The sequence below is a fragment of the Lonchura striata genome, chromosome 5 (assembly GCF_046129695.1).
Source record: "Lonchura striata isolate bLonStr1 chromosome 5, bLonStr1.mat, whole genome shotgun sequence".
Lineage (NCBI taxonomy): Eukaryota > Metazoa > Chordata > Aves > Passeriformes > Estrildidae > Lonchura > Lonchura striata.
In genome coordinates, this window is record NC_134607.1 from 51823713 (window position 1) to 51895801 (window position 72089).

The window sequence follows — 72089 nt, forward strand, 5'->3', positions numbered from 1 at the left end:
TGTAATGATTCCTACTAAAAAAGTCACCATCTTTCTTGTAAGCCCTCTCTAAGTACTAGAAGGCTGCCATAAGATCTCCCCAGACCCTTCTTTTCTCCAAGACAATTAGCCCCAACTCTCTCACCCTTTCTTCACAGGGACATATTTCATCCCCCTAACCATTTTTGTGTCCCTCTTCTGGACTCTCTAACAGGCCCATGCCTCTTGTGTGCTGGGCCCCCAGAGATGGATGCAATACTTGAGGTGGCGTGTCACTAGAATGGAGCAGAGCAGAGGGCCAGAGTCACTTCCCTCAACCTGCTGGCCATGCTTCCCATTTATGCAGCTTGAGGTACATTTGGGACCACTCATCTTGGTGTTGTCTGTAAACATGGTGAGGGAGCACTTGGTCCCACTGGCTGTGGCATTGATGAAGGTATTAAACACTACCCTTTGCAATACAGACCTTTGAAGGACACTCCTCACCAATCTCCATCTGGACATTGAACCAAATTATGTTACCAGCTCTTGACTTCAGCAAGAGTTGCTTTGTTAGCTGAGAGTCCTCACATCTCATTTTTAAGTACCCCACTGTTATTTCTGCCTTCCTGAAATTCCAGGTCAAATTGGAGTTTTTGTTGCATTAATGCAGCTTGCTCATGAAGTACACTCATTTCCAGCTCTGCAGCTACATGGTGCTCATGGAGCCTTAGCTGAACCGAATGCCATCCTACTGCTGACCCACCTGAGCCACCAGTGCTGCTCCTCAGGGCATGACTCCTGCTACACCATCAGTGATGGCTGTTTCATGGTCTTCTTCAAGCCATCAGCTTTGCACTTCTGGCTGTGTCCAGATTAGCAGCCACAGCTTTAATTCATATCTATACCCCAAGTTCTGGTATCTCCAAATTCTGTTCCTCTGTATCCTGTTAACCCTGCTCTACTCTTCCTCATCAGTCCTGTCTCTACCTTATTCTTATTTATAAATCCCTCTGTATCGGACTACTGCAATTTCCCCTCTGTCTTCCAAGGCTCATTAATGCTCTCTGAGGCAGGCTGAAAGTCTCAGCAGGTTTACCTCTTCGTCTTTAGCTGTCATCTTTTCATTCTCTCTCAGGAATGGAGAGGTGCCAGAGCTCCCTGAGAAGCTCAGTTTTTTCTTCCCAAACTCATCCCATCCCACACTTCTTACAGAAAAGCCACATTAAACTGCTGAAAACTTAAAGGAAGGATGACATCCTTACCAGGATAAGCTCTGGTTTCTACTGAAAGATCCTGGTAAATACTACTACCTGCAAAAGAAGTGCATCATCATGAAATGTCTGCATCAAGTGAAGGAGTCCGCATCAAGTAGCATATGTTCTGACAGAGAATTCTTTCAGATTATGACAGGACTTAAAAATGTCTTAACTGGGACTGACACAATGCAATATATTAATTATTTGACAGTGCATAATATCTTTATTTAGAACAATAAAGCATATATATATAATGTAATTTCCAAATCTGAACTGGTATAAAAAGGGATCTGGGAAAACATCTATCTTTAAGAGGACACATATGTACATACACATCACATTTTTATAAACTTTGTTGATTACTTTCAGTCAGAATGTAACTATGCAAAACTGTGCTGACATTTACACTGAAATAAATGAATTTGCCCATAATGCAACCAGCAAACATCTGTGTCTCTATCACTAAAGAGTCTGAAGTTTCCACGTTCCATTAATTTGATAACAAAATAGCAACATGCCACCATTACTGTAAATCTGCATTTAAGACAGTTGAATCAGATTCACGAATTGAAAAATGTTGGATAAATCTTAAATATAAATTAAACTCAAAATATCAGTATTTTATGTGTACTGTTAAATTTTCAAATTAATAATTCTGTTTGGTGTACTGAACAGTTTCAGCATATTATGTAGAGCAACAGAGAAAACAGAGCTGCTGCAGTTGAGAATCTAAAACATGTGCAGGTTGTACACATACTTCATAGTAAAGCACATTTTGTATGCTTATAAAATGACCTCGTGATGAAATAAGTACCATGAATTCACTCAAGTAAACACATATCTAAAGTAGAACAGTTACTCAGTATAAGACTATCTCCTTTTTTATTCTCACAAGGCCACTAGTAATTGCATGCAAAGTTCAACTATTTCAAAGGAAACCTAAAAATGTTACATTTCTCACCAAACCACAGATATCCAAAAGCCAAATTTGGTTGACTTTTATACAGAAAATAAAACATCCCTTTTTTCTCTAGTTTTATTCTAAGAGGGAGTGTCTTGCTTTTCCAACTGTGTTAATGCATGGGCTCTGTCTACCCAAAAAGACTGAAAAACTGATCACTCTTTAGAAGTTAAGACGTGATTAAAGGTCTATTTCTGCCACCCCAGCTCCAACTGAAGAGTACATTACTCTATTTCCATTGATTTCAAAGATGTTTCACAAGTCAGTAGTCTTTCAGAATCTCACTATATCCAAAGTAAAGATCTCCTCAGTGGGCACAGAAAGTTTTCAGTAAATTCATGATGCCACTTCAAAGTGACCTGCCACCTAGTGTATCCTTGAGTGTCCAAAAATCTCCTGATTTTCAAAAGGATTGAAAACACCCAATCAGATCTGTCTTGTGTTCAGATCAAGGTGAGAGCAAAGAATGGGAAAACCATGTGGTCCAACAGCAGTTCTGCTACTTCAGGTGTCATGACTTTTGTGCACATTAAAAGAACAATGTTTGTGATGTGAAGGTCAAAAGTATACATGAACTTTCTTTCTGTTCTTATATAACTTTAAATTTACCTTGCTACACAGAAGATATTAAAGTGTCTGACATTATTTGAAAGTGACTTACTTTAAGATGTTGCTCCTGGAAAGTGAATATTTTGTCATAGTCAATTTTTATTTATGTTTCAATTCATCACTGATATTTTCTATAGTATTGTAGATTAAGAAGCCTAAAAATTATCATGCTTTGGAATATCAAAGTATAATTTGGCGCACACCAATGTGACCCAAATTAAATGTTATTGAGTATTTGATTTTCTGGAAAGAATGCATTTAGAAAAATGAACATTTTCTATCAACAAAGAACGTTAACAAATATAAGATATTTGTTTTACTGAAGCTAAGGGAAAAAACCCAAACCCTCAAATGCATAAGCTAGCCTCAAGAGCACATTGTATGAAGTATTTAAGGTTTTCGTACAATGTGTAAGGATAATTGCTTCCATTTAGTGTGGATACTTTTCCATTCAGTCAAAACCAATACACAGTTATTGTCTGTATTACCAATAAGGTGCAAATTTCCATTAAGTCATGCTGACATTTCTTTTAGGGAACATCTTAAAAAAGTTTGAAACTCAAAGTCTGAGGGCCTTGTGAGTAAAAAACTACATAGAGTCAAAGGAGACTCAGCTCCTATATAGGGAATTGCATTGTTTGAGGAATGCACTTGCTTTTTAGAAGTGATTAGCAACCCTGGTTATTAACTGGTCAGTGCTCCAGCATCTTCAGAATAAACGTGAAGGCCTAATTCTGACACTAAGCTTCTTCAGATCTAGTCTAAGAGAAGTAACTCAGGTAATGCAAACCACAAAGTTCTAATATCCTTAATGAACTATGCTAATTTATACCAGCTGAGTAGAATTTGAAGACCCTTTTCTGACAAACAGCAAGTGCAAAAAGGGCCTGAGTATTATAACAATTCCGCATGCTCAAATCCTTCCATCAGTGAATTCATAAGAAATTGCAACCTTATTTCAGAAAGGTCAAAATTCCACACAATGCAGCTACATTCCACATCATCAAGTATGTTAAGATTCTGATATTTTTTTCTTTTCACAAGTCTGAAAGACAGTTTTACCAATACACACACACACACAAATGTACCCACATACATACATATATATTATATGTATGACATATTCTTTTTATGCATGGTTCTCAGAAAATTGAGCAGAAGATTAAAACTTCCACAAGGACTCTTAAAAAATTTAGTGACTAAATATTTTAAGGAGAACTCCAACTTTATGCAAAACTTTAAAAGAGTTGGTGGGTTTTCTGTTTTGGTTTTTTGTTTGTTTGTTTTTTTTAAGTTTTTAAGTTATTTAAACTAAAAGTCTTGCTGACCTGGTCAATAGCATGATAGGTGACAATTTGTCACCTCATGTGAGCCTTTACCATTTACCCTTCTGAATTACAACCCCTAATACAGGCAAATAATTCATACAGATTATCTGGGAAGAGACAAGATGAAAAGATGCACAACTACATTTGTAACTTTTATCATGGTATTTTTAGGATTTACTTAAAAATGCACATCTGTACATCAGTCTTGTTCATATTCCATGGATACTGTAACAGTAATAGTTGTAGAAGACAGGTGGGAAACAAAGCCTTTCTCTTTTGTTTCAAAAGAATTAACTTTCAAGAGTGGAGAATGCCAGGATATTAAAGCTCATTAATCACTTAAAAACACAATGCAAACATTAATTACAGCTGATGTAAGTAAAAGCTAAATACACTCTCAGGATCTTTCAGATTTTCTATGCTATACATTTACAGACAAGGTATAAATGGCATGCATTTAAAATGCATTCAGAATTTAAAATGCATTTCATGGGTTTGTCTTTATTGTGATGCTTGAACGCAATTCAGACTCTTTATTTTGCCTTAGCAGGACTGGAAATTTCACCAGTGTTCACATACCCAGCAGTTACATTTAATTCTTCGAAGCTCCATGAGGTGCATTCACCTCCTGTTTACTTTGTCTTCATCCAGTATTTGGTTCTCCTGAACAGAGACCACCAACGCTGATGAATTCTTGAGGCTTTCTGGGGTGGGCAACCAGCCACCTGGCACCCGATAGAGACCACGTGTTGCTGTACACACAGCCTTTGACAGCCATAAACACAGCTCCTTATAAGTCTAAGTCTAGAACACGAGCTCAGGGCATGACTTTGCTTTCAAGTTTTATATACAATATTGAAGAGTATGTTATCTGTATCCATTTCTGTGTTTTCTGTCAGTTCAGAGACCTTCATCTGAAGACATCAATTTAAGGTAGAGGACACAGAATTTAAATTAAGGATGCAAAGGTATTTATGACTTGCAATGATTACACACTGTTGGAGGCATTTGAAAGATGCTTTTTTGTTCAGGACATACCTTTGCCACAGTCAGCTGAAAGTATTAATGCAGTTAAAAAACCTCAAATGTCACACAAGGTAGATATTCACATAAGATATAGTCCTGCTAAGTGCACACTCTTCTTGTCATTGTTCAATTCAGTGTTGGTTTCACAGTAACAAACACAAATTGTCCTCATTTCTGTATCTTGTCTGTGGAGTCATGGGCAGCAACAACAGATGCAGACTCAGTCTGTCACTCCAGAAGGAATACGGATGTGCTTAAAGCTGCTTCATTTATGAAGCGAACATGAAACTGTTACCTGCCTGAAGAGAAAAACAGAAATTCTGATTTTGCTGATTAGTTTTCCTTTCTGTAGTCTTCCTTTCGTTTCAGTAGATCTTTTCACAAATATACAACATATTTTTTTCTTATAATTTTAAAAATAAATTTAATGACACTTGCATAGGGATTTCTTTACTCAGAAGGAGAAATGTTATAAGATGTACTTTCCTGATGCAAGAACACACTTGCCTGCAAAAGTTCATTTATGTCATCTAAGGTAATGGAACCATTGTCATGTTTTACATAACTGTTTGGGCATTTTGGTATTGGCAATCTCTGGCAGCAAACTTTCCTTTGAAATCATCTTGAGTTTACGTCTTTGGAAAAATGGAAACTGAGTTTACATCTTTGGAAAAATGGAACAACTTGTCCAATGCAGTGACAACTTTGCTTCTCAATGAGCACATAGTAGAAAAAAGCAGTTAAGGAGAATGAAAAACCTCTCAAGTTGTAGCTAACTGAATCATATCAAACACCTGAGAGCAACTGTTACAGGATGAACTGCAAAACTGAGATTGCCTGTTACGGTCTTACACCGCTCTTTCCACTCATGATAAAAAATGAAGAGTTCAGCACTGTCTGGATTTTCCAGACTCTTACACAGATGCCATAGCTTAAATACAGCACAATTTCTGTGGTAAGAAGCCTCTTGCATTAGGTGCTGCTCTGCAAAGGACAGCTGGCACTGAGAAACCTCACTCACCTTTGCTGCCCACTCTTACCTACAAAAGCAAGACTGATGTATCTGATAAGGCTACAGAGACTACAGAAATGTGCTGACTAAGCTACAATTATAGAAAAGCTCAGCTCTAATTGGCCTGTTCTCCTACACTCACCTGCTAATTTTCCCAGATTGTATTTTTTAGTTCACATTTATTTGAAACAGTAGTATAACAGCTGAAGGCTTCTCTGTGTCAACTCTAACACCAAAAAAAGAGAAGCAGTAGCTGTCCTTTTTTATGGACTTCTTGTAAATCTCATTTTGAAGCATTCAAGTTAAAAATCAAAATCAAAGGTCCATATTAATGATACAGGATTAATTAAATTAGCTGCTAAAGATCTTATATATTTACTAAATGCTAAATGAAACGACTGATAGCAATATTTCTTTTCTTCCTGAAAATGGACTCTGAATCACTTCATATTGAAGCAGCCGAAAGTATTTAAGTCTATGGTAAAACTCCTACCATAACCGACTTACCAGTACATGAAACAGTAACAGTGTTGAGAGAGAAAAAGCAACAGCTACACTTGTAGATGTTCCTTTTCTTTTTGCTGCAACATACTGAAAAAAAAAAGGTACTTTATTGCTATAGTAATAGCCTTCAAAGGAAATAGAATAGAAGGGCTTATAAATTAGTTAAAATTTAAAAAAATGAGCCCAAAAATTATAATTTTTGTTTGATATTAATTCTTCCTACTTATAGATGAATATTCCTAATTTCTCGGGGAGGACAAATTTGCAATAGTCATTTATGCCATGTATGCCAAAACACATGCCATGTATTTATGAAGACATCTGATAGAGAGTGCAATTTGGTTCAAGTTCCTGGAAATGCCCTCTCCTGCATTTAACTGTGCCATCTTTTCTTCATATTAAAAATGTTTTGTATTTTCTGTGAAGTTAAAAGGAAGATATATGTTCCATTTCACAGTTTTAACACCTATGAGGATGATGTGCATAATGAGTTATTTATAGGAACTAATATACTTGGTGAAAAGAACACACAGCCTTCCATTCTATATACTGTATATGAAGAAAATTTGTTTAAAGTATTTATTACTTTAGCAAATCTAAACACAGAAAAATTCACCTCCTGTGACCAAACTGCTAGATTAGTACCTTGCCTATTTGTCCCTTCACCAATGGCAACAGCAGGCATTTTACACAGTGTGAGAAAACTACAGGCCAAGTCCTTCTGCCACCTGCATCAGATATTTCACTAAATCATAGTTAAAATCTGATCAAACATCATTAAATATGAAATTAAACAATACTCTCAAAATGCTTTAGCATGGACTATTCTTTCTTAAAATGTTCCTAAGTCCTTTCCTGGATTTCACAGATTTTCTTGCCAATGTCCAAGGAACTTCAAAACCTTGAACTGTTATTTCTAAAGTATTTTTGATTTGCTGAGAATCAGGTAAAGCAGTGTATAAGTAGGAAGAGAGATGTGAATAATTTCAGGATGACCTTAAGAAGTAATTAGCATTTGAATGAGTTCTCATTAACTTTCCACAAATATTGAAAAAAAACCACAACAGAAAACAGTACCCTAGGGAATGTAAAAAAGAGAAAGAACATAAAAATATTGTTGTAAAAGGTACTTAAAAGTATTTAGGAGCAGAACCAGAAAGACATTGCCTTCTATTTATTTCTGTAACTTCAACTTAGCTTTACAACACACTGCAAATAACAACATTTACTTCATTTTGTTGGTTTTCCTATAGATCTCAGCAATCCTTTCTCACAGTGGGAATAAAGACAGACAAAATAATGTCCCCATAATAAAATGTTGTATTTAGAACTATCCTCCATATCAATTTCTATGTTTAAACAAGAAAGGCCTTTAAATTGCACACCCTAAGCACATATTTTACTTCTGCATCAAGACCTTGTGTTTGGGGTTTTTTGTTTTTGTCACACAGCTAAACAGTAAGTAGTTTCCAGAGATAAAATTACATCTGTAAATACAAATTTTAAGTGAAACAATATACCTTATCTCATTTTCCTCTTGATAGTCACGACACTGTGTAGTTTCATCACTTTCTGGTCTGGATTTGGGATGTATTTTCTAGGAAGAAAATGCACTAAATATAAATATTCTAAAGCTATAATATTCTAAAAGTATAAATATTCTAAAACTTTCTTTAGTAACTAAACAATTGTATGTTTCAATTTGTCTCTGATGTTAAATATCAAAGTCATCTTGCAAAATGTAGGCCAAACCTTGTCCTCTAATAGAGATCTACTACAGATATAAATTTTACTATTGAAATTTTTGTATAGTAGGCAGGGGCATAGGGGCCAAAAGCAAAAAAAAATCCTTTCTTAATATGCAATAGGAGAAATGGAAAATTGGGTGAGTCACACAATTTTTGTTTCCAATTAGAGAATGATCATGCTGATAAAACAGGATTTGAACTTTGATGGTAGAATTCAAGAATTTGACACTCAGATTTACATCTGCAAGTCACAGTTAAGTGAAAATCAAAAGAGGTATCTTTTGCTTTCAAATACAGAATGGGTTCTCTTCCCATTTCCCCACAGCTAAGAAATGCAGCATCACTATGTAAACAATTATATGTAGTATCTCTTACCTTCCAGTATATGGCTCCCAAAATAAAGCCAATAAGGAGAGACAGCAATGATGCCAGTGCTATGCTGATCCCTTGCAGGCTGGAGCTGCTGATGAAGCCAAGTGCTTCTTCTGTAATTAAAGATACTCTCATTAGTAAAGACAGATTTATAGCAGAAAACTATCTTCAGGGCAACACTATTAGCAAGAGCACTTTCATGCACCACCTACATAACAGCATTTTAAATAGCAGAACAGATACTTCAAAGTGCAATGTACATGAGATGCACTTCATACAAAATCTTACATGAAATTTTTGACCACAAGGATGCTCCAGCCACTTCTGAAATAATAGTATTGAAAAGTACCAACATCAATTCTCTTTTTGCCATTTGTACAGAATTATCTCTCTCTCACACTTCAAAGTTTCGGATTTCTTAATTTTTGTAGGTCTTACTTTGAAACACAAAGCAATTATTTGGAAAAGAATATATGTCAATTCGTGCATTTGCATTATTTTCATCAGACAGCTTCCACTGACTGCAGGCACTTTGCCTTGCCACTAATCAATAACCAACACAAGGGCTCTCAGGGGAAGTTAATTGAACAGAATAAGCCTGATCATTTCCAAAGCTTCCTGGAAAGGTACCGCTGACTTCAGCACGATCACACCCTTCTACCTTGAGGTTTAACTCTGTGTTATTTGGTTATAACCATTTCTTTATAGCTTTCAACGTTTTGTATAAAAGAGTACCAATTCTAATCTTTTATGTATACAAACAATTCCATTGCCCTCACTGGGAGCTGCATGCATGCTGAGACTAAAATTTGTCCCTTGAGTTATTTCATCAGGAGCAGGATGTGGAAAGTCCAACAGAGTCACCTGGGGACCCTCCCTCTAAAATGCAAAGTGAACTTCAGCAGACTGGTATTTTAGATGTTGTCCACTGGATGTTTGGTTCATTTCAAAGTGGGTGTCTGCAGCTCAAATGGTGGGTGTATTGACAGATTACAGAAAAATAATCAAACTGTAAGTGCTGGATAAGTGTAGGTGATTGGATACATAGAAATGAAAATGAACTGAGAGCACTCAAAATTTGCGTGAGTCATGCAAACAGCAAATGTCTAAGCACGTACAGTATGATATTCTGGGTCAAACAACAGGTGTTTAGTACATTATTAAGCAGCCTTCAAGGAAATACATTAGTTTAGAAAGAAGTGCTCTTATAATTAACTAGCAATTCATTTTCAACTCTCAGATTTTCTTGTTGATATTTTTCAAGTTTTAGACAAATATTCTTTTTATCTCTGAAATTCAGCTGTGTTTTCTAGGCTCAATGTAGATAGAAATAACAAGACAACATGAAGTCTGTGTCTTATATATTCATATACTATATATATATATATCTGTGTCTCATACACTGTTTGCAAAGTCTAGGTTCTGACTGTAGGGGCTTGAGTTTCACTTATATCTGGTAGATTTGGCACACTAAAAGGAAACATCAGTCAAGCAGAACTGATGCCAGCTTACCATGAAAGAAATCTGTCTACAGAAGGGAAAGAAAGCAGACAAAGTTCTACAGAGGTGAACATAATCTGGAAAAGAGAGGCTATTGATTAGTCTGCCTCTTTCTGCTTAGACATTAAAGCCAAGCAGAGACATTAACTGGGGAGACATAACTTTCTAACTTTCTGTCTCAAATTAGGCACAAAGGATGTTTGCTTGCAGAATTGATCTGCAAGCAAACTGGGCAAAATCAAGTGGGTAGAGCCAGCCTGAACAACTCTAGAAATGCTCTCCTGTTGTTGATTATCTAAACTGTATTCTCAGAAGAAAATTCTGATATTGCTCTTGTGCTCTAAGCAAGTAAAAAGCAATCCTTATTTGCCAAATGCCATTATTCTCAGTGAGAGACTGCTGAGTTTTATAGCTAAATTATGTAAATCATATGGGGATGGCTATGTTTTCTGGATTCCACCCCACAAAATTCAGAAAAAAATTAAAAAGTGAAATAAAAATCAAAGGAAAGGCTCTTCAGGTCACGTACAACATAATGTGTTTGATAACATGGTAGAGTGTATAACCTCCAAACTCTCTGCCTACCCACAGTGAAGGGCAGCATGTCATGGCAAGCATGCTGTTTTTTACATGAACTGCTAGAGAAATGTTCTGCATGCAGGATAATAAGTGATAATTTTGTACCTTTGTTTTTAACAGTATTTTCCACAAACTTAATTCAATTTAAGACAACAGAAGAGACTCCATTACAATGAGGTATCTAAAACTGGAAAAATCTGATTTCTGAAAAGTTATCTCCAATGCAGATGATTCCTTAATCATCTCAGAAAACTGAAAGGAATTTATAATTATCTTTCCATGTATGGACATGCAATACAGGGATCGAGCCTAAATACAGCCCCATTTGTGACGCTCTCCTTAGCCTACCTTTTAAAAATCACAACAGATTTTCTTTTTTGCAACCTGACAGTGTATGAATTAATTTGAAATTTAAGTAATTCATAATTACCTTAAAAAGCAAGCAAAACCAGATTATTTAATTTCACTTTCAAGTCCAGAAAAAATTCTCTTGAAAGATCTGGGGAGAATGAAATGAGTCATGGCAGGCCTCTTCATGTGCCTTTTATTTATATTAAAATTTAAAACAGAACAGGCTGAAGAATTTTCAGTCTGGAGAACCTCCCAGGGACTTGTCTTAATGAAGAAAAGGGAGAGAAGGAAAGAAAGATGGCTACAGTGACCTTTTCCTCTGTTAGAAACTTTGGAGCTCTACACAGAAGGATTCTGATTCCCATCAGTTGTAAAGGCAGAGCAGGAGAAGGAATAGCAGGAACCAGGTCTACCAATAACTTTATGAACTCTTTGGGCAATGCCAGAGGAACTGAGGAACTGCTGACTCTATCCAGTAGAGTGAAAAAGGGGAGTAGATGCAGGCTAGCATCTCTCAGAGCTCTCACTCTGCATCTTGTGGAAGATTCCCTAAGGAAGTGAGCTCATTTGATGCTGATTTATGTATAGTCTTCATGGGCATTGGGATGTTAAGCTGTAAGCAAAATATATTTACATTAAAAACCACTCAGCTACACAATGAAGTTATTGAGCCACTTCCTACCTTGAGCCATGTGTGATTATGATTGAAAGCACTGGCTTCTTTTTTTTTTTTTTTTTTTTTTTCCATATATGTCTCAAAGGAATTTCCAGTTTACCACTGCTCAGTGCCAACACAATTACCACAAGATCTTATCTGTAAAAATGCAGAGCAGCTCTCACCTGTTCATTAGGGTTTTCCATTAACTATTAAGTTAGAACAAAGGAACAAAAGCACAGAAGGCAGCACGAATTGCAATTCAGCCATGGCTGAACATTTTAAAATTATTGTGCAATTACTGAATTAAACGATGGTATTTTTTGCTTAATTAAAAAAGGAGAGCTTCTTCATAAAAACAGTTACAGACATCTCTGTGTTTACATATTCTTTGAGCTACTCAGTACTAAATAATAGGGCTAAATTATTGTGAGGAAATTATGGACAAAAATGGAAGGAGGCACCACTGAACTCTTCATGAAATTATAAAGAACGTTATGGCACTCAATTGAAGGAGAAGTTTTAGTCACAGCTAGTAAGTTCAAGCTTTGATCAGAGCAACATGAAATTCATCTCATGGCTTCAACCACTAAGAGAAGAGATTAGACTCAAGACTTCTTGTCCTGTGTCTTCTTCTTTACATAGCAACCATCTCATCTACATTCTCTAGAAAATGTGTGGTATAGTCCTGCAGGGAAATATGAGCAAGACTGAAACTTTAACAGCTAATTGGAACTTCAGTGGATTACATTCAGGTAACATAAAGAGGAAAAAACAAAGCAGCCTAAATATTTTTGACATGGTAGCAGCGGTCTTTTGAGAATTTTATGAGAAATAAGAAAAGATCTTTCTCCTTTTGAGAAAAGATGAAGCAGAAACATGTTAAAAGTCTATATTCAATATATAAGAATGAATAAAGCACTATTAGCATTCAAAAAACAATTAGAATAATTGTTCTATTTTTCATTTATCTGGGCTAAGATTATTTGTGTATATTTAGTTAATATTCTACTCTATTATTGTAGTTTAATTTTATTGTTCTGTAAGAACAATGGAGTCATGAAATATGACTCAACAAAAGTAGCAAAAATAAAAATCCCTACCTTAGCTAATTTATATACAATTTCTATGATATTTCACAAATTATTTTATTGGATGATGCATTTCAGGTTTGTCTGGAGGGGTTCTTTTGCAAACACTGAATGTTTCTAAATGCTCTAGAAACTATTAAACTGAAAAATAACTCAAAACTGTTTAAAATTAAAGGGTTAATTTTAAAAAAATTACTGTAGTTTGTGTCTGAAGGTGCTTTTTTTGCAGGTTTCCCCTCTTCTCAATGTTTTCCTTTTTGAAATTTGAATTTAGTGGTGCTTTTCTGAGAACAGTACTGAAGCCAGGGGAATGCTATGCTGCAGAGTCTTCACAGGGGAAGTACTAAAGTTTATTCACTATTGTTCATTCCAAGAAGGTAAGGATTAACTAAAGCAAAAATTTCCTCAGCAATAAAGTAAAGAAAAAACTACGATTGGCACTAAAGGCTATTTCAGGGAAAAAGAACAGTGATGTCAATAAAGATTCTACAGCTCCCTCCCTGCAAAAAACCTGCAAATGAGTAACTACAGTGTAACCAGTCAGCATCCAAATTAATGTAATTTAATCTGATTATGAGTTCAAACTGTCCCCAGACCCAGCCAGACATGCAGTCCTCATGTCATTTTTACATAAGGCTGTTAATTGAGATCCAATTTTCCAATAAATTGCTTAAGAGAATGATAATCAGTTAAAACACACCTGTACAGCATATGGTAGCCAAGCAATTTACTGCATTATTTTAATTAGGCTTTTTTCCTACTTGATTATCAGTTCCAATTACAAAACAAGATTAAGAATCCTACTTCTGCACTCTCGTCCACAGTACAGACACAGGTGCCACAGTCCACTGCACTGCCCAGCACCCCTCTTGTTACTGTACTGAGTCAAACTCCTTTCATCTGAACTGCTTCTGTAATCTGTCTGTCTTTTGGCTTCTTGATCCATTCCCATTGCTTCAGGCTGTGGCTGAAGATTTTTCCTCTAGCAATAGCAGCAAAAATTATCACATGTTCAGACCTGAGATAGAGACAGGTATGAATTCTTTAACCCCTTCCTAGTGCCTCAGAGTTGGCCCTGGGCTCATCAGGTTATTTGCAGACAGCTCTTGACCTCCTGGCAAAGAATCTATGGCAATGAGTCTTCTCTTTTCCAAAGACTCAGGCTGGCAGCCAGGAGTGGAGGGTTTTTTTAATTCCTTCTACTCTGAGGGTTTTGGGCTATGATGACTTAAGACCTACTGTTAATTAGAAAGCAATCAAGAAGGGCTTCAAATCAGATAGCAGCTGTGAGCCAACTGTAAGGTAGTATGAGTGGTGCTAAAAGCCCAGAGGGTGACTAGATTACATTCCAAAGAGAAGGAGCATGAGGAAAAACTCAGGCCTAGTAGCAACTGTGTCACCATCAGAAGCTACCATTGTGCCCACTAAACTGCATGAGGCTGCCCCTCTGCACGTGTTTCCTTAAACACAGGGACTACCAATCACATACACCATCATCACACTTTCAGATAACATAGATGTTTGTGAAGTGAAAAGGGGAAATTGTTAAGAGCGCTAGATATACACATTGTCATCTTGACATGTCTGGGAAATGAGAACAAGGAAACAACAAGGTTAAACTTTGATCACCATTTCAGGAACCTCTGAGGAAAATCCCCTCTTGTTCACGTGGGAAGCTCCAGATAGTGTTCACCTTGTTGTACATGATGTCACTAAAAGTCCCTGAAACTTCACTGTTACCTTTCACCTCAATTCTCTATCCTTTCTGACCTTGTGACAGGTAATGTTGAGGCTCTTACAGCAACCATTCTGGACTCTTATTAAGGGGCTGTCATGTAATACAGTGATCAAGATAGATAAGGAAGATGGACATGAGTATGCCAGAAAGAAGATTACAGCCTGACAAAAAGGTAGTGACTTTGTCACTGACCCCAAGCAAAAGCATGCTGACTGTGGAGGTGGCCCTTCTGCAACTACACAAAACAATCATGGGCTGGTGTAAACCTTGGTTGGGTTGACAGTACTCTCAAAATGCAGTGTATAGGTATCCTTTTTATTCACGTGAGTACCCTCATCCGATTTAGGATAGCTATTCTGCCCACTTAGAGCAATTTCCCTTCCTGAGAGTTAAAATGAGGTGTCTGGCCAAATTTTCTGAGGCCATATGACTAGTGAGACCTCATGACAGCCAAAACAAAGAGACCTGCCCTCTCCAAGTTTTAGATTGCTGTCACATAATTGTAACCTGATAGCAACTCTATATTTTGATTAGATAAGTTCATTGCATTTCAGTACGACAGCTGAGAAACACATGGTACACCATCAGGAACATGTAACTTCCCATTAATTTGCACAATTAATGACATTCTTTTCCTCTGAGCTCTCAAAACCAGCTACCAGAACAAAATGGAGACATATATTCAATCACTTGTACTTACTGTTACTGCTAGTGCTACTGCCAATGCTGTCATTCCTAAGAGAGCTGGCAGCAACAGGAGGAAACAAAAATGTTTTTGTGACAGCGACTCTGGAATCTAAATAGAAAATGAATGTGTCAGAATTATGAAATTTAAAATACAGTTCCCTCTATAGAAGATGATGGGCTACAGGACTACTCTGATGTGGCTATAGGGCTGTTTCAAAAACTGGCTGTAGGACTTTCATAAAGTGGATTAAGCCAAAAAAGGCAGTTTTATTAAGAGGCAGAAGTGTCTACATGCTGAGCTGCTGCTGAATAGCTAATCTGGAAAAACAATTACTGCTTACAAGTTCTTAGGTTATGGCACTGATCTACTTCTAGTTACTACTGATGTAACTGTACAACTGGACACATTGCCCTAATTAAAAGCTAATATCTGTCACTAGAGAGAGTAAAAGGTAACACAAACCCTCCATTTACTGGAAGGATAAGAAAGAGCTGCAGGAGCTTGACCTGAGCTTGTTACAATGTTCAAATGAAATAAAAATTTCTCTGTTCAGGAAAAGTAGGATGAACTTGAAGGTGACTTGAGGCTGCTGTGAATTACAGCTTATCCTAACTTCTCCTTTCATTTGTGCAATCTTGGGCTCTTTTACCACCTTATAAAACTAAATAGAGCATTAAGAGAAGATAGGAAGAACAATGTGAAAAAGACATTTCAGGATATATTTTGGATGAATAGAAACAGAGCAGCATAATGCGAGGTTATTGTGATTATACTGAGAAATTATGTATCTAGGAGTGATGGCACTAGAACTTGACTTTGAACAGAAACAAAACCTTCAGTGTCAGTAGTTACTTTATTTGCAGTAAAAAGGTGACATGGAGACCTGGTTTCAGATCTTTACATCTCTGAAATCTAAGGAAAATCACACATTTATTTCTGCCTAGATTCTGCTCCCCAAAAGAAGACCCTTCTTACCATTCTCCAGAGTTCCTACTGTTGAAGGCAGGATGCAGTCATTCTTATCCAATCTGTCTGCAGACTCTTTGTAGACCTCAATGGTACTATTAAAGTGCCTAAAAAAATCCTCAGGAATGAAGTGACCCTCTTCATAGAGGTGACCATTTTCTTTCACAAAATCCTAGAGTAAAATATAGACTTCAGCTTGAAAAAAGGTCAAGGGAGATGCTCATTTCAACACCTCAACAAATAATAAAAATCCCCAAAGATGATACAAAATAATTTATATTTTTAACCTGCAGACAACTAGATTAGCTGTATACAATCTTCATAAAACAAAGAAATCTTCTGATCTGAGGATTTCAAATTAGCTTTGCAAATAGAAATGAATTATTAATACAGTGTTGCAAAATTGTTAAGGAATGAAAGACAGTCTCCCATCCTATACTGAAAACCAAGAGACTTTTTAAAATTCCCCTCATTGAAAAACCCCCCTTGGTTTCACATTACTTTGCAAAGTTTTGCATGAGTCTTTTAATCTGAACACAAAAACATGACGATCATTGGATCATTGGGGAGCAGAATACAATAGCTGGGGTACACCACTGTTCAGAAACAGGCTGAGATCCCTGATCACACACCTAAAAATAAGAGCAACTATAAACAAGGAAACCCAGTCACTCTGAGGTCTAACAGACAAGTTTTTTATGCCAGACTAAACACGATTGAGTTCTCTGGTGATGATTGACAGTTTTTTCCTTCTTTTTTTTTTTTTATGTCAGCAAGTCAAGTTTGGCCTGGGGTTACTCTGTACTCTTAAGAAGGAGGACAGTGGTAAGAACATGGTCTAAGTATGTCCTAAGGAAAACCTCCTGGTTTTGGCTCCAAAGTTATTTTATGTTTGATGCTGAAAGTACTAGACTTAAGATCATTATTGTCTAAGAAAATCAATAGCTAGCTGTTTTGCTGAATTACAGGATATTTACTTTTCCTTTCTACAAAATGAAATTCTTCTTCCCCAACCACATCCCAGCTGAGTGCTTTGAATCATCGGACAAAAATAGAAAAGAAAAAAAAAATATACACTGATGAAGATTGGAGATAATTCAGTTTGAAATGGAAAAGTAGGGAATATCTAAATACTTACAGCAATGCAATGCAAATACATGTCAAGCTTACAAGGTTATTCCACTCTAAAGGCACCTAAGTGTTTGACTTATTTGATTCATTCTGGGTGTTGAAAAGTGCAATTACAAAAACTAAGGACTTAGCTGATAAAAATAACTGGATATGGAAGATAAAATACTTGCTCTAAAGGACATTATGGATTTTACCCATTTTATTCAGTGGGACAAAACCTTCAACTACAGAACTTATTTTTAATTACTGATAGTCTGTTCAGATCTGGATAACAGACTAGAAATTAATTTCTTCCCCTCTCCCCTGCCTGCACAGACAATCAGACATCTCTTGAGCAAGAATCTTTCCAGCTGCTGTCAAAATCCAGAAACACATAGAAATGGAGCAATATCCTCTGGTCTTTGCTGTGCCTTTGTATAAAAATGTTAATTAAACCATGGAGAAGCTGTCAGAGCTTTGCACACTGTGATATATACTAAGAGTATATTAATAACTTTAACCAAATAATCTTTAAATTTACATTAAGATCATTAGCAAAATATATAATTTAACCTGGATACACAAGGAAAATTTCTACTAGCTTCAAAAATATTAGAATGGATTATTTATCTTGACTTTAAATAACTGCATCCAGGTCATTGTGTATACTGTAATTCCTTCTAAGCCATTTTTCTTTGAAACAGGAGATAAAAATTAACCAATGTTAGCACAGTGCACTCAGTGCATTTCTAAACAAAGTAGGATTTCAGATGCACAGGAATAGAAATGAAAACAAATCTAATAAAGCCTTGGAAATTCCTAAACTATTACTGAATATTGTGCAACAGAAAGTAAAAAATAAGTATCCAGTACAAAAGCTGAAACTCTGTATAAAATTACCTTGTTTTTATCAAAAGCAAGGCATGCCATAAGATCATTAATTATCCTTGTGAGATTATTGATGATTGAATAGTTGCTTAAAACATCTGACATATCTGGAATATCTGAAAATTTCTGGAGAAGATTATGTAGACTCCTTGAAAATTCAGGCACCATCAAATGCAACCAACAGTGACTAGGCTGTCAGGGGATAAAAACAGAAATAGATACAAATTAAATATCAGACATTTGTAAAGACTGCTTAAACATCTTAATGTGCAAAAGTAAATTAGACTGTTCTTTCCAATTTAAACTATCTGAAAAGTATAAATTACAATTCTTCTTTAATGTGACCAATTTTCTCTTCAGTCCTTTTGGTAATATTTATATTCTCACTGATACTGACATATCTATGGTTGTCTGTTAAATGCCATCCCTTCTTTAAATTCCCAGTGAATGCCAAGTTTCATTGTGTTGAGCATTTGAGCCTTGGAACATGTTACTATGAACCTTAGTCCATGCTTTCATTAACCTATTTGTTTTCTTTTCAATTCCTACAGCCTTAACAATTGTTTAAATATCAGTTTTCATTTATTGTTGTTACCTTACATGACTCAGTTAACCCCAAAGATCCTTGATTTAAATTTCTTTTCAGGAAGGTTTACATAAAAATTTTGCATTAAATCCCTGTGTGCTTTTTTCCACCTTTAAACTAGTTAACTGAGTTAATTTTTTCCCTTCAGCTTTTTGACTAAATGCCATTACTGGGAACAGTTTCTAGATCTAAAAGCCTTTCTTCTTCCTGAGTCTTTGATAACAAAAGTGTTCTACACAGCCTGTCACTGTATACACTAACACCTATGCAATTAGTTTGCAGACAAAGTTTGTACAGCTGTTCACATGACTGAAACCTGGTAATTCTTCTTGCTGTCTTAGAGGAAGTCATTAACTTCTTTTGCTTAGATATATATAACATATATAACAGTAGTCAAATAGAGAAAAAAATCACCCAGCCCAGGAAAATTCCTAACATGGTATGATCAGCAAAAATAACAGGTAATGCACTAGTCAGAACTGCAATTTGTACCTCTAAATACCTTCCCTATAGCAGCTAAAATTTAAATTGCAAATGTTATGAGAATTTATTCCATATATTTCATTATTTTTCCAATATTGAAAAAGTCTCATTAAAGCCTTCCAGATACAAAGATCTTGACCCAACAAACCCTAAGTACTCTCAGTATCACTAAGCCAGTTTCCAATTTCTGCCCAGTGGATAGGCAGCACCCACTGAATCCACCTTCTGCAACACACAGCAAATGTTTGGCAATGTACACACTTCTAGGCTTAATCTCATTTATTCAATTTCTTCAATAAACATACATACAGATTCTTTAAAAAAAAATAAATCCACAGGTGTTGTTCTGCTTTGATGTGTAAATGTTTCTGACAAGAAAAAATACACTTCACATTTCTGAAGACTAATCAGACTATTAGGCTTCCAGGCTTAGAGAACCAAAGGTAAATACATTGCTCAGCTCCACCTGAATTTCCACTTCTGTGTACAACTCTCTCACACAATGATAACCTGTGGCAAGTCAGTGACACAACCTTTTGCAATTATCTCAACAATGACTTGAAAAAGAAAGAAACAGAAAGTAAAATGGATAGCATTTGTCTTGAGTCTGCCTTTCCTTTTTCCTTCGAGGACAATAAGGTGAAGGGGGAGGGCAGAAGCAAATAAATCAGAGAAAGCTTGTTGAAACATATTCTGTTCAAGCAGCGTATGTTGTGCCATGTCCCACCGCCCCCACAAGACAGGCAATCCATTTTCTTTCCTATGCTCTGGAGTAGGAACACTGATACAGAACTAACTACTGTGCTTCCCTGAACTAGAAACCTCAAAAACCTTTTCCTTTGAGGTTTTGTGGGTGAGCATTCTCCTCTGGCAGGGACTAGCATAAGCTTGCTGCTTCTCCTAGTGAGCATTTGGCAATTCCAGCAGGGAGTCTATTTTGTTGCTCCTGTGGTTTAGCATGCGTGTAGGAGTCTCCTCTGACTGAACTGTTCTGACCTACAAAGCTGTATTTCACAAAAGCTCTAAGTTCTCTTTTCAGTAATGTCAAGCTGTGCAATCATTTGCTATGTCAATACCTACCAAACACAGGGATAAAACTGCTCTAATTGAAAAATATGACATTATTTGCAAAGAGAAATGGGAGGCTCAACTCTGATATTTTGTGTAAACTTTGACCAAGATTTACATTCTAGGGCAATTGCAAATGTGATTTCCCTTGTACCTCTAGGTAGCTCTCATTTGGCTTTTACTTTCTACATCTATGTAAAAGTTTGAATGTTATCTCTTCTTCTGAATTCAGCCCTTTGCTGTCATCTCTGCCTTTTAACCTTCAGGTTCGACTACACAGTTTACTCCATAAGACTACTTTTAAAGCCACTCAGTTGCCTTGAGCTAGTGCATAATGCAACAGCCCTTCTGTTTAATGGATGGGTCAGTCTGTTCCTGTTACATGCACTACACTGGCTTCCCATCTGCTTTGCGTTCACTCTGCCTTCCTACCTTTAGTCATCTACATTTGGGACTCGCTGCCTTGGGTACACTTCCTGCTTTATGCACGCACTGAATATTGAAATCTATTGAAAAAGTAGCAGAACACCATTTCAATCCCTTCAGAGTTGAGCAAGGGCATTTACCTTAGGCAAAGCCATGGGTTTCCCAGCTTGCATGGACCACAGCAAAGCCTACTTACTCAGCAAGTCTTGCTGTTGTATGCATAACACAAGCTGAAATTCCCAGAGAAGAATTTGGCAAAGTGGGATCTGAATACTGCTGGATACTTTGTTCTGTGAAGGCATGTGGCTGAGAACTGCACCTGCCATTACCATGACTGAAAGTGGTGTGCAAAGGAAACATGGAAGTCTCAGCTCAACTTCTCTTCTTCCTTTTTATTTCTTGGGCTGCTTATTGTAAATGTAAACTGGTCTAAATTTCTGAATATGATGCATCAAAATGACATAGCACTGAAAAGAATGGAAAAGCATCTGCATACTGGCAGTCAAACCTGAACCATGGAGAGATGCAAGAGTGAGAACAACCAGTATTCATTGCTCAAGCAGGTTCCCTGGCCTTCTTCATCTGCCAGCAGCCCCAGGAGGGCAGTGTAGGGAACAGCCTCAATCCAACCCAACAGTGAATAGGCTGGAAGCTGGGGAAACAGCACTCAGGCTACAGCTGTCCTCCACAAATGTGAATATCATCACATCAGACACCAAGATCAGTGAATTTCAAAAAGCACAGTAGTCAGGGGATGGTGGCAGCCAGTCTGGCTTACATTTTCTCTAAATATTGGATATTCTAAGAAATGGAAAATTTTCCATTCGTTGTATGGATCTAGTACCTGACTTCCATGGCATTTATTCTGCAGAGTTTTCCTGTCTAAAGAACCAACTTTAAACTGGATTTTCCAAAGTACTCTAAGTTTTAGTGAATGCCTGGAGTTTCCAGCAAAAGTTTCCAGCAAAACTCTTAAAAACACTTCTACATCTGACATAACCCTTCATAACGTCCTAACTCAGGGCCCTTCACTATCCTGCAGCCTCCTTTTCCTCCTCTCACCTTCTTGTTATTCAGGACTGAATGTTGCTTCTGGCATCATTTTCCAATATCAGTGGGGAATGTTGCTATATTTGCCACATTGTTGTAGGGGAGGATGTATTCTCATAGTGTATCACATACAAATTGGATTTTTACAGTGAAAACTGTACAGACACAAAAACAGCTTCTCACATCTAGCAGATAATTTTCAGGTACTGATGTATGTGTATGATGAATAATTCTTAAGACAGGCACAGTGTTGTTCAGTTAACTTGACAAAATCATAATTTTCTTACATTTTTCCTTGCCTTAAAACAATATAGACTTCAGCATAATTTGTACTTTTACCTTGTTTCCTTTTCTTCTTTTTAGTGCAATGTATGCAACAACTAAGTTTTCAATACATAATTTCAAATAGGTTTTTTTGTTAAATTGAGGAAAATAAAAAAATATTTAGTAGATTGAGCAACAAAATAATATGGTTTTCAAATGAAAATGTTATAAAATTTTAAGATGCATAGATAAGGCTGATTTGAAACTATCACTATGTATTAAATATGGGATTATATAGAAAGAATAACACAAAGTACATTTGAAATCCTACTGGTTTGTTTAGTTCCTGATGCCACCATTTGTTGAACTTGGGGTTCTCTTTACTGGCTACTTAGTATTTATTGTGCTCTAATGGCATTTCCACTGGTTGAAACAAGAAGAATTTCTATAGTATGTTCCAAAGTACAATTACAGAGAACCTATTTCTTTAAGAAAGCAATACTTTTCAATTGCCACAATGAAATAATATTGATGAAATAATAACACAATGAAAATTTGACTTATCACCAAAAAAAAAAAAAAAAGTTTAAAAATTTAATATGAAGAAATACTTTTCTAGAATTCCTGTAATTTAAAAAGTTTTAAGGGACTGCAGGAATTTCTCTACATTTCTTTTAAATAAATACTTGGAAACCATATGAAAAGTGAAATAAACATTATTTAACTGTAATTTGCTAAGACATAGGACTAGGTACAAAATGTTACAGCCATCACTGGTTCCAGTGGGCTATTTCATTTGGAATAACTTGAAGTAGTTGTACATACCAGACTATCCATCTTCGGGACATATTTAAGGGTTATCATATAATCATTTGGGAGATTTCCAACCTACAATAAACAGATAATAAAAAATGTTATTACTTATTACACAAAGTAAGACTTCATTTCCATAAGTGCATTCAACAAAATCTACCAAATATTCAACACAAATTTTCAGTAATTTACCAGGTGCAGGCAAAAATAGTTACTTACATACTCACTTTCCTGTGGAACTGCTATTGACACTTATTTACTCACAAGTGAACCAACCATCTTTTCACAGCTCTGCAATATGCCCAGATCTGATCTGATCTGATCATGGTCAGAGCTACTGCTTCCCAGCAGAATTAAACTCAACGATGGGTTGAGAAGAAGTGATTTGACCTTTTCCATTACTGCAGAAACTCCACTGCTCTTCCATCTTTTAATGCCTTGAAGTGTTTATATTACAACTTCTACTGTAGACAGTAGAGGACCAAGAAGTATCTAGCCCTTTTTCCTTCAAATAATGTCCAACTTCAACAAGCACCTGAACCTAAATACTTGCCTTGTGCTTAGTTATGTAACAGGTCGTAAAAACACTTCAGCACAACTTTGACTTTGGAGTTGTGCTTCTTACTAGTGATGAGCAATATCATTATATCATAGCAATATGCTGGGGGAAAGGAGAGTTTCCACACATGTAAGCTGCAGCTTTGCAGATGGAGGTAAGCATGAAATGCTGCAGCAAAGACAAGGAGAGGAAGAAGGGTTCTTGCTGAATTATCCTATACAATCGGCCACAGATGGGTTCCAACACTACTGTGAGACATGGTTGAACATCTGGAGAATGTGCTGGCTTGGGAGATGAACAGTCCAACAGTCACTGGACTGCCACAAGTCCACAATCTTTTGAAATATGTTTTCAAAAATGTCATAATATGACGCTTAATGATACAATAAACCTATCTTCTATCAATGAAAGTGTCAATTGATATTTCCCATCCTAGTTTAAAATCCACATGGTCAACACCAATATGCACAGATTTAGCTCCTTTGGTGCAAAAGCATTTCTACTTCAGGTTAAAGATCATTCTGTTATGGCTGCTTTTGATTCTGCTGCTATAGCAACCAGCACAGGGATTTCTTTTCTTCCTGAGCAGTTTTTAGGTAAAACATAATGTTTTCTTTCTTAATTAAAAGTTTGTTTCAATTAAAATTAAACCAGTTATTTCAAAAGATTATGGTTCTAAAAATTATCAAGGGCAATGCTTCTACACAGCCAAACACAAGTGAATTCCAAACATTTTTTAATTTATGTGGGCTAAGCTACAATTTTTCAGCTCAATGACATCTATCTTTCTCCTACAGCTTTAGAACAGTTACTGTATAAATCCTTAAGAATTCCCTTGCATAAATCAGCTTTGTTTCTTCTTTTATTTTTATACCTACACATCCCCAAAGCAGAACCACTGCTAAAATTCTCTGTATTAATTTTTATTCACCTGGCATTTTGGGGAGTTGATTCAAGATACTATAAATACTGAAAAATATTTCAATACATTTGTTCTTCCTTTAGAGCATCAGATTTATTCTAAATCCTCATCCAAAATTTTTGTCTATTACTGATTTCTTTAAAACATCACAGCATACTAATAGGTATTTAATTTTTTTTCTAGCTTCCTTTGCATGCCTAGAGAGGTAGGATTTGCAGCACTTTAAACAGTACAGATAGTGAAGATGCTACTCTATGTGCAAAGTTTCCTATATTCACTCTAGAGGGATTCCACACTTAGCAATTCCAGCAAAACCACTGCTCTTTAAGAAAGGTCACTGGAAGATTAAATTTGTTCCATATCAATGAACACTACAAGAATTTATATGCATTATGTATACAATCTACTTTCCTGGCATCAGAGCCTTTCAAGCACTTTTCACGCACAGTTAAAAAAATTTAAGTGCCCAAGAGCTCTTACACCTTCTCAATCAGAGCTGGAGCAAACAGCTCAGCCTCAGATATTTCTCTTCTTGACAGACTGTGAATCAGATAAGATATTTTTGAATTTACTACTAAAAATGAAGATCACTGGGAGGAGGGTGTCAAAGATAAAATACATGCACTGCCTCAAGACAAAACTTGTTAAAGTTTTGTTGACTGAAGTCCACATGTCAGATGCTGTGCTGGTAAATGATGGATCTCAGTCAAAGCGAGGGAGTTACATTTGTGTTGTGCTTGGACTTCCCAATGCACGCACAGAAAATAGGGTAAAGCCCCTGATGTAAAGTGAAAGATAAGTCTATATTGGGTCTGCATTTTGTACTCCTTTGCTTTGCTGAAATGTATCTTGAAATTTTGTTGAACACTAACCACCAAGACTCTGATGCAAACCCAACCACTGGAATGAATGGACTCTGCACGCCCACTCGGTGCAGGGTGCCTGACTGCTGTGGCTTACAATAAGGAGCAGATGACAAGGTGGCTCTGACCTGCCTGAGCAAAGGTGTTTGGAAAAGAACAGTCCCTTGAAACCACCTGAGACCTGGAATGGCTTTTTTATTAGTTCCTCTGCTCAACTCCATGAGTACAATGACATATCTGGGGAACCACAAAACACCTGCCTGCACAACTTACCTTGGTTTAGACAGAAGTAACAATTTTGATTATTATAGAGAATGTCAACTGATAATCTTGCAAAGGAACATATAGAACCAAAAGCATTGAATTGCTATTAAAATGTCACAAAATTTTTCTCTGATTTAGTGGCCACGTGTGATTGTAGATATCCTAAGATTGAGAAAAGTTGAAGAGTAGGGAATCTAGACTTACGTTTTTAAATCCACATGAAACCAACAGAAAGTGCTGCATTCCCAGTTGTAACAACATCTCAAACTGGGGAATGTAAGATTACTTTTGTCATACAGAGGTCTGAATATTTAATACAGCACTGTTAACACTGCATAACCCAAACATGTTTAAAAAAAATGCTCACGCTCACACAGATGTGGAGATCAAAACAGGGTATAAAGCGATTTGGGTTCCACAAACCACTCTTTCATTGCAACAGCAGACATGAAAGATGACCTATCTGCAGTCACATCCTTTGAAATGAGGGCTACTGTTCTTGAAAATTCCTTTTATTGTGATTGTTATGAAAATTATAAGGGGACAAGCACATATATATTTTTTTTATACACATATAAAAGATAAAGTATTTTAATAAAGTAAAATTACTATTTTCCATTGTCAGTGTTTTCTTTTTTACTCTGAAGCATATGATGGGAAAAAACATACTTTCCTTTTGGATGTAATAGCTACCTTGAATTTCTCTCTATTTATTTCCCTTTTCCTGTTCTTTTCATAGAATAATAGAATGGTTGGAGCTGGAAGGGCGCTTACAGACCATCTGGTTCCAACTCCCTACCATGGACAGGGACATGTTCCACTACACCAGGTTGCTCAGAGCCCCATTCAACTTGGTCCTGACACTTTTCCAGGGAAGGGCCACCCATCACTTCTCTGGGCAACCTGCTCCAGTGTCTCACCACCCTCACAGTAAGAATTTCTTGCTTATATCTAATCTAATTTTTTCCTCTTTCAGCTATTTCCTGTTGTCCTAGCACTACATGCCCTTGTCAAAAGTCCCTCTCTAGCTCTTTCTCACTGCTTCCCTGGGTTTTTGTTTCCTGCAGGAGCTTCCACTGTCTGTCCTTCATCTCTGCAATCCACTCTATCTTATCTGCTAATGAAGCAGTTAATATAATTTTCATCATTTGGCTTAAGACAACATGCTAATGATTTCCATTCACACTTTTTACAGTCATAGTGGCAGATTATTTGCAGCATAACAACTCTGGATCATTTTTTACAACCCCTTCACTCAGGAGAGTTAAATCCATTTAAAAATAAAAATAAAATGTGGCAGAGAGTGTAAAGTACATATTTACAGCAAAGATGTAATGTGAAAGGAAAGTATTTCACAGCATGTCTCAAGCAAGGAACTGGTCAGTAAATCCTGACTATTGTTTGGGCTTCCAATATGTAAAATAAGAAAATTGCTTTAGAGAAGTAGTTCATGGGAAAAGAGGTATTTTACATTTTGTTAATGTCAAAACAAAAGTATGTAGGTATATTCTGTACATACTGCGCAGCCCAGTGAAAATTCTATTTATATTTAGGTTTTGATGTTCATATTTAACAAAGATATATACAACTGATTCCTAATTCTTATGCAAAATCAAATGCACAATTACAGAGATGCAGCTTTCTGCTGACTTACTGTGCTGAAAAGAACAATGGGGACAGACTTTATTGACAGGTGCTGCAATTACAGTTTCATAATATGGAACATTTACTCATCAAGTAATGTGCTTCCCTCCAGACATCTTCATTACAAAGGAAGCAGGAGATCATGTGATGAGTAGTGCAAAATGAATACTCTCTAAATACTTTCATACGCTATAGGTGTGAAATTATGCTCTTTTAAACTTCCCACAATTAAAAAACAAAAATTATTGTTCAATTGTTCTTTGCTTCTTAAGATCATTTTACTTAGGATATAGTCTTCATATGACAAAATTATATTACCTAGATGTGAATAAATTTAATCTTACAGAATATAGAAGTAATTTTTTATGAAGAGATGCCAGTCTGGTTTGGTCTTACATTGATTAATGCTCAGAAACCTTATAGTTATTGAATTTCTTTCTCTCCAATTCTTTCTTCTCATGTGAGTCTAGCATGGTGCTAGTGAAATCCAGATTAAGACCACTGAAAACAAGTTGCACCACACACCTGGCCTCAATTTATTACTCAAAACAAAGTTGGTTAGGCAAATGACCCACATTTTCAGGCACTGCACAACACGTCTTACTTAATCTCCAATAGCTTAGGCTCAGCAGACATCTAACGTCTATATTCACTGAGGGTCTTAACTGAGGAATGTTCTCATATCCCTATAGTACAATAAAGTTGAGCAGAACACAGCCACAGTCATGCTCAGGAGTTTTCTACAAGTGATGTAGAGGGTTTACAGTTCTTGGAGCAAGGCCAGTACCAAATAAACAAAGACTAGGTAGGGAATTGTGGCACCATTTAGCAAGCTGCAGGTGTATTGCAGAAGTGTGTCTGTGGTGGGGAAAACATACTGGACAAAAAGCCAAAAGCAGGATATGGATTCATAGTGCAAAGAATTTTAGCATGAGATAGGAAGAGGATAGGAATCTGCCTGTAGTTTATCAAGGAGCATTTTTCCTGCGACCACAAACAGTGTAACAGATACCATGGAAATAATGAGCAGAAGCTGAGGGCAAACTCAGCATGTGTTATGACAACACAGGCAGTGTTAACAGTACCTTTGATGATAAACCCAAAAAGCTTGCCATTGATAGTGGGGAAAAAAGGAGGAACAGCTTGAAGGAAATAAGTAGAAGATAAGGAGTCAGAGAAACATGTGAACAGACAGAAGAGCAAAATTACAGAAACTGAAGCTAGAAAAAGATTTTTCATAGACTGGATTTTTATCCACCAAGAATTTGGAAAAAAAATGTACTTGTTTGTCCAGAGAACTACAAAAATTTTTTTCTCCTATTATGACAAGGAAAACAATGAAAGTTTTAAAAGTGAACTTTGAAGGGTCTGTGAAGCATCATGAGCCAAATCAGACACCTTTGTTGAAGACCTGAGTGGCTGGGGAGAGATGGTGATGCGACTTTACAGTGAGGAGAAATGGCTCAGGACAGACTAACATTTTGGGGAGATTAAAGAGAAGAATCCTCCTCTGCCTCTGAGGACGATTCATGCCAAACTGAATCTAGGCTCTAGACTAGTTATGTTTGATAATTTGTGATGAGACAGGAGGAAGAGAAGGAATATCCTTAAGTGATGGGATTTGTGCACTACCACTGAACAGATAGTTCAGATAGAGACAGGGCAACACTCATGAATGTGGACAAAAAGGGTTAAAGAACATGACAGTCTGGCTAAAAATACAGCATTTAGAACAACTACACACAGTATCCAAATGTGACAGAGTTTGTGGATAACATCATAATAACTATGAGCAATAACTGTACACATAACACTTCTGTGAAATCCTCTAGGCTACAATTTGTTCTCAGTGTGAAAGGGAAGGACTTTTATTACAGGCCCTATGTTCTACAGGCACAGATTCTTTGGATGAGCGAAGAAATAAAACTTTTACTTAAAGACCCACAGAATCTCTATAAAAAGTTGTCTACCTGGATTTCAGTAAAGCCCTTGATATTGTCTCCCACAGCATATTCCTGGAGAAGCTGGCAGCTCAAACTTTGGACAAGTATACCTTTTACTAGGTGAAAACTGTCTGGATGGCCAGGCCCAGAGACTGATAGTGAATGGCACCAGAACCAGGTGCTGATTTGTGTTCCCCAGGGCTCATTATTGGGGTCAGCCAGTCACAGTTTATTTATTATCTTTATTGATGATCTGGACAAGGCGACCAAGAACAGTCTCAGTCATTAAGTTGGATGGCAGAGTTGAACTCTCTGCAGAAGAGAAGAAGGCTCTGCAGGGGCAGCTGGACAGGCTCCATCAGTTGACTGGGACCAGCTGTCTGAGGTTCAATAAAGCAAAACGCCAGGTCCTGCACTTGCCACAACCATTCTACCCTGGGCTACAGGCTAGGGGAGCAGTGGTTGCCTGGAAGAAAAGCACCTGGGGGTGCTGGTTGAGAGCTGGCTGAACATGATCCAACATGTGCCCTGGTGGCCAAGAAGGCCATTGGTATCCTGGCCTGTATCAGCAATACTTGGCCAGCAGGACCAGGCTGGCAAGTGATTGTCTCCCTGTACTTGGCACTTGTGAGGCCACAGCTCAAGTCCTTTGTCCAGTTCTGGGCCCCTCACTTCACAAGGAAAAAGAGAGAAGGGCAACAAAGCTGGGGAGGGGTCTAGAGAGTGAGTCATATGAGGAGTGGCTGAGGGATTGGGTTGAATTTTGAAGATACACATCATCAGAATATCACTCCTTAACTCAATGAGTATATTGTGTTTCAAAAAGCAGAAATGGCACAAAATTTTTACTTCTATTTGCAAGAGTTATAGGGTCTCATGAACCATATTTTTAAGTAATATCTTGTTGGAGTCCTTTTTATATGTACTAAGGATATAGTTCATAGTGCATAAAAAATCTGCTCTTGCTACAAAGTAGCGTGATCAGTCAGTATTCTCTGTAGGCTTCTCCCTTCTCATATTCACACTGTCGGCTAACAAAGTTTTGTTTTAAAATACTTTAAACCTTATTTTGTATTTTTTAAATTTTGTTCTTAATGTATAGTTGCCATGTTGTAGAATTCCAAAAGAGAATGATCAACATGCAATTTAGTCACTTTAATTGAAACAAAGAGATTTTATATTAAGTTGATGGTACGAAACTTATTTTCACCTTATCCTTTTAATTCTCAAGTGACTTTATTGAAATTATTTCTGCAAATATTAACATAGACAAAACAGGGAGACAGACTTTCCTCAGCACATTCTCAGAACAACTCATGCAACTCAAAACAGAGAGAATCTATGTGTCTGGGGCTTTGTACTTTCTGCACCTCTCTGTTATTTCTCCAACCCAAAATATCTTTGAACTTGCTTGGAAACTTGACCTCAATTTTGCATTTGTAGGGTGATCTGAAAGATATGGGTCTAAGTCAGGAGAATGACCACACAGCATCCTTGTGGAGGAGTATCCAAAGAAGCTCAGCCCAACCCCACTCAAGCTTGGCAGTAGCAAAAGAACAGTGTAACCTGGACAGTGTGATTATTCAAGCTGCTTGCACATTTTTTGTAATCTGTACTTATATGATTTTTAAGTTTATTAATTTAAGTTTAAATTTTACTAAAGGGAAAGTTAAAGAATTTGTTCTCAGGACACAAAATTGACAAAGAAGTTATTGCTATCCCTTCACTACACAATTTCACCAGCCCTCACAGGAATTCTGTTGTTCTTGCATGCTTTCAACAAGTTTACATCAAAGCTTAATACTCTTCCAAGAGATGAAATATTACCTGTAATGAATATGACAATACTTCAAAATTCTGCCTAAAGGGACTAATTTAGCACTAAACATTTAAATAGGACTGTAGAGCACCCCTAGAGATTTACACTATGTGTCAATGTATATAAAAAGGACCAAAGAAAACAAGAACACTGCACAGGCAGCAAATGCTAGGGGTTTTAATATAAGTGCTTGACAGTAATAACACTGATGTTGCAACTTTTTTCCCACAGTGAAGCCACAATTTTCAGCCAGATGCAATATGCAGATGATTATATGCTTGCTAATATATTACTTCTTAGAAATTTCGGTGTCATATCCTGCACTACTGTAAAATAGCATAATTATTAACTTCAGTGGACCTAACACCAATTGACTTCACAAGCAGATGCTGTTTTTCAGCTTAATTCAGTGGCAAATTAAGTAAGAGTTAAAATTTCCTTAAATTAATTTTTACATGAAGCTGTGAGTTCTTCAGACTTAAACTTCTGGGTACAGCAAGCAGAGAAATATATAATGCATGTAACCTACTCACACCCAAAGACTGCAAAACCTGTTCAATTGCTATTGCTTTAATTGCTACAACGATATCTGATACCACACTATTTTTATATGTGGCAATTGTCTTTCATATATCTGAGGTAAAGTCTTCTGCTTCAATTCAGCACTGTTTGCTGCCAGTCTGCTCCATGCAAGTCAGTAACACAAAGACAATAATCTTTCATGTGCATAGGGAACAATCTGCTCTGAAATAATGTTTCAGGAAATAAAGATTTTTGGCCATTTTTACTGAAGTTTGGAGTCAGGAAACTACATATGTACATACACTCTGTTTTGGTCAAGATAATCTCTTCAATTAACACTGGAACTACTTTCACGGCAAAAAAAGATTTTGTTCAAATGACAAGTGTTAATGGATTTTCTTTTAATATTCCCCTAGTTCCAATACAGATTTACTAACTTTGCTTAGACACTGACTAATTTTTTAACATACAGAATAATGTAAAATAAAAGGTACTTACCAATTTTGCAATGTCATTCACATCATCTGTGACTGGATTCCCGCAGGAACTTTGGGCTTTGACAAGAGGATTAAGTAGGAGGAGTTGAAGACAAAAGCAAGTGATAATCCAAGTCTGTTTAGTAAAAAATAAAACAAGAAACAAGAAACCCCAAGTAAACAATCACCAAATATGAAGTAACAAGAGATTGTAGTAATGCTTTTTATATGTGCAGTCTAGAGGTAATAATACTCTTTATCCTTCTTGAAGGCATACTTGTACCATTACAGTATCATCTTCATGGCAGGAACCCACCAAAATGCACTTAATTGATCTTTTCTGGAACCAAATATCTTTAGAGTGTTAATGGAAAAACTAGTGTGAAGCCATTAGGTTACTTGCACAGGATCATGCTTAGCTGGGTTTTTGCAAAGTTTAAAGATATTAAAGAAGAGAAAGATACAAACCTTGCAATAGTCTTTATCATTACAATACAATTGATTACATACTTGTCATTCACTTGATAGATCTGTGGCTCTAATGTGATAAATGATAAGGAACAAAATTATACCAGACTACATCAAGACAAAAGGAGAAAGTTCATAATCACAGCCATTTGAATACTTAAACTGCAAGCAAACCCACAACTGGTCTCTGCCCAAATACTGACATCTCAAGCAGCAGTACATCTTCTCCAAGTGACATGCTCTAGCCTCTCAGAAGTGCCAGCTTGGCTTTGGCACTACATTCCCCTCCTAAATCCTGTTGGAAACAGCAGTGAAATGTACTTACACAGGCTTGTGAGACTCACACAGAAAAGCACCAGATAACTAGCTGCAATGCACCTGGGTGTCTCCTTGGCTACACTGCCCAAACTTCCTCGCCTTCTGTTGTTCCTTGTGCTTCACTGGTTTCCCACAGAGCCCTGTGCCAAGTTTAAGCTGCAGATCTTTATTTCCAGAATGTTAAAGCATTTAAGTTATGGATAATCAAAAGTTGCCTCGGGTTGTGAAGCTTCCTCTGCCAGCTGACTAAAGCTGTCAGCAAAAGCCGAGGATGGTGTACATTTATGGCAATTATGGAATTTGCCTGTGCAGGCTCCTCAGCCTCCATAAGGGCAGGACTGAGATCAGGATTTGCTTTTGTACAAACTAAGATACAGCTCAGTCCCATCTGTTCTGTGTGACAGGTAGAGAACTCCAGCCTGCACTCTTGCCTTCATGTGCTCTCCAACCTTTCAATTTAAGACCAAAGCAAATGAAACAACAGCAACACAATTTTTCTAGGGAAAACAAGAGAAAAATCACAGATTAAAAAGATGTATCGTTATAGCAATCTAGAGGACCTAAGAAAGAATGATAATAAAGATTGCTCAGGAATTTCATAAACTTGACAGAACAGTGCCAAGCACTTTAACTAAAAGAGCTGTTAAATGACAAGAGTAATCTCTTTCTTTTATCTTTTATCTCTTAAATCTTGTATTTATCCTACAAGTAAAACCAGTCATCTGCTTTCTTAGAATACAGCTTCCTGACATATTTAGGTAAAACCAGTGTGGGCTTCTGGTAGAAAAGACAGTCCAGCTTCCTCTCCCTACTTCTTGCACTGGCAGTGATGTCTTAGTCAGTTGTACCAGGCAGACAACTTACATTTTGGTTTTCTTGTAGTATTTTTCAACTTTCTGATCCAAGTAACTGACACAGATGAAATGCCCTGTCAAAGATGAGACAAGCCAGGACTGCTGATTTCAGTGGAGCCTGCGCTTGCCTTCCCCTAAACTGTACCCTCAGATACCACAGAGAAAGAAATCAAAAGTATTCTGAGCAAAGTGCATTTACAATATGCAACATGTCTTTTGAGAATGTCTTTTGCTTCAACAAAACTATCAGTTAGAAACAATTTTATTTTAATATTTGTAAAAATACTTACTGAGAATAATTACCAGTGTGAAGGACTGAAAATAATTAATAGTTAATCTAACAAAATCTCTGTGTTTTAAGCTACAGAAAGATTTGCAGTTATGTATATATGAACAATTTGAGTTCTAGGGAAATGCAAAGATACTGCTAGTTTTAGAAAGCCCCTTTGAGAACTTCTTGCACTGTATTAGAACTCAAAGCCATTTAAGAACTGATTTCAAGTGACCAAGAGAAACATCTCTCCTACCTAAGCTCCAGAATCACAGAGGAAACAAAAGGTGATGTGAAGTTAACAGGCTACCTCCTCATTTACAATTTTTGGAAATAAATTGCTGTAATAAAAGCAAGAAGTTAATGACAACTAAATACTCTAACTATACTGTAACTATAATGATAACAATACTGTTTTCAAGAATAAAAACTGAGTAGTTCAACCTTTGGAGTAAATCAATGCATTAGCAGTTACACTGGCAGGATCTTTTCCCTGTTGTGTTCATTGGAGATGAGTTCACACCAAGAACTGACAATTTCTTTATTGGATTCCTCAGTATTGATTCATATGTGAAGATGGAATTTCTTCACTGAACTGTCCCATGGTCAACCCAACAGTCTAATAATCAGAAGTGGTTTTTCAGCAGATCAACTAAGTGATATTAGTAAACACAGTAGCACATTCCAAATAAAACCAGAAATTTGATGCACCTTGTAGATTTTTATATTTCTGAACACAAAGACAGCCTATACATGAAGCTTAAAATCACTCTACATTATATAATTATGTAAATAAATAAGAATACTTTTTCTCCTATGTACATAATGTATGGGATTTAAAAGCATAATAATTTTATAACTGCTATTAAAACAAAATGATTTGTAAATTTTGAGACTATTTGAGGTTTTTCTTGCTTATTTTCTCCCTGTGTCATCCAACAGAAACTGAAAAATCTTACAAATACTGCTAGTTTCGACATGTCTATTATACAAAATATTTTCATTATTTGCACTTACAAAATATTTGCATTACGCATGCCTCCAGGCACCTTATATGTAAGGACTCTAGAGATCAAAGGGTTGAGCTATTTTCGTGTTATTTACTAATGACCAAACCTGCTGTTTGAGCAAAACTTGAATAGACTGAATTAAATCAAGGACAGAACAAATGGGAACCATAAACAATAGTCTTATAAATAGAGATGCCCATTTTATACTTTACTAAGCATAAATAAAAGTTACATACACGGCATTTATAACAGATTTCCATATTTAATTACCCCTTAGCTAACATGGGATTTTTCAAAGCTAGCCTCAGAATTTAATCACATATCATTTATTAGCATTAAATTGAAGATATATAGCAGACAGGAGGCAGACCTGTATACCACAGTTCCTCTTCCTATTTTTGGCTCAAAAATTATTCAATTGTCTTTAGATTCTGAAATCTCTTGAATACTGAATATTTAAGTTTGTGCAATGGAAAAATAATTATGAGACTCAAAAGAATAATTAAAACTAAGGATTACAAGTATACACATTTGTTTATTCTGCAAATTATTTGCATTATTGCTTGTAAGACATAATCTAGAAATTCAGCAAACAGCATTTTAGATATGTAGCTAGTGATCCAATATGTTGAAGACCACCCTTTCAGTTGTAAATCAACATCCTTTTCATTTATTCACTTCATTTACAATCTGAAGTGTTGACAAAGGCTGCTGAGTGAGTGGTTTAGCATCTCTTTCACAGTATGCTATGAAAGATACTCAATCATGTTAATGTTCAGCTAACTCCTTAAGTGGAAAGCAGCAAGGGGAATACCACATTGCTACATAAACCATACTTTGGAAAGTCTGGACATTCCCAAATATCTACTTTGTCCTGATAACACTTCTAACCACAAGAAGGGAGAAGACATTAAAAAAAAAAGCAAATAACAAACCACAAAAAAAACCATTAAGCACAGGGAGAGGTAGTAACTACATAGATTAATGGGTCCTCCATCTTAAAATTTCTTGTATTCAAATCACTTTAACCATGGAATTTTTAAGTTTCCTGAGAAACAATCACCCAATTAACCACAACCAAGCCACAGCTGAAGGAGGTTAGCTGACAATGTGGAACAATGTTCACCCTGGGCTAGGATTCCTGAATTTATTTTTCACTTCTGTTAATGTTGGAGTAGAAACATCTTTCAGTATTAGCCCCTCAGACAGTATTTACATGCTGCTTTGCTGAGACACAACTTGTGAACTTCTGCCAGAGATAACACAGGTTGGTCAGTCATGGACAGTTAACATAATGTTCATACTTATGCCTTGAAAAACCTTTTGTAAGAAGACTTAGAGAAAATGTAATTAGCAAAAAAATATATTTCTCTGGTTTTTGGTTTTTTTGGTTTTTTTTTTTTTTTTTTTTTTTTTTTTTAACCACAAAGTATCCAGATGCATAGAAGCACAGTAATTCTTTCCAATGTTGATTTAGTTATTTAGCTGTGATAGAGATTAAATAATTAAAGTAATGGAAGAACTGTCTTAAACCAATTAAGAAATTAATTGCCAGTATAGAAAAATCTTTAAGTGCAAGAAGAGCATTTATACAGAATGTAATCCAATTACCATTTCCATGGTATTCAGTGACACCTTCACACCTGCAAATGGCAGTGCTTACTTTAATACCCAACATGGCCGTGCCTAAATACTGCTAAAGTGCTAAATATTGCTCAAGCCTCCAAAAAAAAGTGAGCCAAGTGTGAAAAAAGAAGTCATTCACTCATGACCACATAGTTCCTGAATAAAGAAGTACTTGGCAAGCACATTTGGAACTGGCAATGTCCACTGCACACTCTCAGTGCCCATCAAAATTGGCTTTAGTCTTACCAAATAAAATAGCCTATCACCTAGGGTGCTCTCTAAGTGGCAGACTTGGGTTACATCTCCTGCAACCAAGGTAATTCCAACTCATGGGAGTTGAGCTGTGACCCTCTGATATATCTACCTTGCAATTAGCATAGAATCATAGATTCATTTAGGTTGGAAAAGACCTCTAAGATCATCAAGTCCAACAATAAACCCAGCACTGCCAAATCCACCAGAAAACCATGTCCCTGAGTGCCACATCTACTCATCTACCACTGGAGCTGATTTCCTTTCTATCATGGCTTCCTGGCCAAAAGGGGCAAACAAGGGGTACACTGGTACTCCTGACTCTTATTTTTCACAACATTTATGCATTTTACATTGTCAAGTCAATATGTAGAAAAATAGACATGTTCACTGAACAGCTATCAGAATGTCTGTGTGTATCCTTGTCTCATACATGCTCTTCCATTTGGGCACCCTAACTTCTGCGAAGCTCTCCAGTCAACTTGTGAGTTTTCCTGAACAACATTTTGGCAGTCCAATGAAAAAAATAATGCATAACTCCAGCTCAGTGAGTCACTCTACAGGGGTGAGACACCTAAAAATCTCTGGATCACGCCCTCCATGCTTTGTTATGATTACAAAATCCAGATACATACTTTTCTAGTGACTGATACCACTCTATTTTTTTAACCACGATGTGTATTAAGGAGTATGATGATAAAAGTAAGTGTCAGAGTTATTTTTCTGCATTTTGATTTCAACACAGACTATAGAAATTCTAATCACTCTTTTTCAGAGTAAGTTTTAGAATGTTTTGGACACAAAATATTTGAACATATATTTGGTTATTTACAAAACCCAGTACATTTTCTATTCAGTTCTGCATATAATATCTAAAATACATAACATGAGGGCATTTCAAGGGGTTAAGGGGAAGGAAAATAACAAGTCCATGCTACAAATATAAGCAGGGAGGTAGCCATTGTTACCTATATTCAAATGAGTTCAACAGGCAAGCTGCTTTCCTAGCTGTTTGATCTTTTTGTGGCAATACTGTATTTGCCTTTCTGTGACCTTCCCCAACCCTAGAAGCTCTTCCCCCATACCTTTACACTCACTTGAGTGTCCACAGGGGACTACATGAATTACAAGAATTGGAGGTTTCATCTAACTTCATTTGGTGGCAGAATGTTAAAGTGGCACTTGCTAGACTCCACCACCCATGTGTGCAAAAGCAAAGCTATTTGCTGTATTCAGATACTTATAGGCCAGCTCCCTTCCTAAGGTACATTCTTAATGAACTGGAAATAATTCTGTTTAAGTCAATGGATAAAAGGTAGTCCCAAACCTGTTAAGTTCTAATGCAGAACTACTTTTTCTCCAATATTTTTCTTTTTCAGCTCGAAGGAAAAACCATTCTCTAGTTCTGCCAAGTTATTCATATCTATTTCCTGAATCAGACAAATTTAAGATACGTTGTCCTACCAGTGCTGAGAAAATGATGAGTCACTCCATTCTTTCCCACCATCCAGACCTTGGGAAAACCAGGAAGCTGCTTAAGCCTATACACAAACTTCATTTCATATGACCTCAGGCCAATTGCTATTATCCTCTACCCCTTGCAGCTCTTGACAGATGTAGCTGGCTGCTCCAGCCAATGTGCTACTGTTGTACTTGGTAAGGAGCACCCAAACTCCTGCTGAGTTTGGTTTGGTGTTTCAGCTGAAACCAAGATGAATGTGATAAGCAAGAATTGTAAATTGATAGAGAGTTTGCCTTGCAAATCAATGCAATTGAGGTATTTTGCAATTACATTCAGTAAACTACAAAAAAGTTTTCTTAATGTGCAAATTAACATATTTAGTTTCAATCTCTATAAGAATACCATTGCAAAATATTTGGCTGTTCTAAAAGTATAAGCTCTGGTTCTTTAAAAATATTATCTGATCTATAATAAATTTTGTCCACTCTTTAATCTCACTAGACAGTCAGGGATTCAGGCAGTTTCCATGCATCCTAAACTTGTACTGGATGACAGCCAGTTTGTTTAGTTCCCAAGTACTGGGAAGTGAAGTTACCAAGAGACAGGTAATTATACATGAATGTTGCCTCTGGAACTTGTGTTAAAAGTGTCTGAATAAATATTTACTGATAATAATCCATCAGGTAACATTTTAGATCAGTAAAAGAGCCAGGAGTTTTAAAGGACAAAAGTGTTTCAGTTGGAAGAAAGGAGAAGAATTTCAGAAACTTCTATATTTTGAAAGAAATCTTCCTATCGAATCAGAATCAGAATCAGAGATTATTAGGATCTCCAGAGGTCCTGCACTTAGCAGTCTTTTTAGGACATGTGCACTGGCAAGAGAAATTTTCTTTTCCACTTGTAAAATTCCATAGCAAACATCCAGAATTGATACTGAAACTTTTACTCTTTCTATCTGTAGAGTGATAAAGGCCAATACTTTCTTGTTCTGTAACAAAGGCACTGATACATGCACAATCAAAACAGAAATTAGCAGAAGACCAGACTTCAGCTGAGAATCAAAAATTGCAACAAAACCTCCCACAAACTTCAAAGAGGGAGTTGTCTTTTTTCCCGTACTGGGAAATTGCAAAACTCTAGCATAGATCCAAAGGCATTTTAAAGTAATTTAAAGAGGAAAGCAACTTAAAATACCAGATTATCTTCACAGGGAGGACAAGCTCCTCACACTATATGGAGGTGGATGATCTGACTTCCTCAGGGAATGAAAAGACATTCTCTTAGATAAAATACTTAAAGATTTTTTTCTAAAGATCTATTTCAGAGGTCTTGCTTGTTTGCCAAGTTCATGCAAAAAAAAAGTCCACTGTATTAAATATTCTTTTGAAATATAATGAAAATATATCTCAAACAATCTTCTTTAATCTTGGACTTTCAAGCTCCAGTAAAGGAAAGGAAATAAGACTTATTACAGAAATTCTGTACTGCATTTTTAATTCTTACCATCTGCTACAAATTATATGTTGTTTGATTTGTAAGAACTATTATACTGACAAAATAAATTAAAATAAATAAAATCAACTAGAAAAGTGAAAACAGCTATTTTGATACTTGGCATACACCAGAACTCATGTACATAATGAAAATGTCCTCCCTTCTATATCATTCTTAGTATGAAGCAAATCATGTTAAGTGGATTCCTACTCTTTCATGCACAGAAACTTTGCTAGATAATAAAATACATTATAAAATTGAAGTTTTCAGCTCATGCTCAAATCTGTAGAAAGCAAACACCAGGAGAAAAAATCCTTATACAAAATGAAAAGGAGTTTAGGTACTTTTTTGTCCTTTCTTTGAATTCTTTTATACTTTTTTTATATAAGCAGGAGATGATTTTTGAAATTTAAATCACAGAATCATCAACTTGGTTTTAAATCAAAGACGTTCTCAGAAAGACACTGTTCTGTTTCTGGACTCTGAATTTTTTGATAATCCCTGACAGGCTGTATCTTTACAGGGATATAAATCCAGAACTAATTTCTCTGATCTGCTTGATATGAGTTACAAAAGGGTAATTGCTGAAACAGACTGAACGTATAAGCCAGTATAGTCGAGACTGTGTTTCAAGTATCTACCTTAACCATATAACATTTTTATAATTCAAGTTTAGCTGTGATTAAAGAACACTGGAGCTCTTCGATATGCCAACACCTGTATAAGCTTTGACATGTTGATGGATTACAATTTTTCACATCAGTATTGTACTACATATTGTAAGACTTTTCATTTCCTGACTTTTTATAGTTGCTGTCTACATTAGTGGTCTACATGAATACTCAGAATAAGGTGAGGAAATAGAGCTTGCATTAATTATATGGGTTTTATCATGATAAAGATCATGGGATCCAGCCCCAGAAACTTTCCTCAGTCCCTCTCTCATTGTGAAGGTGCCATGACCAACATCAGGTAAATGTGGTCCTCTACAATCCAATCAGAATGGCTTTGGCATCATCTGCTACTAAAGGCAAACGATATCAGTAACCCAAATTCCAATGTACAGGGATAGATCTAGCCAGTCCTCCTTGACAGACATTCGGAGATTGGTATTCTTGGAACATTAATCTCTTCAGTAACTTTGTCTGCCCCATTCCACAGCAGGTATTAGTTTTCAAAGACACTGTGAGCTTCAGGTAACTCCTGGCATAGGTAGGCTCCAGATAAGTTTTTTGTATCCCACTCCTTTGATAAGATAACTTATATTTTTAATAAGACTGGATAAAACCAAATAGAAAGAGTGGACTAAAGTGGGATTGGAGGGAATAATCACAGACTCATTCAGGTTGGAAAATAAGATCAAGTCCAGTTGTAAACTGAGCATTGCCACCACTAAACCATGTCTCTAAGCATCACATCTATACATCTTTAAATATTACAATATTTCCACAGTTGATAACTCAACCACTTCCCTGGGCAGCCTATGCGAGTGCTTGGCCACCATTTTGGTGAAGATATTTTTCCTAATGTCCAATCTAAATTCTCCGTAGCACAACTTGACGCCATTTCTTCTTGTTCTATTGCTTGTTGGGAGAAGAGATCAATTCTCACCTGGCCACAGACTCCTTTCAGGTGACTGTAGAGAGCTTATCACTCTCCTGAGCTTCCTTTTCTCCAGGTGAAACAGCTGGCCAGCTCCCTTAGCTGTTTCTTTTAAGACTTGTGCTCCAGACCCTTCACCAGCTCTGCTGCCCTTCTCTGGACATGTTCCAGTACCTCAGTGTCTTCCTTGTAGTGAGGCATTCAGGACTGAAAAGAGGATCTGAAGTGAATCTTGGGAAATTATCCCAGATAATTGCTGTTCTGATGTTAAAAGCCTGGTACTGTTCAGTGTAAATGACAGTGGTTTATATCAATGTATTCTCATGGAAACGCTGCTCCTTTGCTTGTGCATTTATACTCCCTATACATTGTAATGTGTCATCTTCATGTACTTATGAAAATCATACTATAAGAATCTTTGCTATGCATAATGAAAAAGTCAATTTGACTTTCATTGCTTCATTACAAAAAAGCAACAAACTCCCCCCAAACCTCATGGAAAAAACCAAAAATTTCTCTCTTGCCTCTTCTCAGATTACAAATTTTATTTATTTGCTTTCTATAGGACCTTAGTTTCACAGATTCCCTTCTCCAGAAAGTGTAAATATAGGATTGCCCTAACTCTTACTAAGTATTGTTACAACCATCACAGTGGGTGCAGCATCCAACCAGGTAGTTGCTTCTGAAGCAAACAAACCAACACTAAGTCATGCAACCTTTAAATGGGATCTCTCCTCATTAGTCAGAGAAGTTTCTCCCATTGATAAGTAACTGTTGGCATAAAAAGTATACCAAATCTACTTTTCACAAAAGCTGGCTTCTTTGGATATATTCCAGACAGCAGCACTTGCGTCAACTTAAAAAGGTTTGAGACAGGAAATAAAATTTTCACTTTGATCCCCCAAAAAATCCCAGCTGAGAACTTTCCAAATTGTGATGTAATATGTATGTTGGTGAGGAAAGTGATTTTGTATTTTGAAGACTGTTGTGGTTTAACCCCAGATGGCAACTAAGCACTACACAGCTGCTCATTCACTCTTCCTCCTCAGTGGGATCTGGGAGAGAATTGGAGGAGTAAAAGCAAGAAAACCCAAAGGTTGAGATCAAGACAGTTTAATGAGACATAAAAAAATAAAATAATAAGGTTAGAAATAGTAACAAAATAATTAGAATATACAAAACTAGTGATGCACAATGCAATTGCTCTCCCCCTACTGACCTGCCAGTTCCCAAGCAGCAGCAGCCCTCAGCCAGCTTTCCCCCCATTTATATTGTGTGCATGATGCCATATGCTATGGAATATCCCTCTGGCCAGTTTGGGTCACCTGTCCTGGCCGTTTCCCCCCCCAGATTCTTGTGTTCTTCCAGTCTTCTCACTGGCAGGGCATGAGAAGCTGAAAAGTCTTTGACTTAGGGCAAGCTCTACTTAGCAAAAACTAAAAAGATCAGCATGTCATCAACATTATTCTCATACTAAATCCAAAACACAACACTATACCAGCTATTAGGAAGATAATTACCTCTACCCCTGCTGACACCAGGACAAAGATTTTAAAAAATAAAACAATGAACCAATCAGATAGTTAGCCAGGCCTGTGGTGAAAGTTTTCAACACCAGCTACAACACTGACGAAAGAAGGTCATTCTGCTCTACAGAATTCAAAAGATGCTTTTACAAGCATTATTCTAAACCTAAATTATTACCTTGGGGCATGTATCAAGGATGAAAAGTATTTTGAACACATTGATCTCCTATAGCACAAGGGAGTCCCATTACGCAACTCAGCTGCAGAAATGGGGCAAAGTTATGGTCTTCCATAGTGAAGCCTGCATTTCTGCTCCTTTTCACTAATTTTCATAACAAAATTTACTTTATCCCACATAATGTCTATTAATGATGTGCCATTCATGATTTAGAAACATAACTTAACAGATTGAAATCTATATTTTACAAGCACCTTGTACATTGTGCCATAAGAGAATGAATGAGGAAAATTCAACAAAACAGTGTCTTGTTTGCCAGAAACAGCTTGAGATTTAAATAAAATACATAATCCTTTCTGCATCATGTTCTGTCTGTTTTGAACAAAACGTTGTTAGGCAATGAAGTCAGCTTCTGATTCCATAAACAACCCCTGTGGACATTTTAACAATTATCTATAGTCAATTTTTACAAAAACTGCCAAAGGTTTTAGTAAGATACTTTGGTAGGGGAAAAACACTAAAAGCATTTACTGGCAAGCTGCTTAAGACCCAGCATACTAAAAAACCAAAAAAAAGTGAAAAATGAAACCCGCATCTTCTGTCATTGGTATTAAGTTTTCATCTTCCTTCATCAAGAGATACAGGAAAACCCTTAAGGACTTTCAACATGTTGAACATTTTTGTTACAACAAAAATTTTATTCTTTGTACAGAGCATTTCTTGGTACAGTAGTTACCTGACCATTAGCCAGCATAATGTCAAGGTATTTCCCTGGGAAATGTCTAAGTTTAAACCTTGCCATTCAAAAACTTGGAGCCCATGATTCCATATTTGTCAATAACCTAACAAAGTTTCATTGAGCTGATCACAAAAATACTGCTAATTTTCCAGTTCCCCATAAACTATACATTTCTGAAGTTTCACTAGATTTGAGTATGTAGTTCGTATCACTTTACCTGAGAAACTGAGCTGCAGCAGTAGTGCTCCAAGAAATGTTTGTGAGAATCATGCAAGGTTATCTTAGCTGTTTCCAAATAACACAAAGTAAGAAAAAAATCAGGTTTAAAACACTTTCTAACTGGGAAAAAAGCCCCACAAAATGCTATAATATTTTCCAGATCCTGATTTCAACTCCGTTCTCTCATACGTCAGACAGCATTTTATTTCCTATATAATTTGAATTGCATGTCTTGCTATACATATACAAAACCAAATTGAACAATTTAGCTTTAAAATAATGATTTGTAAAAGGATACACTGTTATTAGACTATAAGTACATTAAGCATGGGTCTATATTTTTTTGGTGAAAAGAATATTTATCCAAAGCAATAGACCAATGTATGAGATTATTCTCAAATGCCTTGAAGCTTGTGAGACTGCAGAAAAATCAGGTAAGCGACATATCAAATTAGAAACTAATCTTCAAAACATTTAAGTATGCTTTCAAGACAACGTAAGCACTGGGCAGCCAATAAGCCATTTACCTCAGCAAGCTGGAATTAAAAACACATTATGTCTTGTCTTAAAGTAATTACATTAGTATATTAGCAAAAAAATCAACTATTTTTTTTCCAGATTTTTGATTTAAACCAAAAGCCTTTTCAAATGGCAAAAATACTTTAGTTGTTATTATTATTCTAACTGCATATTTTTATAGTAGAAAGCGAGCATCAATGCTGTTTTCAAGATGTACCAAAATGCATTATGCCATTGTTAATTCTAAAAATTCTTTCTTAAATTATTTCCTGGGGCATATGTTGCTGTTTTTTTTAAGAAGCAAATTGTCAGAATGGCCATTTTATGAATTTCAACCCATGTGTAACATTTTTCCAGGAAAATATAAGTTTAAGATGGCAAAAATGGGGTGGGACTGATCAAAATGCTTCCTTTAACACAAAAATTCAGCAACTGCATTACTGCATCAGAAACTCAAGCATATTTTTAATTCCTATGCACCTCTAAAAGTGGACACACTTTTAAGTGCTTTTTCCTGCTAACACTGAAGTGCTATACAAGAGTATCTTTCAGGGATGGTGCATGGAAACACCACTGGTTTTAAATGGCTAGAGCTGTGCAACAACTTTACACAAAATTTTGACACCTCACCATTGATAGTCACATGGTAAAAGAATGATCTTTCTGTATAAACATCTCAGCTGTCATTGCTTTCACATATAATTGAAGTTCAGCTACAATACATCTTAAAGTGTTTTCCTTTCCTCTAAGCTAAAGGCTGAATTGTTACAGATGGTAATTTTGGCAGATGGTTGTATATGAAACTGAGTTTATAATTAGGCCAAACCTGACTTGTACAATTAAGGCAATGAAGATTTGGACAATAAGATGTGTCAGATCAGTACATGATTAGTCTGGTGCCCACCAAAAACTGAAGAAACCTGATCATTCAGATTTACAGAGTATATTGCCTATATGAAAATTTCTTCTGAATTGCATGAATTAGAAGATAAGAAAAATTTCATACACAGAGTATAAACTGAAATAACCATGGTGTTTTACCTACTTAAGTATATAATCCCTTTTTCTTCAGTCGAGGCTAATGGGATGGTCTGAAGCCATGTAACAGCTCCCTGCTGCTGAGAGAGAGCTCCTTCTCTGCAGCTTCCCTCCCTCTGACATTCACCCGACCCCTAAGCAAGCCAGTAAATTCAAAGACAGTGACTAGCCAATTCAGCTGAGACAAAAAGTAATCCCTGAGGAATGAGCAAAGGAGGAGATGAAATCTGCTAGGATGAGAAGACTAGGACTACCCCTTTCTGGATATGACCTCTTGGGCTCACTCTAACATATATCAAGCTGCATTTCAAGCCATATTATATCCAGTGTCAAAAACCTTTCCAGACTGGTAATTTTGTGTTAAGGCGATATTGCCAGTTTTAGCCTCTTATGTTAAATATTTATTTATTCTTGTACCAAGAAAGGATCAGTAATGTCCAGCAATCATTCTCGCTACTCCTTTCTGCATATCATTTAGTAGTTTCTTGCAATCAATTTTCAGTCTCTCTTCATATGCAAATTGCTCCCTTATAATGCTTTTGCCTGTTTTAAGATAGCTATTTCTGTTATGCTCTTTTTTCAATGGGAAAACCAGAACTTTTTTCAGGATGGCTGATGATCACTATCATAACAACATTCCCCTTTCAAATTTCTCTTTCTGCTCCTCCTGCATCCTGATATGCTGCCTGATTTTTTTACTATGTGTACGATATAGGGATTTTTTCATTCATTTTCTGACCAAGCATTGCTACAAGAACATAAACAAGAGCTTGTAAGTCGCTTTTAAAAGTAATTGAAATGGCTATTATTAATTCAGTTACAATTAGTTCAAAACATTCCTTCCAAAATGCATCCCTCTTGCTCTTCAACACAACAAACTCCACTTGCCATCAGGCCATCTGTTCTCCCATCTCCTCTAAACCTTTACACAGTTCCTCAGAATCTCTTTTAGTTTCAATTAACCTGAGTAATTTATGTAGCTTGCACATGTTGTCATCAATCTGTGAACCCTATTATCAGATTGAACTATATGAGGTTACTGACAATAAGAGAACATAACCTTTTAGGTTTTTGCCATGTTACAAATTAATGACTTGTTCCTATACTTTACGTTCTGTCCTAATTAATTTTTTTCCTCAAACTGTTATGGTAAGAGAGATACATTATAGGGCTACTTAGGTTTTTATACTAGGTCTTTATTTTTTAAAAATCTAAATAAGAAATTTCTATTCTTTCTCCTTGTTCATCCATTTTGAAACACAAATATATTTTATGCATTGAATGCATTTCTTTTACAGGAACTGGGCTTTTATATTCCTTTCACTGAACTCTGTTAATACAGGGCTCCCATCTGCCTTCTACCAAGCGAATTAAATACAGCAAGATCTGCTAGCAATGCAACAATAGAGGCAAGCTGGTAAGAAAAATTCTTTTCAACTCTGGACATATTCATTAATTCTAAAGACAAGAATTAAGAGTTAATGTGTTCAGAGGTACTGTATATTTAAGAAAATTTTAAAAACCCACCATGTTCACCTATTTCTATGAAGTCATAATCACCTTGTCTTTACCTTAAAATTAACCCGACTTACAATTTATATCCTGCCTTTAACTTTACATATGTTCACACAAACTATTTTTAATATGCTGGTGATTTGTGGGTGGGTTTAGAAGTTTTTTGGGTTTTTTTGTTTGTTTTGTTGGTTTTGGTTTTGATTGGGATTTGTATAGACTAACAACAACAAACGCCATCAAAGTGTTTCTGGTATTCCAGTGTTGCCCTACAATTCTGCTATGTGTCCAGGAAGAACATGCAAGAGTTCTCAGCTTACAGTTAAGGGACACAGGATAAATCTCAGCATCACAGCATTGTGACCACAGAATTAATATCAATGTCATTCACATGATCTCAATGTTTTTGTTTGAGTTATGCTAACTAGAGAGAACTGTAAATATCTAATCTTAAACATGAAGCTCTACTTGTGGCTTTCCTTAAAAAAACACAGAAATTGTGGGGTAAACATTCCAAAAAGAAGTTAAGTCATTCAGCTTACACTATGGAAACGCACGCATAACTGGACAGAAAAAAATTTGGCCAAAAATGTTCCCTAAGTCTGCAAAATTAGGAAGAAATATAAATGCCTATTAGATACAAATGCCTATAAAACATAACTCTTACAACAGTAACACAGTATTACAAATTTAGTTAAATAACTGAGATTAAATGTTAGGTATTCTCACAGCATCTGCAATGATACAACAAAATGCAACACTTGGAAAAAACAGCTATTTTACCTTACTTTTACTGATAACTTTCACAGGGATTGCTCATTAAAAAATGGAATTGTAAATCACGTGTAGTATGATAAAGAGCTTTACATTTAGTCAAAAGTATTCATGTGAATTAGAAAGAATAGCATAGTAGTGAAATTATTCTGGTACATGTTCAACAGAACCCTTGTTATAGATGTGCTGATAGAAAAATTCGTACAAGTATTGACACAATATATGTTTTCTAGGATTTTTTTTACACCTAGTTCTCAAATGCTTCCTAGGATCATTCTTATTAAAGAAGACACATGAATTTGCTTTGGCTCCCATAATTAATCTCACAGAAAATACAACCCGTTGTTGAGAAGATTAGTGTAAATATCCTCAGAGCACATACTTTTCAATGTCTGCACTCTAAAATTCCAATAAGACTGGTTATGCATTTTCATAAGTGAGACAATTTTTAGCAAGTTTACTTGAGTGACACTTATCAATTTTTATAGGAGAAAATAATCTTCCCAGTTTTACAGGAATTACACCATTGACTTTGCAATAAGTAATGGAGTATGTATGTTAAGAAGATTACTCCATCATAGTGAATAAAGCCAAAAAGAACATAATTGCTTGACAAATAGCACTTCAGACAGGTACTAATTCAACAGTAACTGAAACAGTGTTCTTGGATGCAATTGACTTGTTTCAATAGAAATAAACCAGATTTTAGTAGGCTAAAAGCAGATTAACTTCACATATGTTTCAGGCTATTTGCAAATGTCAACAACATTCTGTTACAGTGGGAAATGACCAACACTACTGTAGAGAATCTGACCATTACTGGCAAATGTTTAGCTGATCCCTAAAACCTAGATGTGAGAGATATTTTTTTTAATACACTGAGGAGAATGAGAAGATAGAAATTCACTTCAATTATTTAAATAATTTATTAAACCAGAACTTTTTAAAAGTAAAATGAAAGCCCCAAATCAGGCATTTCTCACTTGGTTAGGTAACAGAGCTGAGAGGCACAGGGGAAAGCAATAACAACTACTTCTAAAAGGATTTCCTTTTACAAAAAATTAAAAGCAAGAATTTTCTTAATATATTAAGAAAATTACTGACTTTACAGAGAAAAAAAAGTATCATCACTTCTAGAAATGGCAGGACAGTATTTCTTCCTAACTGTAATAACAGATCGCAAGCATTGTAAAACAAAAATTCCAACATATTCCAGAACAATTGATTCATTCTAATCCTGTCCAAAAAGACACTTTGCTTCTACAGATGATACAAAATATGGTAACAACAGGTTATTCAGTGGACTAATATTTGAAGTGGGCCCCAAAAAGTAACGAGAAATAAAAATGCCAGAAAAAATATAGAGAACATACACTGGAGATAAAGTTTAAGGTGTATGGGAGCAAACAAAATGCTGATAGACACACCTTCAGTACTGTGGATACTAGAAGTGCAGAAGTTTTGTTTTCAGAGGTGAGGATACTGACTTAAACACAGTAGAAGCCAGGAAAGCTGCACAAAGAAATGAAGGTAATTTTTTGTCTTAAGGGAAAGAGGCGATAAACTTGCTGCCATTTTCACGTGTGGCCTTGAGCTATGATGACAGGAAAAAAAAATCCAGAAGAAAATGGATGGAGTATTATGAACATCATCTGACTTGAGATCGGAGTCAATTTTTTAAAATAGCAAGTTTTTCACTAATTTTAGTAGCCTGAAATACTGCCTAGTATCACACTATTAATGGAACAAACACTGAAGAAATACATCTAAACAGTTTGGAACAGACTACAATTATGGCCAGAATTTTTAGAGAGTGCATGCAAAATCTAGGGCATATTCTTTGCCAGGGATTACAGAAGATCAAAGCACCGTCCATGACAGTATTTAAATTTACAGTTTATAAGAAAGGTTTGCATTTCCTACAAAATAAAGCAATGCCCATCAAAATCATTCAAACTGATGTCAAATACAGCCCTGGTAGTTTTTGCTGTTAGAATACAAATGCAATCCAGACATTGCTGAAGCACAGTAACTTGAAAAAGACACCAATTATGAATACTGGAGATACATTTTTTTCCCTCATTTTTAAAATAACCACCAAAAAGCTCTGTTTATTTAGGAGCATGTTTTTAATCCAAACAAAAGAGGGTGCCAAGCAGTGTTATACAAGCTTCCTAAATTCATTTGGCTGACTAATGCTCCTATTCCTGCATGCTTCAAAGTAGTAAAAGAAAAACAAATCTCAGGAAGAACTGACATTCAGATCTGTATCAGTTTAAAGACATAATGCATAATATTGTCTGCTTGCTATTTAATGCAAAAGACAAATTTTGCTGAGTTCACTTAATAATGAGCAAATGGAGGGTGGAAATTAGAGGGTTGGAACTTACAATAGACTATTAGCATATTTAAATTTCAACCTCCCTAAATTTCTAAGCACGTCTTTTCATTTAGTGAATTATTTTGCATATATACAGCATATTAATTTAAATGTATCATGACTGACTCCTTAGTGTCTTACTTCAGTTAGACCACAAAAACCAGCACCTTGGTATCATACTCCCATTTTATACAATTATGAAATCTCCATAAAGAGACAGGAATTTTTTTGGACCAACATGAAATGGAGGAAGAAACTTTCCTACACACTTTAAGCCCTCCATATTTACAGGCACTTTACAAGATTAAATATTATGTATTATTTTATATCAGTATTATACACTAATATAATAATTAAAGTTTAAATATATTAATTTCTTTTAAATGAAAATTTTATATTAGTGTATTATACCACATTTTCAGAATGTGCTATATACAATCATCAAGTTCATTAATTTGTCATGGATTAACTCCTACAAAAAGAGTTGTTGTATGCTTTGCACAGAGTTCATTTTGTGTTTCAAACAGAGATAGATTGCCAGGACATGCACAACTTGGTTTTACAGTCTGACTTATACTGCCAGAATAACTTTTTTCCAAAAGTAATTGAGAGGTTATGTGTTACTAAACAGACCAAAGAATCCATCCAGTAATGATGTATCATGCTGCAAACATAAAAGGAAGACATACCTTGGTCTGCTGATACAAACCAAGCATAAGCTAATGGTAAAAGTTACAAAAGAGTGTAATTCATTCAGGAGGAAAGACACTGGAAGGTTATCAGTACAAGTCATCCTGACTACATCAAGTGCAGAGATACCAGCCATAGCAAGTGCAAAATTTAGGTCCACAATAAATACAGCACATACACTTCTCTAAAGCTGTATTTAGGGTACTTCTAAAAACTTCTCAAAGTACATCTAAAGAGCTGACAGAGCTAATTGTACTAAATTTATCCTTGGCCTTAACTGTCAGTGAACTGATGTCCCTGGAGCTGATGGCAGCAGAACAAATGAAAGGCAGAAGACCTGCTAAATAAGACACCGGATAAGGGTTTATTGTCACTAAGACATTTGCAGCGATTGAAGCCAGGTTCAGTCACATGGGACTGGCCAATATACAAGAACAGATATGTCAGACAGACTGACCTTTTCAGACTCTGACTTGAAAATACTTAAATATTTCTGAATGGAGGTTCAGAGGGTGGCATGATTCACAATCTGTGAATTACGAGTTGTGGTTGAAATAGTCTCCCCCACATTCTTAGCTCATGTGTAAGCCACCCTCAAGATTGAACAAATAAACCTTCAACAGAACAGCTTCAACAAGATAAACTAGATAGAAGCTTCCCAGAGACTTAGGATGCTACCCAAGAAAATATGTGAACGTTGTGTCTCTCTCACTCTAGTGAGTATGCTCACATAAATTTTTCTAGATTAGCTTTTCAGTCTGGATTGAATCAAAGTTGTTCACAAACTCAAAGATAATTGCTGTAAACCATGAATGTATCCTTTTGTGACAGCTCGGACTAAACCTGCATACTTTGCAGAGCATCAGTCTAAGCCGAAGAGTGTAGCCCACCGCCTGGCCCAGCTCCAAGGCTGCCAAGACACAACATCTCTCTCTGACTTCCCAGCTCTGCTGCCTAAAACCAGTGAGAAGCCAGTGAGGGTAGAAGTGGACTGAGATACCCAGCTGGACTCCTAGAAATTCTTCACTGGAACATTAACAAATACATGTGAATGACTGTTATACAGGTGCCAGATCACAGGTGGGAAAAAGGGTGGCTCTTATGGCTTGGGCTAAATATGATCTTGAGGGTCCTAAACTTGATTTTCTCAATTGAGTAGATTTTGCAGCAAAACTGAAGAAAAAGAAAAATAACCAAGTGTTCTTTAGCAGCAGTGAAAGTTTAGGGCTGGGAGGTAAGTGAAAGGTGACCTTTCCAGAAGACTTGCTTGGGAGATCCTTCTAGGAGCACTGACCACCGTGAAGCAGCAGCTAGCTATTGTCCCTGCAACAAAGGAACCTGCACTCAGGCCCTCAAACCTGCACCACAAGGTCTCACTTTTACTGTTGCATCAAGTGATGATGAAATAGCTTGAAGCTAAGCATTTACCTTCTCACTTTACAAAACAGTGTGCTCCACAGTATGGCTGCGAAGCAGTGAGAACCATAAGAGACTTTTTCAGGCAATACCTGCAGTGGTATCTTGCTGATGCTAGACCTGATGTTATTTTCACCTTGCACCCAAAATTAGGTCTGCTCCACACAGCAACAATAATGGCAAAACAAATATAGAGCAGAAAATTCCTAATGTGATTTAAAATCATTACTGTATCCATCTACCTTTTATAATTTAAACCCGGTTATAGCAACCAATCATTAACCCAGTGGTTATTAGATAAGTGTAGGAAATCAGATGACAATTATTTCCTATATTAATATGACCCAAAGTGTTCATAAATCTGATCTCCTAAACTGGCTTTTATTCAGACATACAGTAGAATTAATGTCTTCATTATCATACTATGAATGATCTCTAACATTTTTCATGCTACCATCTTTAATAAAATAAAATACTTAACACCATTTTTATTTTCTTGTATTTTCATTCACATACTAATGGCTGATACTATTTACATTTGTCAATAAGTAAAACCATCCAGCAAAGAAATCTGCATTTAATGTTCTCCCATGTGCAGCCAGTTATTTCAGCATCAGTACTATTTACGAAAAGTCAGTTTTGTAGGTTTACGTATGACTGAGGAGGCAATACAAACATGGGCCAAACAACAAAATTAAAAGAGAAGCGTTACCCCTTGCCACTCACCTTACATTCATCCATCTCCTTTTCCCACAATCACATGGAAAAAAACACAACTGACAAAAAACAAGCAGCTTTACACTGTGTTTAACAGGCTGACTAATCTCAGGTTTGACACACCAAAGACCAGGGCAAGAACAAGCACTTTCGTTTTCATGTCAGCTCCCACAACACTCAAATGGAATTGCAATGGGAGATTTTTCCTTCCTTTGCTTCTAATAAATGGGTGTTGTGTTTACATACTGCATACTGAGCATTGCCCATCTGAAGCCAAGGGCTGCATCTTGCCAACTCTTAACTTTCATGCAATATGGTGATTACACAAGCCAGCATACCATTAAATCACATAACAAAACTTGGAGAATGGCACTGTCAGCTTGCAGAGCTGTACCTGAAGGACTGACATGCAGTACATAAAGGGAAAAACCAGATTTCAGCTCAATGGCAAAACTGGGTCAGGAGAAGACTGGGTTACTTGGCTCACTTTAAAAGACAAAGCCAAGCTCCAAATAGTTCACAGAGATAAAAGCTTGGAAGGCACATAATAAAAGCAGGTGAAGAAAATTAAGAAATAAAATATTTAATATAATATATAAATAATACTTATTTATAATATATAAATTAAAATAAATAAAATATTCTCTTAATTCCAGGATGTCTTTCCAGCTGCAGTACTTGCAAACTGGCTTCCCTTGAGCAGAGTCAAAACCGGGGGAACAGAGACCTTAGTCCATTGCTTAACAAGAATAGCACAGCATCTTTCTGGCTACAGCAAATTCCCTTTTTTTCCATTTAATGATCAGTAGATCTATACCTGCCATGAGCTCCAAATATGAACACAGTTCCTAGTGTTCATTTTTTCCCAGAATGAGCAAGAAAGACTGATGATCAGAAGTCACTATTTTCCCTAAAAGCAAGCTCACACCAAGGTATCAGGTATCTGATTTGCATTTCTGATTTAGCCTGCTGATAAGAGACTAGAAGTGCCAATTTAATTACTAATTCTTTTTCCAGGTACCGGTCCGCAATAATTTCTACAGAGCCTTCCACTTTAGTGACACAAACATACTGATAGGACAACCTAAGGTGGTAATTTAACTGCCAATAATAATGCATACGTTCAGAGGTAGAAAGCTGCGCTGAAATCTAAGACACTTTCAATACTGAGGTTTCTAAGAGGATGTGCATCTAACTTACTGCAGGAGATCAAGTGCCTGAACCATGTATCTGTGATACCTTATCAGCCTTCAGAGCTACCCCATAGATGACCCCTCTTTGCAACATATTTCTTAGTAACTTAATCCTATTTAGATTGTCTTCAAATCAGACAAAGAACAAGCAAATCAGAAAATTGCTACATGTAAAAACATGTAGCAAGATCATATCACACTGGCACCACTAACCCTGTTTTATTCAAATTGTAAAAGGCTGTCCAGACATCAGTGACATTTTATTTGTTGTCATATTAGCATGCAAAAGGACATAAACTCACTTCTGATAATAGTTTTAATTACTAAGTATATAAGCCTACAAATCCTCTCATCCAAGTAATCCTTCAACAAGATTAATTCATGGAAATAGCCTCATTGAAAAACGATTTGTATGACTGAACCCTAAATGCTTAATCACTTCTTTGAAGAAATCATAACTTACAAAGAAAAATCCAGGTGTTGGTATGTTTAAAACAGGGGGAGTTATGTATCCATCCAACCAGAGTTTCAAAAATATCACTTCTAGGACTGACACTGTTGGGACTGATTTAAATAAACGGACCAACTTGCTCACAGTGAGTCTAGTGCTCAACATGACTCTTCTTTCAGCACTTTTGTTGTACTGACATATGACTCAGCTACTCCTCCAGCTGCACAAGTTATATATTATCACTGTGCAACATTACCTCAAAGATCAAAATCCCTGATTTATTTTAAACAATATCCAGGCATTACCAAGTGTTTGCAAGGCTCAGCGAGTGTGTGGTTCTTGCTTTCTGTACTACGTCTATTGCAGAATATTTTGTTGTAAGAAATATTAACCTTTCCCAGTTTTCTTATCTTGTTCTTTCCACTATGAGAGTTACCAGTCTAGACAATGACTGAAGTAGCCACAGGAGAGCATATAGATTAAGATTTACTTTAATGTGTCGAGTGCCCTCATGTGCTTAAGTCCTCTTTCTTGTACCCACTTCACTTGCTCTCTCTCTTTTCACAGGGTCTTCATGGCTTTAATGGCAAGTCTTCTTGAAGTATCTCCTGCTCTGATCCCCTTGGAATGATTAATGGTTTGGTATCACATTTGTTTGCTACTCCTTAAAATACAGCAAACAACCCTTTGGAGAACTAGGAGTCTGTCAGTGCCTCCAAAAAGCAGGAAGCATAACTGCTTGAAGGCTGACAGATGCTTCACCACCGTGACAAGAAGCTGTTCCACAGGCTACAGCTTGTGAGCCCCTGAGTCAAGCCATATGGTCCTGAATGCCAAGACTGCCTGTCTTTCCCAGTTTACTGGGAAAGAGGGATTGTTCCTGCTTTGCTCTGAATTTGCAAAAGTAGTCTGTTGACTTTTATAAGTTTACAGTTCAAATGTAATAAAATGCTTGACTGCTTCCACTCACAAATCCTCATTCGTAAACACATAAACACAGCTCTCAGACTTTAAGAGACCCTTCACAATTAATAATCAGCATGTTTAAATAATTGTGTATACAGGATCTGAAACATCTTTGTTCAAGGCATCTATAGTAAACTAATGTGAATAACAGCAATGGATATACATTGCTAAAATTCAGAGCTAATAATTTAAGATAAAACTCCAGTGTACTTCAGCATCGCAAAAATTAAGTCTCCAAGTTTTAAGTTCTTAAAAATGTGTGCATTTTCCAGGGCTTCGGCCACGTGAAATTTAAATATTTCAGAAGGTGAGTACTTCTAATTCCTCTCATCTCATGAAAAATTATTTAACTACCCAAAATACTTTGGTAATATTTTTTTTTTAAAATATGCTTTATGTCTTTTCCAGTGACTGTATTCTGAATGTCTTCACTGGTTTGTAGGTGATCCAGCAATTGTCAAGAAACGGACGAAGGCAAAAAGTATGTCTCTTCTAATGCAGAAACGTAGGAGAAGGGAAAAGCCCTCAGCGCAGAGGCAGCAATGTGCGTGTCCATGCATTGTTCTCTCCCGAAGCAGTCCTGGCTCTCGCCGGGGTTTGCCCTGATAGAGTGTATCGGCACCTTGCGAAGTCCAGCCTTAAACTTTCTCCCGTTAGAGTTTCCTTGAGCCACTTCTTGTTGCAATTTTCCACTCATGTCTGTCCCTTGCTTCCTTCTAAAAAACGCACAGCATAGTGATTGAAATCTCTACACAACCTGCAGAAATAATGGCAAGGGCTCCCGCAGCGGCACTTCCCGGCGGGATGCGGGAGGACGAAGGGCGAAATGCCGGGGTTCCCGCAGCACCCGCCCAGCGCCGCACGCTGGAGCGGCGTGCGGGGAGACACCGGGAACCGAAGCCACTGCACTGCTGCCCCCGATTATTTCATGTTCTCGCACTCGTCAGGGTAACACAGACAACTGATTTACTACGGCAATTTTTCCCAGCGCCTTCCGAGATCTCCCAAGACTCGGCCGCCGGTCCGGCCGTTTGCTGCAACTTTTCCTCGGGCTGCGGAACGCCGAGGACAAGACCGGGCGATATTTTTTTTTTTTTTTCCTCCTCCTCACCTCGCTCCCCGAACCCGTTCCCCAGCGGCAGCGGCTCCCGCTCCCGGCGGGCACCCCCCACCTCTCGGACAGCCCGGGAGCCGCCGCCCCCGCGGACGCGCGCTCCCCGCCCGGCGGCCGCCCCGGCCCGCGCCCCGCTCCGCGCCCGCGGCCCCGGCCCCGCTTCGCCGGGGAGCCGCGGGGCAGCCCCGCCCGCGGGCAGGTGGGAGCCCCCGCCGCCGCCCGGCCGCACTCACTTGTGCCTTCTTCATAAGGAACGGCAGCGCTGCAGTCCAGCCCAGCCGGCCGTGTGCAAACTCCCTTCAGCGGAACTGTAGCTCCAGCATAATGCAGCAGCCGATAGTCCACGCATTGGGGTTGCCCACGGCGAGCCCCGCGCTGCCTCCGCCCGTCCAGCCGACGCTCCCCGCGCCCCGCTGCGCCCCCTCCCCACGGCCTGAGCGTCCGCGCTCACTGAAGACACCGCCGGCCCGCGGCCAGGTCTTTTATATCTCCGATCTGCCTCCAACAGCGGCGGCGGCGGCAGCCCAGGCAGGACACGCCTTTCCCCTCCCTCCCGCCCTCCCGGAGGACCAGGAGCCCAGGCAGACCCTGCGGGGCGGGGGAAACTCGAGTTAACTTGGGGCAAGTTGGAGGCAGGAACAAGCCGAGCCTGCCCCTCGCCAGCGCCGGAGGGGAGCGGGGCCGCGGGCAGGCCGCCGCGGGGAGCGGCGGGCGGGGATGCGGAGGGGGGGTGTGGGCATGCGGGCGGGGGGCGCTGGGTACCGGCCCCGGAGGGGTGGGTGCAGAGGGCTGCTCCCGCCCGGTGCCGGGGCTTCCGCGGTGCCCGGGACGGGCGATCCCCGCCGAGCGCGGGGAGCGGGGCGGGGGTCTCCGGCCCTGCCCGCGGTGGGCTCTGGCAGCGTGCAGGGAAGCTCCACGCCGCCGCGGCAATTGAGGTCAGCCAGGCTGCGGGCGCCGAGCCAAGTCCTTGGGTTGGGTCCCCCCACCCACGCTGGGGAGAAGGGGGGTGCCCCCCGGCTGAACCCGCCGCCGGGCGCCGACTCGGCCCGCGGCGGGGAGGGCAGCGGGCTCAGAGGCTGGCGGGGCTCCCAGCCGGTGCCCGGTGCTCCCAGCGGAGCAGCCGCTGCAGCGGCGCGCACAGCCGAGGTGGCAGCCCTGGGTTTGCCATTGTCATTCCAGTGCTGCTTTCCCATACTCGGTGAATGCAATTTAAGCGCCCGGATAAGCATTTCAGCTGGCGTTTAGAAACTCCTTTACCTGCTCCAGACAGAAAAATTGTTGAGCAGTGCCTCCTAACGCTTCTTCAAAGGTGATCCTCCGGGTCTTTTCACATGCTGTTACAGTTTGCATCCCGGGTAAATAATGCATTGGTGTTGGGTGTGGAAAAGCGACTTGACTTACTTCTTGAAGTCTTCTGGCCAGTCCATCGCACCGGTAGCCACAGAATTTGAGTCGTCTTTAGAGAAGGCAGCTCCCAAGGTTAATATGAATAAAATTTTGGGCGTGAATTAAATGGAATGTAGGGCAGTTCATGGAACTAGCGTTTTCTGAAACAGCCATACTAGGTGAAACTTTAAACATTAAAATGAAGAAAGAATAGTCTGACCCAGTCAATGGTCATTTCCTAAAGGAGAATAGACATGCTCAGAGTGCATACTAAGAGATTTCATTAGAAAAGTCAGTATAATTTTCACCTAGAAAATTGATAAAAAGTTTTGTAAAAACTTGATTTCTGACAAAGTAAAGGTGAGCTGTTCAGGTACAGAAAGGTTTTGAACTCATCCCCAACGTTGCTGTATATTTGGAGTCCATCAGATAAACATATAATATAATTTTGGAGATAAAAATCTAATATAATTTTGCTTCTGCATCAAATCCAGAAAAATGGGTCAGTAATTTTCTTTTACAGCATGACAGTACTGATAGATTCATTCCCTCTTTGTCGTTTTTTTTTTTTTTTTGCATTTCATGATTATTACTGGGCTGAATTTGTCAGACTTTGATATGCATATAGTAATAGGAATAGTATCTATTTCTGTAAAGCAATAAATAAGCAGTGAAAGGGAAGAAGCCTGCAAAAACAAAAGAAATCAAGGACCTCATTAACTGAAAGAGTGGTTTGTGTATCACCTAGCAGTGATCAACCAAGTCACTTTCACTGTCTACACATTTAACCAAATAGGGCCAGGAAATTAAAATGTTATGGCATATTTCCCCCTTAGAACAGATGACCAGTTTAGTCTCCTGGGGAGAAGGCCTGGAAAGTGTGAAAGAGCAGTCTGTGGCAGCCGTTACCTATCTTACGGAAAACACTTCTGGTCTTTCTCCTTGTTGAACTCTATCACAGTTCACCATTAGTCATAACAGGAAAAATTTTGTGGATGCCCTGTATCCAGTTACATTCTTTGTAATTGTGCAGAGTGAATAACTCTCTTGGGCATAATTATGTTTCTTTACCACCCTGGCATCATGCACCATTTGTCTCCATTCCCAGTCCAACTACTTGAACTTGCCCTTGTGTTTAATGTTCAGCTATAGTGAAGTAGTGCCCTTTTCATCTCTTCCTTTTGTGTTGGCAATTTTCAAGTGTATTACTGCTGACACTGTCCTCAGTTTGGTTTGGGAAGACTTTTCTATGAAGTTCAGAATGCAAGTTTAAACTCATTAATATCTTGTGTCTCTATCCCATAGGAAAGCATGCTTTTTATTGGTCTTGCCCATTTCCAACATAGTACCGACTTTTGATATCCCAGAGGTGAGAACTGATTAGCCATGGGCTGTTAGCTTATTGACTGGTAGCTTTCCAAAGCTCACCTGCAAACCACATTCAGTCTTCTATAGCCTACCTTATTTGCATTTCTACATGCTTGGGGGTGAACACAGGCCCTGTCATTGTTTTGTGTAAACCTGTTCCTTCACATGGAAGATATGGAAAACACTGTTAGTTTTCCCAGCTCTTCACAGGATTTAGTTCCACCCATTCAGCAGGATTGTCTTCACCAGGAATACTGTTCAGCCTGTATGGAAATACCAGCAACTGAAAATTAAGCCTTTCCAGTCTAACATGAGTGGAAAAGCCTCACCATCTTTACCAACTGAGAAATGGCTGTTAAATAGCTCTTAAATGTTTTTAATTCTGTAATTCTGTGGAATATCTGCTATGCTTTCCATAGCTTCAGCTCTGCACTCAGTCTGTTGATAGCTTGGCTGCTGGCTGGAACAGCTGGAATTTGGGAATATGCAGGATGACATCCAGCCTCAGCCACTGAGATTGCTGGACTAAAAAGTGTTCTGTGTCAACTTGTAAAATTGAAAAAAATTCTCCCATGAAACCATTTAAGCTGTGAAGGCAAAACATTAGTGTGCGAGTATTAAAAAGATAGAACACTAATCCCGTCTAATAGGTTACAGACTAAGCATGTAGGTGCTTTGCTGGCACAGAGACCTGGCCTCTAGCATCAGCTTAGTTAATCCTCTCACCAGTCTTTTTTAAGGACATAGAGTACTAAGCACACGTATTCCTAACCTACTTCAGACACACACAGAATTGAAAAAATTATATTTAAAATTGAGGTGTGTTGAGCCAAGAAACTCAAAAGATCACATCAAACTTCTTTAGGTTTTATTACAGAAGTACATGATTGTAGAGGAATGACTTTCTTCAGAAAAGACAAGCTTTGCAAGATTTACAAAAAATTATCTTAATTACTTTGACATTGAAAAGTACTTTGGGATAACAATCTCCTTAAGAGCTCTTTATCTTTGATATCACAAAATGTTCTAGGTGTTATTCTGTGGTTTTGAACTTGTTCACTCTAATTTCAGAACACAACCAAAACCAATATTTAATATTCTGTCAAAGTACATATTTTGAATTTTTAATTGAGCCTTATGCTCAACAGTTACCAAAGGGACTGTTAGTTTATTCTAAGCATCACACATCTTTTGTGCTGTATACGAGTGACAGGGGGAACTTCTGCAGATATTCAATATCACTGGTCAATGAGTAAACAAATGACTCAATCAATACTTAGTCCACGGGGAACTGCACACCACTAACGAGCCACTTTTTATCTCACTGAGCACTATAAGAGCACAGGATTCAGGTGTATTTTTTTCATTCACATGACCTGCCTCTAAGGATTGATTTGCAAGAAGTAGTTTCCATGGAACTGATTCTTCATAATATATTACAGACTAAGATTCTAAGGATAATTTTATTATTATATGGTAAAATCATAGTCCATTTGGCAGAGTAGTTGGCAGACCAGCTGTAAGGACTTACAGAGCACAGTTGTCTGTCTCAAACACTGTTAGGGCCACAGAAGGACTTTGTCATGAGATAAGCACAGAATGAAGGAACAGGATGGCACTAACTCCAGGCCTGGTGGAGATGAGATCCTGGTTAATGCATCCAGACAAAAATTCCCACTGTAGCAAACTGTGTAAAGAGGCAACTGCTCATACACATATCACCAGCCAAACAAAGATCACCCCAAGTTATGGGACAGATGGCATCTGTGACCACCAACATCCATTGAAGCCCCCCTGAATATGCCTTCATGGATGCTTGAAATTTAGACTGTAAATTAAGCCACCACAGGGAACTTAAGAAAAAGATGGTTTTATCTCAGACCTAGGGGGAGGGTAACAGGCTGGGGGAGAGGAATCTATCACTGATAATGGATGTAAGAATGCAGAATTTACAGATCACAGGGAAAGCCAACTCAGCAGCTGTGCTGAAATCAGCTCAGACTGGGTAAAAGTTAATATTGGCAGAGGGAGGTAGTGATCACTGACTCACAGCCCATTGACCCAAGAAATGCACTTATTCAGAAAAAAAGATCGAGCATGGGACTAAATAACTTTAGAAGTGACGGAATAATTTTACCAATAGAATGAGAGACTTTTGTAGCCAATGAGTATTAATTCCTTTGCTTGTTAAAACATATAAATAGTGAAGTTTTGAATGACCTCAGAACCCCCTCCACGGAGAAGCCCAGGGTAAAGAAGGACAAACAGAAATACTCGATGGAACCATGGGTGGTGATTATCTTCTGCTTGAACTGTCTTTCTCTCCTCCAACCCCATGCCTCTTTTCTGTTTCTTTCTAGCTCTCTAATTTACATTCAATGGTGAAACAAATCTGTGTTAATGACTTTGGCATATGTTCTTGTTTGCACCTTAATTCAGGCAGGGGCATCTCTCACCAACCAGATCTTAACACCAGCTGGGGGAAAATGCAATATTCTGGATGAACAGATATATCTCCAAAGGAAAAAAAAAATGGATTGAAATTTATTAAAATTATAGAATTTGTAGCTCGTTATCTCATTATGATGCTTCTCCAAAACCCATCTAAATAGAAAAAGAAGAAGCAAGCAGTACAACATAGGAGTGGAGCTAGAGAGCTTCAAACTACTAGAAATCTGTTCAAGAAGTGCCAGTGAAGCATGCTGGAGTTATATAATTCTGTGTGTGATTTATTTGCCCAGAAGAAGATATGGAGACAAGAAGGTAGAAAAAGCTAGGGTGTAGTCTTTGTTGTTAGTAGAAGGAAGGGCTTTTTTTATTTGAGTTTGATCCTGGTCTGAAATACTGATGGAGTGAAGGAATGATGGATTTGTATTGGAAGTTTAAAAGTGCTTCTGTCTATTGGTGTCTTTACTGGTTTACTTTCTGGTAAAATGACATTTTAATTAGCATGCAAAGGATACTCTGTTTTACTAAGAGAACTTTTTGGCAAGGAAAACAAGCCCAAAATAGAAAGTTGCACTGATGCTGTTAAAACTCAATCAGAGCCTGTAAAAACATAGTTGTAGATAGTAAAAAGTAACCATTATCTGACTTATGTGAAATCTTATTTCCACTATTCTTTCAGTATGCTACAGTTTTAGCCTCTGAAGATCTCACTAGTACGGGTGGATTCTCAGCTAGGAAAAAATGTTACTTGGAGAACAAAATCTGGGAAAAGCTGATGCTGCTGAAGTTTTGTGATCTTTGGTGATCCCCTTTTGGCTTCTGGTGACCCTCACGATGTTCACAGATGTTAGCAGAAATGTGAAGTTCCTTGAAACACGTGTAAAATTTTGCAGCCACTAAAGTTCCAAGAAGATCAGAGGACAGCAGCATTTCAAAGATTTTTTTTGGTCTTAACTCTCAAGGTTAACTCTCTTGTGTGCCAAGAGGGGTCTGAATCTGGGATTGCACTATAAAACATTATTCTTTTGAAGAATTACTTATATGTGTGCTCCTGAAAGTTCAGGGAGACTCTGATGGCATGCCTCTCTTTCCTTCTGTTGGAGGGAAGGAGCAGGGATAAATGGTGTCCATCCAGCTCTGATTCTTGGCATTCAAAAAGAGACTGGAGTATACCTAAGGATGGACAGATCAGCAGCTTTCCAAGCCTCAAGGCTGTGTACACCATGCTGTCGTAGTTGCTAGTGGTTACGTTCAACAGTGTTCAGCATGGCTCAGTTTACCAGAGTACAATCAACACCTTTTTTCTTTTTCTGAAATGATGGTACAAGGCTGATTTGCTCCTTGTTGCAGAGTTTTTTGTGTTGGGTTTGGTTGGAGTTTTGGAGAGCAGTGCTCAAATCTCTGATCAGCAGATGCAGTTATTAGCCCGAACTCTGAAAAATATTCTCTTGCTGAAGTTTACTTGCTGACATCTGCTGAGGGGTGTCCCCAGAGATGTTGAATGAAAAAAGAGCAGTTACTGTATTCTACAGATAGCAATTTCTTCAGAGTGCTGTAGTTAATGTGACCACAGCTCATGCTTCCAAGGGGCATATCCATGGAGAGTGTAAAACACACTGCCTACAGCAATCACAAGGACTTTTAGTTACTATATTAAATAATAATTATTTCCCCAACATTCACATGATTTTTCACTTTCTTGGCATATTGCTTTTTTCCACTTCGGGAGAAAAATAAGATCATTGCGCACTACAATCACCAAGCCAGGCAATGTTGGAGGTAGGCAGATTCAAGCCGATACATCCCCTTGAACAACTGCAGTGCAACTAGATGTTTTTTACAGGACAGGACAACCACTGCTTATTATGTCTAAAATTCATGTTTTCTGCCTCTCATGAGATCATGCCTAATGCATAAATTATGGCTATACAAGCTCAAAAAAACCCAAAGGTGTTACTTTGTTTGTACAATTATTTTTCTAAAGAAAATAACGGTTTATAATTTGTACCACAATTAAGTAGCTCCTTGCTATATTTGCATTTTGATTCCAGTAATTTGGAAGTGATAAATGTATGAGAAATAAATATCTCTGTTCCTAGATTTGTTGCTTGTATCTCTTGATTTACATTAGTCTGTGTCATCCTAGTCACAGTATTTACAACCCTAGGGAGTTTCACAATAAAATGGGTTCATTTGGAAACAAAATGCTGTGTAAGTGGTATTGGATGTAAATATTCACTGCTTACAGAGAAAACGGAGACTTTCCTCTTCAATGAAAAATTGACATATTTTTTTCATAAAATGCATTTAGTCTGAAAGGAAGGGAGAGGTATCAGTATCAGGTAGAGTGATTTCACAGCCATATTATGTCATACCTTTTCTTTTTATTTTATAAAGTCTGGTTTTGTTAGGACTGTAGCAAGGATTAAAACATAGGTAGGAGTAGAAGAACTTCCTGGGCTGAGACTCATGCCATCAAGAAGAACTGCAACATTCAGTCCTTGATTTGAAGGTTCATCCATTTCCAGCATAAAATGAGTTAACCTCCTTGCTCTTGTTTTTCTATGGGAACGTTGGTTTAGAATTTGACTCATCTCGTGGTTGGAAATCATCTTTGAATTTGAAGCCTAATATATTAATTGTTAATTTATACCTGTTTGTTCTTGGGCTGAAGCTATGCTTTACCGTAAATAGGTTTTTCCTTTCTCTACTGCTTTTTGATCCTCCTCCTCAGCCTACTGACAATATGTACACTAATAATTGAGCTCAGACCAAGCCTGAGCTCAAGTACTGGCATGCAATGGTCTCTGCAGCTTGACTTTTAGCACTCATTTTGGCATGTGTTCAGTCCAGCCAGCACTGTGATCTCCAGGCCTGAGCTCAGAAGAATACATGCCAGGACCTGTTTTGAGCAGGCAGTTTCTGGGGAAGGAAGAAAGTTTTGCTGTGTGGATGCAAACCATCCTCTGCCACTTACCCTGGGGCCAGAGAATGTGTCCAGGCCTAAAGCTGTGGTTTGGACTTTCTCTTCTAGTGCAAACACTATAAATAGTATTTGCAAATTTTACTGAGAAAGAAAGAAAGGTTGGTAAAACAGATGTTCAGGAAATACCCAACCACAGCACCTGTGCTGTAAAAGCCAACCTTAATTCTGGAATTTCCTCTGTTTTGAGGTTTGGAAATTCAATCAAAGCATTTTATTAACAAGAAGAAAGGGAAGAATGCAGAAATGACCTTATGCTGAAGCATTCTCTCCCATACTAAGGTACTCTGCTCTTGGAGCTCACTAAAGGATTGAGATCTTGCTGTACCAACAAGGTATTATGGTGCACTGAGAAACTGTCATCATCCTGTATTACTGCAAGGAAACACTTGGCTAAAGCTTCTAAGGTGCTGAAGAAGGGAGGATAGGGAGACCAGTCAGTGAATCCACAAAATTTACAGGATAAAGATAGAGGAAAGGTAGAAAGTTAAGGATTTTTTCCATTTACAAGGGGTCGCTGTCACTTGGGTGGTTTTAGTGCTGCTCTAGAGAGGTAACCTCTTCAAAATAGGGTCCTGGTAAGAATGATGAAAAATGCCTGAAATGAATTTTTTGTTTGATAGTTTAAATCACCCAAACTTACAGCTTACAGCATAAGGAAATAGAGAACTAAACTCTTTTAGTTTGATTTTCATTTTCATTAAGAACGGCAGTACTAATGCAAAGCACTGACATCTGACAGGATACGTCAGCAAAAAAAGTGAAGATGACATTTTTCTACCACCATTCAGTTTGGGAATAATGCAAAATGTAGAGCTGTGATACATACATAAGTCATTCTTCAGATGGATTTCATGTGGGGTTAGCCACCATATTTCATAAAAAATGTGCCACCTGTACGTTGAAAAGATGATGTATTCTCCTGTTCATCTTTCTTAAGATTTTGTGTAAGAGTGGTAGTTCTTCTACATTCAATCCATGAAATGTATCAATTTAATGCATTTAATAAGTAATTCATTAATTTTAAAAAGTGGTTAATAAAAGGAAATATAGTTCAGTCTGTTTTCACTTATTAAGTAATATGAATTAAATGTATTATTGTTATAAGGACAGAATCATGTCACAACTCTTTCTCCAGAGTTTACAGCTCTGGTTGACTGCACTATGAAAGTGACTTTCACTTTTTTTCTTTTCCTCTCATACTGCAATGCTCTCTCACAGTCATCACCCTCAGCTGTTTTCAGAAAGGTAGTTTTCCATATTTTCTTCTGTAGTCATAGATTTAGTAAAGGGTTATTTCAGAAAGCATTAGGAAAGCATTAGTGAAAAAGAGAGGAAATGCAATGGAAATTTTTTCTTATCCATTTCATTTTAATCCTAAATTTTTCTGAAGTTATTCTTCAATTATTGTATTGCTATCAATTTCACAAGCTGATTATGCATCTTGTAAAATATAAACACCTTTCTATTTTAATCCAGCTGCCTTTCAATATAATTTAGTTACTTTGTGTTCTTTATTGTAGAATTTACAGAAGTGCATTTAGTATACTTTTGGTGCTTAATTGTTTGTTACACATCTAACACATATCTGTTTATATTTTCTTTAGACTAATAATGTAACCTTTTTAGTGCCTTTTTACAGGAAAATCACACCATGACTTAGATAAATTCAATTTTCTACCATTTATCATAGCTTACCCTCTTAAAAAGAGGCTGAATGAAGACATGCTTTTTTCTGTCAGACAGGAAAGGAGTTCATGCAGTGATGCAGACAGCATACTTCAGGCTGGCACTGGAAATGATGTGCTTAAATTTGATGGGAACCAGCAGCTAAAAATTGCTATCAACAAATTCTGCTGCCCCTCAGCCTTTCCTCAGGAGCTTTGGCCCTCTGTGCTTGAATGGCCTTTCCTCCTCCTTCTTCTCCGACTTAGCCCTAGCTGTCCCCACTTCCCTGTATATCCATTTGTATAGAAGGAGGAGTGTATCCTTGCCAACTTCTTGCCTCCCACCCTGGCACTGAAATTGGTTGCTGTTCCCTTGGCAGTGTGTGATCCTGGAGCTCTACAGCTGTATACTGCAGCTAGTGACAAATAGACAGCTTTGAGCTGCCAGCTTTAACTTGTCTCAGACATTTACTTTGTCAACACATTTCTTTTCTTTGTAAAATGAAATATTAAGTCCAATCCTAAAAGGCAAAAATCACAAATATGGAAAGCAGAGGTTTTCTTCAGCATTTGGAATAAAAATTTTCAGTGGACAAAAAAGCTTTGTAAAGGAAATAAAGTAAGATCATCTTAAATATTTTAATATTTAAATATTTCAGAGCTTTTAAATATTTCAGAGTCATTTGTAGATGTGGAAAATGTAGATAAGGTAATTGGTCCCCCCCCCATACACCATACACCCTGCAGCAATACAGAACTGTCGAGCTATGAGGCTCTCCTGAGTTCTCACCTGTAATAATGGGTGAAGAATTTTATTAATACTGTCTTAAGAAAAGTTTACTAATTTTAACACCTGTGGAGAAGGTTTATTTTGGAGAAATAAACATTAAAAATAGACATTGAGGTGCTGGATCTAGTCCAGAGAAGGACAGAGATGTTGATGAAGCTCTGGAGCATTTGAGTGATCTGGGGGTGTTTAGCTTGGAGAAAAGGAGGCTCAGAGGACACCTTTTTGCTCCCTGAGAGTGTAGCCAGGAGGATGTTGATCTTTTCTCCCAGTTAGCAAGTGACAGAGCAAGAGTAAATATCCTCAAGCTGTACCAGAGGATGGTTAGACTGGATATGAGAAATATTGCTGCACCAAATGGGTTGTCAAGCTCTGGAGAAGGCCATTTGAGGAAGTGATTGAGTTCAGCATCCCTGAAGGTACTTTAAAAAAGTGTTGATATGACACAGGGTGATGGTTAAGTGGTGAATATGGTGGTGCTGGAGTAATGGTAGGGCTTGATGATCTTAGAATTCTTTTCCAACCTGAATGCTTCTATATTTCTATGGAGGGGATGATGTGTTGTACTCATGGGAAAGAATAATAGGTGACAAGAGCTGGAGAACAATGCCATCTCTTGCTCTCCTACCAGAAGGGTAAAAATCATAACTTTCTGGTGAATATTAGTGCATGAAATTCTTTACTATCTGGTTTTTACTAATAGCCAGTATGCCTCTATAGAGTGCTGTGTAATACATTTCTACAATGAGAAGCATTTCCCTCTCAAGGATTGTCCCTTTATAATCTTGTGGTTGTTCTTTCTACAACAGAACCACCTGATGTGATTTTATGTGGGATGCAGCAAATGATACAAAGGAAATAAAGTCTAAGGGTGTTCTCCCTAGCCTGCACAAGGTAGTGGCGCATCTCTTGGCTGATGTAAGGATCAGTATGTGTTCTAGGTTGTTCATGTTCTATGTTGCTATGAAGTGAATCAGGATAAATACATAATCAGTCAGTAAAGGTAAGCTAGAAATGAAATAAATTGTGTTGGAAGGAGCTAGGAATATCTTAAACTTGTCTTTTAGAAGACAGTAATGCCAACAAGAAGTAATCTTTCAAAACATGTATGAATGTGTCCGTATTTCATATTAAGAGAGGCTGATCCTTTGCTGGTGCTGTGAGATAAACTAGATCCTCAGCCTTCTAAACCCCTTCTCTCTGTGCTTTCTGTTTGTCTGGGGAGACATGACATCTGCCAGGCTTTGGATGTTCAGACATGTTCAGGTATCCTCGAGCAGTCCTGCCTATTTCAATGCACTTAGAGGGTGGAAGGGTACTAGAAACTGAAGAACTAAGAAAGGTGCTGGAAACTGATCTTTGATCCGGGTAAAATGTTATGGGCATGTTTATTAACGCGTCTTGCTTCTGTTATTTTTTTAAAAAGCCTTCAATAATCATTGGTCAACATACAGGATTAAAAAGGACTGTGCTCAATTCTAGATCGTAATTTCCAGTTCTCTTGGATTAAGGGAGTAGTGAAAAAACTGCAAAACTAAACTAAATGGTTTACAGTAAAATATATTTATCCTATTGGAAATTTCATTTAGCCAAATGAAGTTTTTATTTCAGGCAATTTAGGCTTGATATTAGATTTTCTTTTAAACTATTGTAGAATGCTGTCACAGCCTTTATCTTTTGCCATTTGCTTTTTAAGAGAAATCTAATATTAAAGCAAGATAGTGTTATATATTCTGATCACTGTATGTGTGTCCATGTGTTTATATCTAATTGCTATTTCTGTGAATGCCACAATAATAAATTAGATCTTTGCCCAGCTATTCCAACAATTTCATCTTACTCAGTGGAAATATTCTTTATTTATATACATAGTCACATGATCAGAATTTGACCTTCTGTTTAGAATTGTGTTATGCTGCATGAACAATAACAATATAATGAACTTCTGCCATTTCAATGGCTGCTGTGACATTAATAAATGATCCTGGAACACAGCAAAGATTCCTTAGCAAGATAAGATACGATAAATTTAGCTACAAGAGTATTGCTAGTGACGATGTTGAGGTTTGATTTTTAAACAGAATAGCTGTGTTAATCCAATCTCTATTGAACATATAAAAGAAGAATTCATGATAATTAGGGAGAGACAAATGGCAGCATTCAGTTCTGGTATTCTGTGCTGACATGAGCATGAAGTAACCACTTTAGGTCTTTTGGTTTCTTACTTGGCAGAAAAGGAATTATATACAAGGGGAACTAGCATACTGGAAGGAGGCTCCACTCTGTCTCCAGACATACAGAACATCTACAGGATGTGTGAAAGCAAGTTTATAATAATTATACAGGGAGCTGAAAGCAGCCTGGTTGCCTACTATGTCCCATTTTCATTGTACATTTTCCTTATATTTGTGTTAAATGTTCCAATATCTTCTCTAGGGATGCTGCAAATCAACAATTAAGCCTAGAAAAATGTGTTTTCCATTGTGTCATGAAACTTTCTTTGAGTTTATCTAAATTAGAAGCTGCAAAAAATGTGGTTTTTTTTTTTTTTCTGGGACTGGTATTCCCCAGGAAAACTTTAGCAATCTGGTAAAATGCTAGCTGAACACGAGCAACCTGGAAATAAACCTGTTCTGCTCTGTAGAGGTACATGCAGAGCTGCAACTTCCCTAAGGCTTTCAGAGCCTAGATAATGGAAGTGGAAAGTGAAGGAAAAAGATGGGTTTATTGTCTCTGCTTTTCAGCCTCAACAAAGTACAAGATTCTAATTATGGGACAGAAGAGGAAACAGGATGGACTTGGCTTTCAGGAATGGTGGTGGCAGTGGTGGCTCATTTTCTGATGTGCAGTAGAATCTGGCCTTGGCTGCTAGCTATTCAAATTAGACTGGCAACTTAAACTCAGGTCTGCTTGTATGCTGAAGAATTTAGTTTAGGGGTTTTCCCTGGTCAGGTTGCTTAATTTCCAAATCAGAAAATTCTTCACCCTCTCTTTTTAAATTAAGGATAGAAAATGCCCTACAGAAAGTGTGACCATTAGACAGTATGTATCAAAGTTCCAAAATTTAATAAATGGTACATATACTGTGTCTGTTAAAACCACACTTCTGTGTCTTTGATAAATTAATTGTACTGAATGTCTAATTATATGTCCATTTAATTCTCCTTTTCATTTACCATGTAACAGATGCATAAAGAGATAAAATACCCTAACAAATGCAAAACTAAATATTGATTTGGCATTTCCTCAGATTCTTAGTCCTTTTGCATTCTAAAAATATTTTAATAAAAGCAGGATAGCTTTGGGTTTAGTATTTCATAGGCTGGAAAATGCATGCCAGAACAGCTGTAATCTCTGCATATGGTTTAAAGAGGTAACTCAAGTTTTGTGGTTCTGGAGGTTCCTTATATACTGACACTTTTTATTAATGTTTCTTGAGGGAGCAGACACAACTAAGATGCTTCACTCAGAGCAAAGTTTCGCTCCCTATCTATGCATATATAACATTTTAATACCGTCTCAGATAATGTATCACTCACTACAAACAAAATACTTAAATACAAAATACTTAAATTATATTAATCATTCTGTAGATATATTAGTGATTTTGAAGAGTTAAAACAGAGAAGAATAAGAAAATTGTCACCTTAGAACAAATATCCCGAGGAATCAGAGCTAAACTCCATAATTTTGCAAATTTTTACACAGGAAGAATTTTTACTACACCAGGTAGTCAAAGAGCAGAATACGGTTACATAAATGCACTGAAAGAAATTAATTTCCTTGCATGTCAAGTGAAATCTGAAATGCCTCCTAAGCACAGAATGAGTGCTCTATTGCCAAAACTCATTCCATTGATGTGTTCTAAACCTTGCTTATGTGTTGATATTCAAATATTTGAGGTTGTATCCCATACTTTTATCCTGGTGTAGAAAGTCTTTGAACTTTTAAAATGCAAAATACTAAAAACTGACACTTTAAAGAATTCTGTTAAGGGCTTATATTTATGTGGCCTAAATCCCAATACCCTGCTCATGCTTGTACTAGGAAAGAGTCTTTACATGTGCAGTGTACAGCAGCTTAATGTTTGGTCTTTTGTAGAGAGCTCTGGATTTATATTTGGGATTAGAAATCTCTTAAACAGCCAGGAAAGGAGGATGGGTATTTGTACCTATACTTTTCAACACTTATTCATTGGGAGTAATTCTTATGTAACTATTCTACTGCTGCTCATCTTCTATTAACAGCAGTCACAGAAGTGTTTATTGTTTTAGATTGTTGAATTGTGATTACAAGTCTGTTATAAAAATAAAACTGACTGTAGCCTAGTTATTATTTACATGCACTGAAATGGGAAAAAATGGTGAAAGAAAGCATTTGTTTTGACCGAAGTCCATGATACCAGACCATCTGAGAAGGATTGTGTCTTCTCAGACACAGAAAAATAATCATCTGAACATACTAATTGTCCTTAATTAAGAAATAAAATGTTCTCACATGAATATGCTCTTTAAATTCTGTAGTGATTACAGCATGGCAGCAGACAAAAAAAGGCAAATTCAAAAAATCCTTCTCCTAGAGCATCAAATGTGTCCTTGTGAGACACTGGGAAAGAA

The 72089-nt window shown here is 37.4% G+C and overlaps 1 protein-coding gene across 2 annotated transcripts; it reads right to left on the reverse strand.

Annotated features, from left to right (window-relative positions):
- Nucleotides 1-1417: 1417 nt before the first annotated feature.
- KITLG (KIT ligand) lies at nucleotides 1418-57368 on the reverse strand. Of its 2 annotated transcripts, XM_021528018.3 has the most exons (10): nucleotides 57068-57368; nucleotides 32068-32181; nucleotides 23046-23108; nucleotides 18356-18535; nucleotides 16355-16517; nucleotides 15392-15487; nucleotides 8781-8890; nucleotides 8178-8254; nucleotides 6661-6744; nucleotides 1418-5440 (listed from the first exon to the last, which is right to left on the reverse strand). In XM_021528018.3, exons 1-9 carry the CDS (start codon nucleotides 57080-57082, stop codon nucleotides 6705-6707), a joined length of 858 nt encoding a protein of 285 aa, XP_021383693.1. In that variant the 5' UTR covers nucleotides 57083-57368; the 3' UTR covers nucleotides 1418-5440; nucleotides 6661-6704. The 2 variants fall into 2 exon arrangements, with proteins under 2 accessions (XP_021383693.1, XP_021383694.1); XM_021528019.3 differs by lacking the exon at nucleotides 15392-15487.
- Nucleotides 57369-72089: the final 14721 nt, after the last annotated feature.

Coding starts and splice junctions, on each gene's coding strand:
- KITLG (XM_021528018.3), bottom strand. Junction 18,536..23,045: donor TCCCGAAGATGGATAGTCTG/GTATGTACAACT, acceptor ATCCCCTGACAG/CCTAGTCACTGTTGGTTGCA. Junction 15,488..16,354: donor AGTAGGAACTCTGGAGAATG/GTAAGAAGGGTC, acceptor TTTTCTATTTAG/ATTCCAGAGTCGCTGTCACA.